Source organism: Colletes latitarsis, chromosome 7, assembly GCF_051014445.1.
Source record: "Colletes latitarsis isolate SP2378_abdomen chromosome 7, iyColLati1, whole genome shotgun sequence".
In the NCBI taxonomy this organism is placed as follows: Eukaryota; Metazoa; Arthropoda; class Insecta; order Hymenoptera; family Colletidae; genus Colletes; species Colletes latitarsis.
This window is the reverse complement of record NC_135140.1, coordinates 7,568,215-7,640,303: the sequence shown is the minus strand read 5'-3', so window position 1 is coordinate 7,640,303 and position 72,089 is coordinate 7,568,215. Positions and strand designations below refer to the sequence as shown.

The 72,089-nt window shown below is 43.4% G+C and overlaps 1 protein-coding gene across 1 annotated transcript; it reads right to left on the bottom strand.

The window, feature by feature from the left end:
* Nucleotides 1–32,361: 32,361 nt before the first annotated feature.
* On the bottom strand, nucleotides 32,362–51,264 carry LOC143343655 (uncharacterized). Its single transcript, XM_076768762.1, has 3 exons — nucleotides 50,672–51,264; nucleotides 49,989–50,156; nucleotides 32,362–32,705 (listed from the first exon to the last, which is right to left on the bottom strand). The coding sequence occupies exons 1-3, from the start codon at nucleotides 50,740–50,742 to the stop codon at nucleotides 32,642–32,644; spliced, it is 303 nt and encodes a 100-aa protein (XP_076624877.1). The 5' UTR covers nucleotides 50,743–51,264; the 3' UTR covers nucleotides 32,362–32,641.
* Nucleotides 51,265–72,089: the final 20,825 nt, after the last annotated feature.

The following is a 72,089-nucleotide window of genomic DNA, read 5'->3' as shown; positions in this document are numbered from 1 at the left end:
GGCCAGGTGACGTAATAGCGCCCGATCTTTCGTCTCAGCTTCCTGGACTTGGACTACCGTCGGCCCCTTTCTCACCCACCTCTGTCGTTGCGTTTCTAGGGGCCACCCCGGTCTATTTACACGTATTTTCATTGGGTCTACGAATTAATTTTCTGCCCTTTCGTGGGATATTTAATTTACATTTAGACTGGCGAATTCAATATTAACGTTTTATCGGTTTCGCGTTGAGGATCGTTCTGATACGGTAGCATTTTTCGATAGATTCGCGCATTTTAATTCAGCGTTTCTGAAACTGGGTCCGCGTGTTGATGAGGGTCTCCGGGTATCTCGGATGAAAAAAGCATATTATATCGCGGAGTAAGAAACGTACTTCCTGTAATATTCGTATTAATGGTATCTTTTAACCCGGGACGTTAAAATATTGGCGCTCCTTTATTAATTTTTTGCCCCGACGTTATGGATAATTACTTTTGAAAAATTCACGTATCTATGCGCGCTTTGCGGATTTTTTTAACCGATATAATTTCTTGTCTCGTACCATCTTCCGTTCGGTTTCTGAGACTCATAATTTATAACAGACAGAAACGCGGCAAGATACTTCCTTACGCTAGAAATCACGAAATGATGTTCCTCCGGTGCCTCTACATTTATCAATTCTATTCTTAATACCTCGTCGGACAGCTGTCAGGGTCTGTACAGTTAACAGGACTACTTCCTACCGAGCAACAGAGTCGCGTTACCAAGCAACTTTTTATCGAAAATACTGAACGAGATGTATTTTAAATAAAAAGATACGCATTTTATTCGATGGTTCGTTTCGATAGCGTCCATGTATTAGTTGTATACGAGCATGAGAAGAGTTTCGTCGAATCTCGTAGGTCGGGTTGGTAGTAAAGTCGACGAGCCATAGTCGCGGGGATCGGCATTCGGTTCGATTTCAAAAAAGCATCGGCCTCCCGCGGCGAGCATTCTCGTTCATCCATTCATCCAACCGCGTGTTACGTTGTCTTCCGCCGCGCGTTGAAAGAGGAGGACGACGACGTGGTCGAAGAAACAGAGGCGGAGGAGAATAGAGCGTACAATCACGATGAGTAGCGGCCCTGAGGTGCGAGCCGCGAGTGGAAAGGCTCCCGGGCTGCCAACCTAATAAAGCAATTTGTCACGGTTGTCGTCCGAATGCCAGCCATACATTAACACACAATCTCGCCTCCGAGATAGTCGGCTCGGTCGTCCTCTTCCTTCCTCCGCTCGGGACCCTCTCTTCGCTCCTGTTTTCCTCTTTTTCCCGTCCGTTACGCGGCTTTCTCTCCCCAGGATTTCGGCTCCCATTCGACGCGGGTCAGAAATCTCCATGAATCTGGTGACCGAGTTAATTTCGGTAATAAGAATTATCGCTTCAACCCTCATTTATCAATCGGGAGGAACGACGCCTCGAAAGTCCTTTGATCCGAAACCATCGTGTTTCTTTTCACTTTATTATATTAGGCGTAGCCCTGGAAACGAGGTCGGACGCGTAAATCGTGCGTGTCCCGATAGTTACGAAAGCAGACCGGGTTAAAAATATTTTTATATAGAACTGAAATTTGCTTCCTCGAATATTGTGGTACTAGTGTGAAACAATCGTTTATTTCGGGTCTCCGTCTGTATTTTAGAAAATTCCGCCGGTTAGGTCAGCATCAAGAATCAATTTTTGTTTTTTTAGAAAGGTTTAAAAATATATTTTACACAAATGTGTAGTCCAACTAGTGGATTCGTAACGAGGTAGGGGCAGACGTCCATAAAAGTGAACAAATTATATTAACTACTTCGATAATTATTTCAACGCTAGATTAATAAAATCATGCCATTCCGTCCGGGAGGTTAGAAATTTATTTTTCAAAAAGATAATGATTCGTAAAATGAACACGTGATTCGTAAGTTGGACGTTTTTATCCCTCCCAACTGGGGGTCCCCCTTGGAGCCACTGAAGCGTGAAAGACGATACAGCAATGATTCTTAAAACGAACTCAGACGTGGTTCGTAAGTTGAACGTTTCCATCCCTCCCAACTGGGAGAATGCTCCTTGAATTCAGTGAAGCATGAAAGACTTGTGCCTTGAGTCGTCTCTAAGAGAAGTTCATCTTAAGAATCATTACAGTATTCGTACGAACAAGAACGACATGGCGTCCTTAAAAGGACGATGTGGCCGGCGCATTGAGCTCTCATGGGACGAGCTAGGTAGGCGGGCAGAAGCAACGTTAAATATGTGGTAGAAGTTGCAAAAAACTTGGAACGAGATATCGGAGGAAACGTTAATGAAATTACTTGAACAAACGCTGAAAATACGCTGTCGTTCGACACTAAGCATTAATTACTGTTTAAACACCGGAATTATCATTATTATGTACTTCCTTTTGAAATATAATAGCGGCGTAAGAAAAATCTTGAGAACAAATACCGCCACAGCGAGATATTTATATAACCTCTAACCAGTGATCAATATAATTTAAAATATTGTGTGGTGAACAATTTTTTAAATTCTATAATCCTGAAAAAAATATTAAAAACTTTATTCGTGAATAAGATTCAATGGTCTGTGACCCAAATAGTTCGCGTGTTACTTGCTTCATCGTAGTCCCGACCATGGAAGCATGACAGATTTAAGGAGTAAACGATCATCTCTCAACACTTTGACTGCCATATACATATATACGATTAACAGGACTCGCTATGGAACTAAAACAATTAATTCTGAAGTTGAAACGTTGAAATAAATTCGCGAGGTCACGAAAATAAAAAAAGAATCTAAGTTATGTAATTGCAATTGTCTAAAGGTTTTGGTCTGTCGGTCCCGTGGAAAAATAAAATTCGGTTAATAGAAAGGTTAAGTGGTCGGAATGAATCGGAGGGAAGCAATCTCGGTGGCGTAAGGCCGGCGCGATTATTTTAATTTTTCAAAGGGAACCGGGGCAAAAAGGTTGGCAGTGTCGCGATCTCGATCCCGAGGTCTTCTCTACATTGAATTCGACGGACGGCAAGAAATTTGAACAAATGCCTCGAAAACAGAACGATATTATCCCGTTCTGGCTCGGGGTACAACGGCCGATGGATTATTACGCGGTTTTTGTGCTTCGACCCTGGAACGACCGAGCACGGAGGATGGATTCTGACTTCCTCCGCGACGTCGTTGCAAAAGCTACTACGGTTCTGCGGGTTCTTGCTACCGGCGAGAAACAGCACTCTCGAGGTGCGGGACATTCGTGATTGATGGATCCTCTCTCCGAGTGGTCTTCGGGCGAATCAGACGGTGCTCTCTCGTCCCGCAACGTTCGTTCCTCCCTTTCTTCTGTTGCTTCGCGTTCTTTCGCCGCGTACGCCTTCGCATCCGATGAAGGCGACCGGCTTTCTAATCAAGAATTATTGGTCACACTCTGACGCGGGGTCGGCGGCTGCTGGCTTCTGGTAACGCGTTCTTCGCACGCGAAAATCGTCGTATCCTGGGTTCGGGTTTATCATGCAGATTCGACGAACCCCTCCGCGAGAAGGATACCGTGTAATACAATGTAGCGAAACATGTAATTTCATACCCGGGACATTGTATCGACCGTCGATCGTTTTTCTCGATTCGTATTATGTGGCATGAAGATATTAAACGTGTTACGACGCGCCACGCCTCTGTAAATCAATTCCCGGAATCGTAACGCGGCTCTGAGCGTCCGCTAAGAGATGATTGCGCCCGAAAATCACGCGCGATGCCTGGCCCCGCTTTCTTGTAAACGTTTAAGGTACCAACGCAATCAACTTCTTCGTTGTGTCCCGTCCGTGCGTGGACTCTGTTGCATCCTACCGACGTCGCGTCGAAATTGCATCGGGATTCTTTTCCTCGCTCGCTGAGGGGGAATTCTGATCGACTCGGATCGATCCGAGATAGGCAAGTATCCTCGACTTTGCCTCGATCGGGGCTCTTTAACCCTTTGTCGTGCTCGAGTACGACTCGTCGTGATTTCTTCATCCCGGGTCGCGAATCGTCACGAAGCCCAGGCAATTACCCTATGCCTCCACGCGGTATCTCCACAACGAATGCTAACAATCTTAACCCTTTGACTACTAAACGCCTATAGACGCTTGGTCGATCGGTTGACTGTGTACGTATAACGCTCATAAGTGTTCAACGTGTACGTTTCTCAAAGCGTGAAAAGGTTTTCCATACGCAACTTGTGCTTGCGTTAAAATTGGCGGTAGTCAAAGGGTTAATATCGCAAAAACTACGTCTGCGCTGAAACGGGGTGGAAAATTGTGGCGGAGGCAAAACTCTATAACGTAGGCTGCAGAAATTAAACACTGGTACGATCTAGATTCGTTCGAACTATTGATTATTATCAAATTAAGAGTAGCTTCGATAACATAATTTGTAATTCATTCGTACGATAAGTAAGAAGAGTAGTATAAACAATTATAAGGATGGAGGTCCAATTTTGATTTTGACAAAAGTATATTCCAGGGAGCATCTATCCGGAGACAAAAACTGTTAGATATAAGCCATCTGCAATTATTTAATTTTAAAAGAACTCCTAAAGGAATAACCACTCCGTCTCGTGAGATTGGTTCTACCAGACCTGCCACAACGATGGATTTCATAATCAGAGAGATCGAGCCCGATCATGGATACTGTTGTAAAAAACAGTTCACAATAATGGTTTGAAAGCAGGGGATTCACGTATTTAATAATATAGCGATAAATATACAATGTAGCAGACAAAATGCAGCGGTTTCGAACTGATAAACCCAAGGGACGAATCTTCGTTCTCTTGACCGACATTTTGACTCTTAACCTAAACAGAACACTTAAAACTAGACACGAAGATATCAACTGACACGTTAGACATTATCCAACAGATACAAAGTGCAGAGAAGGCCACAAAAATTTCTGAGCTGCATCAATTCGCGAGCAAAGAGATTCGTTAAAGTTTCCCTAATATGGCGGCTGAAATTCTGTTAATCTCGACGGGGAAGTCGACGCGTGCACGGCGAGAGGGTGACTTTCGTGTCGGCGAAGTTGTCGGCGTGGATTCACCGCTGTCGTCCGGTGGTTTCGAGTTCAAGGTCACCCGGTAATCTAGGATGCTCGCATGTCCCAAGGAACGAAGCAACGACGTATCGGCGTTCGGTGGCCGGCCACATGGGCGAATTAAGGGTCAGCCAATTACCGATTTGACCTCGGATGACCCGGCTGTGTATACAGAACTGGTTGCGTGCTGCTTGATTCAATTAACCCCACGACACACAAACACGCGCGCGCGCCTCTTGTGCGCCTACACGCGGCCGCTGTTCGCGCGTGTGGACGTCGCTCGAGACTCTCGAGGAGCGAACCGCGACCGATGCTACGACAAATTGGCGAACCTCCTTGTCCTCCGTGGGATAGAACAACGACCAAAGAACATTCCTCGTGGAATCGAGCGAATCCGAGAACCCGCCGTCAGGCTCGTGGAAAACGGCCACGTGGGCCGGGACGCCATCAAACGCGTTAGGGTGAACTTTTCCAAGTACAATTTCTCTTGGATGACCCCTTTATTAACCCACATACGTGCGGTTTTAAACCAAAATTTGAACTCTACTTCATTCTTTCATAGTCTCTAGATGGATTCACTGCATTTAACTTGCATTTAACACGTTCACTGACAGACTATTGTAAACTACATAACCTAGAATTTGTTTCAGTACTTATTTTTGTGTCCTTGTTACGGTTCACAAATGCTATTCAAATATATTTTCAACTTGAGAATTAATTTATGTAGTTTCATAGTACGGTTGACAGTCAAAGTGTTGAATTGAGTGGTTAACTCTACGAGTTTATTATAAAGTGTTTTAATGTTTTAGCACTAGAGAGAAAAGTTTCAAAAACCTCTCATGCAGACCACTCGATAGTCGGTCTAGGAATGTATACATGGGAATAGACGGTCGAGTACTTGCGAGAAAGTTACAGGCTGAGCGTAGCCCTCTGGTGGCGAGCACAAACACTGCACCATACTGTGACTACTAATTCCTAAGATCGTGTCCATGTATTCTCGAGTGATTGAGATTCTGAATCTCTGAAAAACTGAAATTCTTAATCAGAAACGGTAACAAGCTATATTAAAACTAGTAGCACCAATTTATTCTGATTTTAAGCGTACAGATTCGTGTTTACGACTCATTTTTTCGCAGGTATTCGCTCGTTTTCGGGCCGTACTGTCGTTTGGTAAACACCCTGTATATAAATCATTTCGAATTAGCGATTTAACAACCGTGTCCAATGTCATTAACTGGAACGATAGCGGGGGAACGTGGGTGTTAAGCAGATCAGAGAGTCGTTTGGCGGATCGATAAGGTTAAATCGCTCTCTCGTGTTCCGTCTGCAATTTGCGAAAGGACCTCTTAATTCGATGTGGTTTTCTGATCTCACCGAGCCGGTCGGCCGGTCGGCTGGGCACGAACAACGTGTAAATATGTAACGAGTTCATTAGGCCGTCGGTCCGGCGAAACTTTCGTACCCGCCATAACGACGATCGTACCGCTAATTACGGTTTCACCGAATTTCCTCGATTAACGGCCGCCCTTCGGCGCCCGGACATCGACGCCTGAACGGCGAGGCTGCCTGTATAATGGAACTGATTAATCGTGCTGCTTACCCCTCGACCCGTAACCCAGAATTAAATTTCGCGAAACGAGCGAACATCTACCTTGTACTTATCCGGGGGAGTCAAAAAGCAACGCGCAATCGCGAGATTCGTTCGACCACAATTAATCCGTGCGTGCAATTTCGCGGATCCCGTAACCTCTACATCCAAAAGTGACCGTCGCTGGCGACCGAGGCTGTTGCAACTCTGACGAAAATACGAGTCTCGATCTTCATTTTCTATATGTAATGGCTTTATCCGTCGTAACAAAGCAAAAAATGTATTCGAGATTGTGACACGTACGATTATTCCCGCTCGTACTCGTACACTATAATGACGATTCGCTATAAATGAAAAAAAATTTGTTTTTGAAACTGGTATAAGTTCAAATTTTCACACATTGAGATATTTAATGGGTTATATTTGAATAAATTAAAGACAAAGTTGTCGATGGTCGAAAACACTGCTTCTTGTTGTGACCAGTACTAGAATGGGTGATCCCCTTTTTCAAAGAAAATAAAAACAAGACAAAACTACTTCGTAAATGGAAAAATCAAAAAAAAATCATAAGAAACAAGTTTCTTTTCATTTGTAAATGTATTATCGTTACAGTATACGAACGTGAGTGGAAGTAACCGTTAACAATTGAGAAAAACCAAATTGAAAAGTCAAGGTACAGGCAACCTAACTTCAACGACAATTGTGTAATAATAACTTTAGTGTTTAAACCTATATTAATCTAGATTTGCTGGACAGGTTAAACATTTGGTTTGAAATCGTTGGAATATACGTCCGTGACCAGTTTTGACCCCAGTGAGAAAATATTTACCGACCTCCGACTCGCGCCGCGCCATCGTACGATTTGAATTTAATGGTTTGTTAACCCCTGGGGTTCAAAGTTCGAGTCATACCTCAACATCGAGTCGACGGGGCGCGTTCGTACGATGCGTATCGCGTCGCTCGTGGCAGAACTGCGCCACACAAATCCTATGAAGACGTTTGTTCGTCTCGATCCGTCATCGCCGCGGGTAGACGGATTTAATTAATTCGACCTCGCAGCTACCTACATACCGCGTGCACCGAAGATACGACGACGTACGTTCGAGGGGATCAAAAGGGAGTTTCTTTCGCTGGTAATCGTCTAATTTACGCGCGGGCCCGGTCGGGAACGAGGGAAGAAAAGGAGCCCTACGAAGGGCCGAATTTATCGTTACAGAGACAATCGCATCGTGCAATCAGCGTCGCGTTTCCCCCTTGCCTTCGTTCCCTTTATACAACGTTAACGCCCAACAAATGGACCTCTCGACTCGTATCGCGTCAACGCGTTTGATAAGAGGCGAGGTCACCCGGTTACCAGTCAACAGATGCGACCAATTGTAGCTGATCTAATGCCAACCCGACGTGACTGGCGACAAACGCGTGCAGATAGTGTATTCGTGATAGCTCGATTTAGGCTCTAAAATATATTTTACATTTTACTTTCGTGTCAGTTTCAGTTTCTTCGAGACCATGCCTCCGACTTCAAACAGTGAGGGTTGGGCTTGACTGACCTCCAGCAGCCAACAAATGTCACCTAACCCAGCGAGACTCGTTCCCAAAGATTAGGAACGTATCGAGGGTGAAAAACAACTCGCTAAACGATCTATTGGGTAATTTAATATCGATATTCTCGAGAAACCACGTCCCTGACTCCGAACAGTGGGGGGTTAGCCTTGACTAGTCTCCAGCGGCCAACCCATATCACCTAACCCCGCGAGACTCGTTCCCAAAAATTAGGAACGTATCTAGGGTGAAAACAACTCGCTAAACGATCCGTTGGGTAATTTAACATCGGTATTCTCGAGACGAGACGTTTAATTCGCGCTACAGTTCGACAATACGCACTACGCAAGGCGCGCGTGCATTAACGTATTGTACATAATCCTGTTCAACGACGATCCTTAAGTGTAACTTAACTTAACGCGCAACGCACCCTACGATATTAGAGGGAACGCACACACGAAACGACTCGCGACCGTGTTGGAGTTTCGTTTCGTCCTTCTTCGACGTATGCTTCGAGGTTGCGGCGTTCGCGCATTTACCAGGCCCTTCGGTTTTGCACTTCAACCGACTGCCTCTCGCGACAGCACTCTCCCCATCCAGTACGCGGTTCCCTCATCCCCCGAACCCCTCGTCGAACCACCTCGTGCCCTGATTGAATCTACTCCGAGCGGCTTTTATTTCGCGCCGTGGAAATCCGAGCCAATCCGCTCTCGTTCTACGAACCGCGGCCCACCGAAAGTCACGTTTTGTTACTGGAGCGTCCGTCGAGATTTTTTCAATTAGGCCCCGCAAGAATGGCGGGGGAGTGCTTTTGTTCTTCTCGCGGACGTTAGCCACTGTTGCGTTATTCTTTTCGTCGCGGGGGTGGTTCGACGATCGGCTCCTTTCGCGACACTGGCTCCTGGAATCGCCCTTGATCACGTTATATTTACCCTGTGATTGTGTATTGAGTTGAGTCGTAAGTAATTGCCATTTTTTTTGTACTAACTTTATTTCTTTATTAACCTTCAACGGTATAGTAGAGACTTTTTGACTGATTTTTGTCTTTATAGTGATAAAAGTAGTTGAAAAATAGTTTAGCAGAGTTATTCTTTTTGCAGCTTTTGAAGATCAACGATGAGGTGTTTAAAAATAAAGTTTAAAATAATTTACTATTTCTTAAATAAAAAATATTCAGAAAAAATTGTAAAAATAACACAAACGTATACAAGAGTCTTTTAGAATTTTTAGAATTTCATAGTAGTATGACATTTTTAGGATAAAATTTTTCGGGGTATTTTAGTAAGCATCTTGTTTTATAATTATAGTTTTCTCTAGCCCAATAGCAATTACTTATGACTCAACCTGATAGTATGGGCGGGTGAGGTTCTTCTAACTTCTAACTAACTTCAAGTCAAACCATCCATTATATATTTTGTATACCATTCAAATACGGCAATGAACACATGACATATTTGATAATATATTGTCTCCATAGAAGAGCTTAGTGAAATGGATCTAAGGAAGGCGTTTGAAAATATAATAAATAATATAAAAACTATATAAAAGCTGGTATTCGAGGAAATTGTTATAGTATCAACTTGGCAGTAGTACTAATGGTTGGAATATTTAAAATGCTGGGAATGTTTTGAACGGAAAATCGACAAGTAAGTGACAGAACACTGTTAAGCGGGTCACGCACGCGATACATAGCATTTCAATAATCTCCAGAACGATCTTGAATAACATATTAATATTGCATGGGTTTTGAGGTTGGGTTTAAAAGCAAGCTTACGCCATTACACAGTCTGTAACTATAACAAAACTGGAGCTATGATTACGTCACGGAAAAGGGAAGAGTCGATAATGGTGTACGTATAAACAAAAATCGTCTGTTGTTCAAGTCCGGCGCCATCTTTGTCGTAGCCCTTCGGCGGTAATCGGTGAAAGAGTCGTCGCAATAGCGCTCTGGCAACTCTCTTGCCCTACTTCTAGACGTACGCGGACCTAAAAAATGGCAAGAGGCTAAACGAATCGCCATCTGGTCCGCTCCTTTCCAATTTCAAGCCAAGTACAAGGATACCATCGGCTCCCGAAGGCGTCGAAGATTCCCCGAGAGAGAGTCAGAGTAAAACGTCGCGCGGATTTCTCACCGGAGAGACAAGTCAGGGCTTCGATTCAGGGTATTCAGGAGCCTCTCTCGACGAATCGCGGAGTCGGCAGTCGCGTACTCCGAAGTTTTGATGTCACAAGTTTCTCCTGGATGTCGAGAGTGGTTGTTAAAAGGAGTGTCGCAATCGTCGTCGGCCGAGCTACCGTGCGGCTGAGCCCGACTGCGCAACACTACGTCTTTCCGTAATCTCTCGAATATGTACGAAAGCGTATTACCCTCGCACACAAGGTCTGAAACCCTGTACGTGTGCCGTGCACGGGTCCACGTTATTGCGTTATTGCCTAATCGACGCGCAATTAGGATTTTCGTGGCTTCCTTCTGCGATTTTCGATGAAAAATGAACGTTTCTTTTTTAATACGTATGCATCGAAGGGCGGAATATTTGGAAATTTGATTCATCGTTTAAAATTTCTAAAAACATTACTGGCTTTTCGTGGACTCCGAATCCCCATGAAACGGATTTCGCGATGTTTCTTTTTTAATACATATGCATCGAAGGGCAGAATCTTTGGAAATTTGTCGTTGACTTATCGTTTAAAATATCAATAAACATTGCTGACTTCTCGTGGGCTCCGAATCCCCATGAAACGGATTTCACGCGTTGTGTCGTCAGTGAGTTCCCCTGGGGAGACCAAATTAAGTCCAATTATTTATTCCTGGTACGGCGGAGGACCGTTGAACATCGAAACATTCCGGTCGTTTATTCTTCGAACATACGCTGGATCAACAAAGTTCCCATGACGTTAAGAAGTTCATTCAGTATAATAGTAGCAAAAGCAAAGAGCAAGACCCCAAACATGGTAGTAACTTACTCGATTCAGAGTGAGTCGGCTGATATTATCTGCATCAGCGAGTGAATAAACATAATATTTTAGAAATTGTAAATTGCGTTAACAAGTACTTCTAATGGCGGTTAAAATAGACGCACCATTTTTTAAAAGGAGTTTAAAGGATGTACTTTTATGGGGCTATGTGGTTTTATAATAAAACTGCATTCGATCCTGGGTTACCGGTGAATTCCTCGCTGAGGCTTGTCCAGCGACCCTTGCTTTGGATTTCTGTTGCTCCAATTGCTTAATGAGACCCGTGGAAAACAGGTTCAAGTCCTCAGCCTAGTAGTATTATCTGGAGGATGTGAGTTTAATGGTCACGACATAAAATTCGTTCTATTAAAAATGAATAAGTATCATATTTTAGCCGTCATAAATTGTAGAAGTAAACGATAATAATGGCTATTAGAATCGTCTTCTAGGAAGAGTATAAAAGATGTGTTTTTATAGAAACAGATGGTTCTCTAATAAAAGGTCGTAGCATTTAGTATTTCAAGATATAAGAATTTATAGAACATGAACTTCTTTCTGTCGTATGTTTCCCAAATTTAAAGCTAACATATTTCAATTTTTTTTCTAGCTCGCATTTATCTTTAATTCGGTCTTGTCCACGGATTAATATTTTCTCCCCCTCGATTAGAGCAGCGAAATAAAGAGTAAAAAATTTGGAATTTGCCCAACTCGAGTAGGTCCCAACATCGCGCGTTTAGGGGTAGCAAACAAACTCTTTGCTCGGTTGGTTCTCAATGGCAAAATCTCGGCGATGAATCACCCGTAAATGTTCTGGAAGCTCTAGATGCGTCGCTATAGAAGTCAAATTGCAAATTAAGCGCGTTTACGCGGCGGTCCGCTCGACGGGGCGCTGCGAGTGTGTTCGCTCGCGCGGAATTGCGTTCATTCTCGAGGGAATTCGTCGCCGCGGAAGGCAACGGGCGATTCTCGTCGTCACCTTCGCGGCGGCAATTAAACTATCCGTTCGACGAGTATGGTCCCGATCCTCCCGAGACGTATTCACGCTCGCGGAACTATGCGAACGCGCATTTCCCGCTCGAGCGCGTGCACGTAATCGCACGTGCGTGCAAAATCGGATTCGTGCCCTCTCTGTGCTGGTCATTTTGTTTCTTTATTCGTACGCCGACCGATTTGGATTCAATTACCATATTCGTTAGAAAACGTTTTGCAATGCGATCGTTAGCGCGGCGCCGAATGGGAATGAACGAAAATCCATTCCCCTAATAGATGAAGAAATTAGGCCTCGATCACAGTGCACAAATACTTTGTTTATTCATTCATTTATTATAGTGGTAAAAATCTATTTACAAGAGAAAATGTAAGATGAACATAATATAATAATAAAATATAAAATATATATATATAAAATAATATAATATATGGTATATAATATAAAAATACGCATAAAACGTAAGTAGAATCGATATTGGGGGTTATAATTTAATTATAAATTGTAAATCTGATTTTTGAACGAGGGAATTTTAATGGCAAGAAATTACACAAAGTACACAAAAGGAATTTTGGTCGAGAAATAGAAGATTAGGTATATTTCGTATTTTTGTGATGCTTTTTGGAATTTTGGAAACGTGACGAAAAAGGAGTACGATTAGAAAAGTAGTATGCAAACGTATAGCTTTCGCAATCATTTTAGTTTTACTATAAATTTTACTAACTTCTCGAATACATCTTCGACATCCTCGACTTTGAGAAAACGGTAGAAAGATGGCGAAGAAACGTGGAATCAGGGCGCGAAAGGGTCCCGCGCGGACCGCGATATTGCTGGAAGATAGCGTTCCCGACCCATAAAATCCTCCGCATCGTATTAGGCTAATGTGCGTAAGCTTCGACTCGGGGAGAGAGAAACGCAGGGAGTCGGCGAGTGAGACTAGACGAGAAGAGGGTGAGCTTTGATTGGTCCATTGAGGACACGTGCTGGCAACCCCGACGTGGGCCAGCCCTCTGGCTGTGCATCTCGTTACGAACTCATTCAGGAACTCCAACGTCGCCAATGACGGAATCAAGTGGGATTGTTAACGGAGGCACCGTAGGTGGTTGGGACAGAGAGAAGGCGATAGAGATCGGGACCTAATGACAATGACGATATAATCAGATGGGATAATTCACTTTACACGATCGCCACGAGGCTCGGGGACCTCGTCCTGCCGGAGAATAGACTCAGGAGCCCTTTGATCCTCGCGAGACGCTGCGGAAGCATCACCCAAGCAACCCCCCCCCCCCCTTTCACCCACGAATTGCTAGAAAGTTGACAGTACAAGTTCAATACCTGGGGGATGTGACAGAGTTACTGTAAATAATTTTACACGTGCATTATTATATATATACGTGTGATCAATGTACCTGCAGAGCCTAGGACTGGAACTTGATATACGATCAAAAGTGATGTCTCAGTAGGATCAGGATTTAATACATGATAGATATGACAGAGATTCTTTAAGAATCTGTAAATACATTTATACATTAATGATACCCCAAGCATTATCAAGTAACAAAATACATAAAATAGTGTAATGAATTTATTTTCAAAGCCTAGGACTCTTGGTAGATCTCAGTAGGAATAGGGTTTACTATCTGAGGGATGTGACAGAATGACCGTGACGATTCCATACATAAATTTACAAACTAACGACACCTCGTGCATCAACAAATTAAAAAACACCTAAAATAGCGTGATCGATTTATTTACAGAGTCTAGGACCGTTATTGCGTATCTCAGAGTCCCATCTCGGCAGGATTAAGGGTTAAGAGGCGGAGGAATCTTGCCCAGCCTAAAAATAACAGTTGGATAGGGGTTGTAAAGCCCATAGTTGAGCCTGGATCGAACTCTCTCGCGACGGAAAATTGACGTTCCCAAGCCTAAAAGTTGATAGTCGGCGCCTAGCTATGGACGCGTACGTCGAAACAAAGGTGGACGGGGATAGAAGTGAGAAAAATAGAGCCGAACGCGAGGCACGGAGACGGAGAAACGGTCGGCGTTCCCATGTGTTCCTACGAAGTCGATCAACCTGGTTTGTTCGAGCGAGCATGTGGGCCAACAATGCCCACTTCGGGAGCAACCGCGACGCACTTCACTTCGTCCATTATTCCGTCCACGTTTCCATGTGGCCGGGGGTGCTGGGGAAAGGGGGAGGAGGGGGGAGGGTGGTCCCCGTCGCAAGCGTTGCCAACAACATCGTACCGGAGCTGCAGGCCTCACGGTGTACGAAGGGTTCTCCACCGCACCGGCCACTGTTGAAAGACCCTGGAGAGCACTCCTCGAAATTCGCTACGCGGCAAGTAGCGTCGAGTCGCATGGCGCTACCTGCGTCCTCGAGCGGTGATGAAGTCGAGGGAAACCCTTCAGAAGGACAGGGAGGTTGGGTGACCAAATTTTTGGTTCCAGACTCGTCCCTCTGCCGTGTGCTCCTCCATTTGTGCGCGCTCGAACGATCCAGATGCACGAAAAATAATTTAAAATTATTCGTAACGTTAATCGATTAATTTTTAGCCTTCCCTGGGATTCCCCTAGAAACAACGGAGGCGGTTCGTCGATAGTCTGGAGACGCTCAGTCTATTCTTTTCGTTTTCGAGCCACTGCTCCGTGCACATAGAGTATAGTTTTCGATCCGCAGCGACAGTTAGGTTCTTAGCTGGCTGCCCTGTGGACCCTCGGGTCTGGGTCTCCTTTAGGCCGGTTAGAGGTGCGGGTACGGATGTGAAAGAGAAACGTACGTATGTACATTCGTCGGTAGCCGAACGAAGGGTGAAACAATAAGCGACGAACGACAATGAGGATTTAAGTGGCGACCTCAATGATATCAACTGCACGCTGGAATAGAATTAAATTGAATTGAAGGAACAGCAAGGGGGAGTCCTCCTCCTCCCCCCTCCCGTTCTGTCTCTCTTCTGGACAACGTTTTGTAAGCACTTCATCAACGTGTTTGGTGCTTTCCGTGTAACAATTTAACGTCCGACGCGGTATTGCTCCAGTACCGACTAAATCGTGTCTAATTATTCGAGAAAGAAGCATCGAGCTTGCGATAAAAATTTGTTTCTGATCGTGTTCGTCGATATTGATACACGTTCTTCTGGTCTTCTTTTAAAATCTTTTATTAGCTCTTTTGGCACTTCCACGTTTGTACAATTGGAAGCAAAAAGAGTACATTTGGCCTCGATAAGTGAAAGGAATACGTCGTATTGCCACATCGAAATAGTATATCAACTCCTTAAAGTGTACGTTTGGTAACCCTAGTAGCTATTGGCTGCCTAAGACTAGGTAAATAAGCACCTATTCCCATTAATCTATGGAAATCAAAACCTGGTTGCCGCACCTATTGCTTTCCATCGAATCATTTGGAGAAAAAGGAGACCACAAAATCGGTGAACTTTTTCGTCAAACATTGTTTACCATTTTTGCTTTCATTATTTCTACCTTCTAGTCCGTGTTTTATTATGGAATTTTCCTTAGTGCGTTTGTTGCAGAGACGAAAATGTCCGTCGGTGAACGCAAATAGATTTACCTCGCCATTTGCACAGTTAATTCTTTAGAGACGTTAAAGAAAACGAATTTGACTACGATTTATAAGCCTTGACGAGGGTACGAAAATAAGTACTACTTTGGATTACGTAACTTTCAATTGTCTAACATCAAAATAGCTTCATAGAAAATTTCAATGGTACCGGTCTGACGGACAACGCGTTAAGAGGCTGACTGTTGGTAATCCTCTGCAGGCAATTTTTTTGCAGAAAATATCGAGCTCCATACACGGGAATCGGTCGAGCGTTTCCAGCGTCGGTCCGTGACTCGACAGCATCATCATCTGCATAATTAATGGAACCGTTGATGCGACTACCTGTAACAACAAACAGGACTGGCATGTAGTTAATACATCGTGTCGAACGATCGCTCGCGATTATCATTCCGTTGCAGGGACTCGTGTACGCTTCATCGAGCCATATGAAAGTATTATTAACTATTAACTAAACGCGTAAATACATTAACAGAATGCCACACAGGGGTCCAGTGAACCCTGGATACCCCTATCAAAAATAATATTTCAAATTATAGTTGACGAAGCGAAGACAAGAGCCATAAATATCGCATGCATTAAGCAACACCCATTCGAGTGTCGTATTTACAATCTGTCGTTTCAATTTCGATGTAAAAATAACGATTACGAACGGTGTAAAAGGACGAAAAGCCTGCTGGACTCCAATATTAATGTATCAAATACCGAAGCGGTGGGGTTTTAGGATCTTATTGGTCTATAAGTTTATCGCTCTATTAATTTCCCCGTTGCATCGCGATTGGATTTCGTCGAATCCTCTCGAATTCGTTCAAAGTATCTAGATTTTCGACTACGCGACGGAACTGGTAAGTTTTTGGGTGATAGTTTGTACGTTGGTCAGTCAATGGGGTATTCCTAATCCTTCCGCCATGACACGCGTAGTATCGCTCGCGATGTATCGACCGCTATGGTGGCGCCATCTCTTCAGGATATGGGGAACCAAACGTTGGCGCGCGCGCCAGAATTGTTTCGCGCCGGCGGAACATCTTTCCCTGCGTCTCGCTGTAAGGTGGCCCATGGAATCCCCGAATACGTATCACGGTCGATCGCGTGCGAAACGAGTTACGACTGGGCCCTCGAACGATCCTCGATTAATCGAACCGCGTTTTAAACGCCGCAAACGTCCAGTTAAAATCGCGATTTAAGTCCTCGTTGGGTCCTCGATTCTCCGCTTAATTCTGTGTTTCGATGGACGATTGCCGACAATAAATATCTTCTCTGTCTTCAAGCTAATAGTTACAAATATATTGGGTCCTTTATCGAGCCCTAGGTACTTTAATTTCTCAAAGAAAAGAGTTTATTTGTAACGTGAACTGGAATCACCTCCTTCGAAAACAGGAAAGATGTCGACTATCAACAAAAGCAGCGAGTTTCATAGAATCCCAATTTCTGTAAATTCTAACAATTGAATTACGAAGTTGTTACTCATGCAGCTTTCTCGGCAGACCACACTCTCACAGATTATCATCTATTTAGAAGCCTGGACAACTTTCTAGAAGAAAAGTAGCCGTATATAGCTCACGAAGAAAGCGTGGAAAAACACGTTTGCGGAATTTGTCAAATTCAGAAGCGTCGATTAAAAATTTTTATTCTTGCGAATCGATAACGATATTTTCAACGTTTCCAAACATTTTCTCAGCTGAAATGCGGTCGCTTTGAGTCACGATCTCCGTGCATCCCTGAGCGGCCCTAGGGCCCAGGGGGCGATCTGTGGTTTTTCCAGCGCGCCGTGAAAGTATTTCATTTTCGCCGTAGTCGAACCTCGTAAAGGTTAGCTGCACGTGGCCCGAAGAATGTCAACCGTCGTTTCACCGGGCTGGAGAGTTACGCACATACACACGACCGAGACGAAAGAGTTGCACCGAAGCCGCGGCGGACAGCTTCGCGCGGCGACGTCTGTTTAAGTCGTCCCACGGGCACCTACGATCCTGTTGGAAAGGACCAATGACCGATCGGGGGCCCATGGAAGGAGCCAATCGTGCTATAGGAACGCACGGTATCCAGGACTCCCGATAAAAACCATCAAACGAAGCCGCCAGCATTCACGGAAAGCACCGACCCCTGCTGCACCCTCTCTCGACCGTGTCCACCTTGCGTCCTTCCTGCCGCATCGACCGCATTTTTTCGCCCGGCATCGATCGTGCCGTTCACCGTGCGCGAAAAAGATCGTCGTCAGAAGGGAAAGTTATCGCGAACGACGCTCGTCGACGCGCGTCGGATCTCACGGTGCTTGGACCGTCGCGCGCTGATCTAGAATCGGTTTCTAGCGAGAAAAAACACTCCAAACGCCCGTTAACTCGTCGTTGGCGAACTCTCCTAAGCTCCTATCTATTTCGGCCATCGGGCTCGAGACGTTTTTTTAAAGTTAATGGAATAATTAATATTTGTGTATCCCAAAATATTTACATCTTTAGATTGAAGTAAAACACTATTTGAGATATTTCAGGTTTCTCTATTTTAATAGCAAGTCCACTTCGTAATATTAATTGTGGAATACAATGTCATTTAAATGACCATCTTTTACCCAATTTTCTATTAGACTATTTTATAATTGGGGTTCTATTTCATTAATGACAGCTATAATATTGTTTTTTAGCTCGTCAATCGTTTGTGGTTTATTGATGCAAACTTTACTTTGTAAGAAACCCCATAGGGAAAAGTCTAACGGAGTTAGATCGCAGGATCTTGGGGGCCAGTTGATGTCTCCTCCTTCAGAAATTAGGCGTCGAACACGAGTTTATAATAATTTTCAACAATTGGTATACGTTGTTGCACAGTGTAGCGTTCCATGACGATTTGTTTATGTTTAGTGATGACGTGTGTGAAGCATACCAAAGAACAATCAAACTGTTTAGCAGTGCCATCTGAAAGATGTGACACTCAATTTGGATAACCCTATATAAAAATTATACAGCATCAGAAGGAACGAGTTCTGTGTTGAGGGGAGTCTTTTTAATGGACTGCATATCTTTTCAAACTGTACGACACCAGTATATTTTTTACAAGAAAATAGAGATAGTCCAGTGTCATAGCCATGTTTGAAGTCGTATGCAATGGTATGAATCTTTCCATCGAACAGTTTGACGGTGCACCAAAGTGTCCAGCATTTTTTTTTTTTTAAACACATCGAGCCTGTACTGCCTATCGTAACTAATAAAAAGACTTTAAGGAAGCAGTTTGATCCTGTTTCACGGGATTTGTGCAACCGTAAGTCCTCGACGTTCTCGATCTTTCGATGGTACACGAGATTCGAGACGTTTCGACGCCATCGCGGTCGCCTTTCGTGCCTCGGTCTATGCAAATGTCTTCGTGAGACCGCTCCATACAGCCTAACGTAATGCATGGAGGAAAGTTGGATTTATTTCACGGGAACCGGCATAGTACACGTCGCGAGGAGGTATAAAATGTTTATCGCTCGGTTTTACTGGCACCGTTGGCGTGGACGTGAATTTCAAATCATCCCGTCAGTGTCAATAAACTGAAATTTCACCGGTGTCGGTAGAATTTCAGAAAGTTACCTTTCACTTTCGATTTTCGCGATTTTTGCCGTCAAGTATTATACACGGCGCCTCCTTCAAACTTTAGACAAATCATAATATAAAACGATACACGAGATTTGTACACGATATCTAAAAAAATTGGTGGTCCCACTTTGGTAGACTGCGTAACTTTCTTTTTAACGGAAACGATCGAAAGATGTTTTTGCATCGGTAAATTATTAATGCTTTATGGATAATTGTATAATTGAGAGCTTCTCTGCTCTCGATAGCTCCGGGGCATGTCATAATTTATTAACTGAATTCACGATTGTTATGTAAGAATGCACAGCTCGCCTTCTTGCTACGTCGACTGCATTCTTGCCGTCGCGTCCATCATGCCGTTTACCCGGAAAAAGTTCGATGAAATGAAGACAAGCAACGCGACGTCCACCGAAGGTTAATGTATTATTCCCCTCGTCGCGATGGACAGTATTTCTTTACAAAATTTTTTCACTTACCGGCGAACGCCGTTAACGCGATTGACACGGGATTGAATATATTCGCGCATCCCTTTGCGCGTAGCACGAGGGTCGTTTTCGAGATTTCACGATTCCTCGCGCGAACAGAATTTATGAATAAAACAGAACAATATTCCAAGCTTCGTTAAAGTATCCTGCCTTCTATCGACTTCTCGAGGTTAAAGTATCTTTTTATTAGATTTTCCTGGTTAAAATTAGTATTTGTTTATTCAGCCATAACTCATTGTCTTTCGTTCAAAGTGTCGAGTAGTAAACCCGATCCAAAGTCCTTTATTGTTAGAATTAATAATATAAAACGATATTCCAAGCTTCGTTAAAGCATTCTGCCTTCTATCGACTTCTCGAGGTTAAAGTATCTTTTTATTAGGTTTTCCTGGTTAAAATTAGTATTTGTTTATTCAGCCATAACTCATTGTCTTTCGTTCAAGGTGTCGAGTAGTGGTTGAAAGAGCATGGTTAATTCTGTGTATAAGTTTAATCAATGAAGTACAATTTCCATACAATCACGTCGACTTGATTCTGATTCTTAAACAGAACGAGGAATGAATTTGCTATGCAACGGTGCAAGTTTTTTACATAAGCAAAGCTTGCGTAAGGAATGTTTAACTGATAAAATTTCCGTATGAGCTTAATTGCTAAACAAACCGAAGAAAGACATTACGTAAGTGCATTTTTACAGAAATAGAGTTGCTGCGAGCAATGTTTCAATACGTTTATTCTGTCTATAAGTAAGTTTTAGTTTCTTCGAATCGCGTTAACGAAAGTTTACTTCTTAAACAGAATGCGAAATGCGTTTATTATACAGGCGGTGTAAGTCCACGAACATGACTATTCTTATACAAAAGGGCAATTGCATTTTTTGAAATGGAACAGATTTTTATGCAAAAATCGGTTCCTTGGACCGTCCTAAACATTTTTATAAACGTTTTTTCATACTTTTCATTATATCGAAAAACTGTGAAATATCTCTTATAGAGATATACGAATCAGTTTATGTTAAAAAATTAGTTCTATTTAAAAGAACAAGTTCGTACTCGTTCGTAGTCGTCTACACTTTGCAACTGCAGCGATGCACTTGGGAAGAAAGTTGTAGCATAGGATAATAGAGGGCATTAAAAGATACAAAACTTTCTTCTACGATTTTGTTCTATCTTTATTTAGAACAAAGGTATAGCTTGTCCCAGTTATTAAAATTACCCTGCACGGTGCAAGTTAACAGAAGTTACTTTATTTGGACCATCGACTGAATTGGACCGTGTTGAGCTACCCAAACAACTCTTTCTCCTCCTAATTAATTTTTGTCCAAGAACAATAACAAATTTATGCCATCTTCCATTTAAATGAAAAATCTGAGGGCCCTCTTTCTCCTCCTAATTAATTTTTGTCCAAGAACAGTACGGTTTGAGATACGACTTATTTTCCAATGTAGAATCATCCTTTAAAAGGATTTATTAATAACTACGCATCCTATGTACGTTGTCTATTATCTCGAATATTGGTAAAAAATCGAAATGTCAATTATGGTCGGAACTTCCGAAAGGGTATTACCGATCGTTGAGAAACGATCGTCGAATCCGTGGTGTCTTTGATCTTCGCGGATTAGGAATCCTCGAGTCGTCTCCGGCGGACTGTCATTACGAGAAAACAAGTATGGCTTTAATATTAGGGTCGCCCGAAGCTGGTTCGATTCCGAAATTCTCCGGCAGCGGAACAAAGAATGGAGGACGTGGCGGGACACCAGAATACGGTTAACAACTTTAAAGAAAAAGCTTCGAGCCGAGCCTTTTGGGCTAAGTCTTCTTCAGCATCAAATGGTAAATAATTGGAAATGCTTTGGTAGAATATTTGAAGTTAATCCTCATTTGGTGAGATCCGAATCATACTCAGTCGTCGGTAAATCTTATTGCGGCCAACATGTTTCGATACCTGTTTGAAATCTGAACACGATTCTTGAGAATCGATAGGTATCGATATTAATTGATACGTCATTAGAACGATTCTATCTCTAGCAATAACATACCTCGATCAGAGGTTAGGTAGTCCTAGACGTAATTAGCAGTTTGGTCCTGTCGGATCTTATCTACGGAACAAAATAAAAATATAAACTGTCGTTCTTCTGGACTTCCGGTTGATCGAAGGGAGGGAAGTCGAAAAATTTCGAGGGTACTTCGAACGACTGTAATCATCAGCGTTCGACAAAAGACACAACGGGGATAAGTGCTGTCTCGGAGGGATGCCATAGCTCAATGAATTATAATAACGTCACAACAGGTGGGCAACGATAAATTGTCGTTAGGGCAAGAAAGGTCCGCGGAATGTTCTGTCGTTCGCCATTCGTGTTCCTAGTGTTGCCATCGAGCGAATTCGTCACAGTCTTTTTGACTTTTCGCGCTCGAAATTGATAAGTCGAGGCTCATCGCCGTATTCACTTAACGCCGCTTGCACTCGCGTAATTGCATAGATCAATTAACACGTCCTTACTGTTAATTCTATTCAAAATTGACCAGCAGCGAAACCGACGCTTATCCACAACAATGGCGGAACGAAAATCAACGTATTTTTTATTATGATAACGATGTACGACTTATCGTGAAAGTAGGAACCGTAAGTGTAACTCTTTCTACGCGTGAAAAATTGTGGACATTTTAATCTTGAAGATAGTGTAGCTAAAAACTGTAGGACGACCTACCTCGACGTGGTAGTTTAGGGTGTTCTGAGAATCAAAATTACTTTTATGTATCGTACAGTGGGACAAAGTTCTCTAAAACTTGGCTAAAATAAGTAACTAACTCCGAAAATCAACCCTATTATGAGATAGAATGGAACATGATATGTTGTTAAAACTGTGTCCTGAATCGGAAAATGTTATTGCATAATATAGTTGAGGATGTAAACTGCAAGTAGCTATAATTGGATTTTCTGGTCACTCACTCAGGAAGCGGAAATATTCGTTGAAAATTAACAGTTTTAGAAGCTTCATACGATTAAAGTGTTTGTCGTAGTTGCAGTTATTATATATAATAACGTTGTATTTATTTCGTTTCTCAAACAAACGCATCCACCGTATAATTTATAAAATTGCATTGTTTTCGTTGCTAGTTCGGTTTCGATATTAGAGGGCGGAACGGTTCGCATTATCCTGGGATCGTCGCGTCGAGGAAACGTTTTATCAATTATATCGTTAGATCGTAGCAGGTAAAATGGCACGATATCTCCGTGTCCGTCTCGGTCACGGTAAATACGCGGATGCACAACAATGTTGAGCCGCCGGGAGCGTTAGTATAATTAAGATAAGCAGTAACGAACTTCTAATTGGCACTCATCGACGAAATGTGGGCACAAAGTGACTGGAGATTAGAAAAGTAGAACGTTTACGCCGCTTATTTAGTTAATTATTGCGCGTTGTGTAATAGGCTGTTCTGAGCCGACGATGCACGTATGTCAGCCGCATTATGCGAGCGCGAAACTTATCGATAAATATTATCAATCGTTCCACGGACCGATAAATTAAGAATGAAAGCGCTGTACGTGTCGCAAATTACTCCGGCTTATTTATTCGTTATTAATAAACTATTTTAACGTTAACTGTTCGGAGAACATTTTTTCCTCGTTCTTCGTTTTCTTTTCTTTTTTTAAATGATCCCGTATAACAGCTATGCATTCTTTTTACGTAATAGTATAATCGTATAAGCAAAATATAGTTCCTAGAATACTGCCAGAAACTTTTTAAATCAAACGAGCTTCGTCCAGGGTTCCCCGCGACACGAAAGTCACTTCTCTTGTTAGTTATTTGTATATTATAGTACTCTGCTCGATATGGTTACAGGACAAGCTGCTCGGACAATCAATTCAAGTATACAATAATTCCATTCTCCTTTTCTCTTTGGTTTAACTCGATTCAAAACCATTCACACTTTTTCGTCGTCACACTTTTCGTCAGAATTCTGTGGGATTATTCCCTTGAACAAAATTCAGGCGTTTTCAGTCGAAATAAAAATTCTATTCAAGTAGTCGGCTGTTATAAAGAAACCTGTCTTAATGCATTTTTGTAACGAGGATGGTACCGACAGGAATTATCCATATTGGGTCAGACGTTTCAGTCAGACTACGAAAGATCTGGTTCTACTTGCGAGCAAAGCTTGCTCCCACTGACTAGAATTTATTCACAGATCACTTAACTGAGGACTAATTTCTTTTCTTCCAATTATACATAATATTATATACAATTCGACTTGGAAAGTTGTAAAATAAATTAACTATTAAGTCATAGATAAATTGTCAAAACTGTAGAAGATATTACATTCTACAAACAGCCTGTATTCGGTTAGTACAGTGCTCCATCAGTAATGTTCATAATAACAATTTGTAGAAAAAAAAGCTGCGTATATACTGATTTTTGAACAATTTTGAAATCTGAAGAACAGAATTTTGGAATCTTGGATCAGTGCGAACGTTATCGAGGGAGGAGGACTATTCCAGAATCCAAAATCATTCACAGATCAGTACATAATGTAGATTCTTTTTACAAATTGCATAATTGTCTGGAAGCTGAACTCTAAAATAATGAAGGCTGATTCGTTACTAACGTAACGAAAGTGATCTTCCATCAATTCTTTCGTATCGTATTTTTAATTACTCCAACATCGGGTCTTCGTGTATTTCTTCTTCCTCATTATCGAACTTCATTTTTCACGTTTTAGAAGAATTTTGATTAATCTTACGTACGAACATTTAATGACAAGCAACGTCCACCTAGTGGATGCAGTTTCGAGAATTAACGAGGATGATTCCGCGAACATTAGCAAGGGTATGCGCGTCCAGAGTCGTAGGATTGGGGTTCGTCGTAACATTGTGACCCAGCGTCGTAATTGAAGAAGATTTCCCGACACCTGCTGGGCGTCGTTCCTTGCTCCTTTGTTGCACGTACCGCGAGCGTACATACTTTCTGTCTTCGCTCCCATTAATTAACTTTACGGCGTACACGGTCATTCTCCCGTTTGAGGAACGAGGAACGACCCCTGGCGCTGTATCGCCGGCCTACAACATCCGCCCTGAATTAATTGAATATGTACCGCCCGCGTTTACACGCGATACGACACTGCCTTCGCACGTTTGCCGACGCGTTCTTCGTAACGCCAGCGGAAAAAGAAATGAAAAATTCATTCGAAATCGCGCGTAGGACGGCCTCCGTTTCCCATAGGGTTTCGTGCGATTCGATACCGCGTCGCTGCACCCACATTCGAACCGTGGAATTCATTCAAAATGAACGACCAGGCCGGTGGAAACAAATCCTTGCAATTATTAATGGACTTCCAACGTCGCCTTGGAAAGAACAAATCACCCAACCGTGTCTGGAAATTTCAAACTGGGAATGGGACAGGTATTTATAATACTTTTCAACGCGATTCAAATATCAAGAATATCTTTCTCTCCTTTTTTAATATACGAAGATAATGTTTTTACATTACGTAAACAAGCATCGATGGTAAAATTTGCATTGATCTTTGGTTACGTTAGGACTGAAATCTAGGATCTAATGGTTCCTTTCGTGGACGCTCGAAACGATTAAAATTCAGAAAATAAATTTCTTTGGTCGATGATGAAGGCACTTGTATTTGCTATCGAAGCTGCTGAATTTAATTTGCATTTTGTTCTACTTGTAACTTGGAAGTAGCGAAGTCTGAGAACTGGAAATCGTCTGGAAATCTGAAACTGGAGATGGAACAGATATTTACAATACTTTTCAGCGCGATTCAAATATCATAAGAATACCTTGTTTTACTACGAGAATAAAAATGCGTACACATCTTCTTTCTCCTCTTTTTTAATATATTACATAAAAAGCATCGATGCTAAAATTGTATTAATCTTTGGTTACGTTAGGACTGAAATGTAGAATCTAATGGTTCCTTTCGTGGACGCTCAAAACTATTAAAATTCAGAAAATAAATTTCTTTGTTCAATGATGAAGGCACTTGCATTCGCCATCGAAGCTGCTGAATTTAATTTGCATTTTGTTCTACTTGCAACCTGGAAGTAGCGAAGTCTGAGAACTGGAAAGCGTCCTGTTGCCCCGTTAGGATTTAACCCGTGGCACCTTGGTAAATTTTCTAACGTGGCTCTCGAATGTCGGAATCGTGACGATTGGACCTTTACGTTTCGCCGGGCAGTGCGCAGTACAACCGGAAACGAGGGCAGCTCTATTATCGCCCAGGAGGTTGCACGGGGCTAGCCGAAGTTTCATCGCCGCGGAGTTCCAGGTACGGCAATATGTTGTTTTATGGTGCAATCATCGCTGCGGTAATAATCATTAAATCCGCTGGACGAAGCGAAGCTGCGGGCACCGGGGACCTCATGGTCACTCGACGAGTTCGTCGTTAGAGCGAGATTGATTCGTTTGATCTCGTTGGCGCTCCGTTTGTAAACGATCAAACGGGTTGTTATACCAAATAAAAAAAAAATAGGAACGAAAGAGTTTAGAAAAAATATCATCGTATTTACGGAAACGCGAAAGCTACAGTACTTGATAAAAAAACTAATTCAAAATTAATTATTCTTCGTTTTTATAACGTGTCACCGACTAAACGTTCGGTGTTTCGTCTAAAAATATTGCAATCGGCGACCACAAGGCGGATTGTTAGTCGTTTACACGGTGACCATAATTGCGGTTTATTGTCTCAATAAATATACACGACACACGTCGGCTGATGTCACGGGTGTATCCTGATCGGGGTTCCTTCCCGGAATTCGAAATCAAGCGTACACGGACGCACGAGGGTTTTATGGGTTTTCTTAATATACTTTATGGTGTTTTGTCTTGCTTACGTCGGCTCGCCGCGGAACCGGAAGACGTCTAATGATCTGGTAAGCCCTCCGGAGGATCGAGGATCTAACGACGCCACGGTAACAAGAATTGGTTAACGGGCAATGTTGTTGGCGAAGAATACTGGGTGTTCCAACAATAGTAACGCGTTAATTTTACTAATAAAGTATCGAATAGTTTCAGTGTCAGTCCCGTCGCTAGCAAATACGGCGACGAATCGTCGCATGCTCGACGCAAAGACGATCCCAGTCGGTCGAACGAATCGACGAGAATATTGCTGGAAACCAGAACGAAGAAACGGTAAAAAGGGACAAACCGGTGGGGCAAGGTAAAAAGGGGGAACGGGGTTGGGGGGTTGGGGCAATAGCGATCGTAGAAACGGGCGCAATGCCACAAGAAACTGACTAACTGGTAATTAGCATATTTCCAGAATATTTCGGCAGCACGCGATGTTCCGGCAACTCGTTCCGAAAATGCTCCCCATCGTTCGAATTCCAGCGAAATGGGCCTCGACGAATGCACATTTAACGACGTCACACGATTCTATTTCTGACGGTCGAGATCATTACCGGGATTCCAGTTTAATCCGCGTGGAAATTTTATTTCTCCCCTGACAAGAAACGGTGATAGTTTCCGTGCCCTCCAAGCGTCGATCTATGGGTTAAGGAAGGTCGCGGAGTATCGTTCTTGACGCTAAATTTATTAAAACGAACTTGGATCTCAATTAGTTAAAATCAACGTCCATATATGGGCGACTGTGGTGTCACCTTCCTGTACTCGCCTTCAGAGGGCTACGTTCATCCTATACCTTACTCACAAGTACTCGATCTGTCACCTACCTCGAGGTTTCTGAAACTGTTTCCTCTGACACTAATGCATTAAAACACCAAAATAACTACCCAAGTTCAAACTATATAGACTTCAGATGCTATAATCGCATTAATTTAATGCAGGTACAGCAACACGACGAAAAATTAATTCCCTAGGTAAGAGATTCAAGAAAAACTAGTATTCACAAATTCTGACGAAGTTAACAGAAATATATCGAGTATCATCGACACCTAATCGGCGTCGTTGTCGACCATATTTCATCGCTGGGCAATTTCGCCTCGTCACTTTTATCGTCATAATCTTGCGAAACCAGTCAAGGTCGATGTTCTAACCGATCGGTCGCCGAGTAATGATTCTTTTATCGACGGTGGCCGATTATCGTTGCGGGTAATTGAGCGTAATTGGACACCGATCTACGTATGGATCTTCGGGGCCCGCGACGTCTCTGCCGAACGCTCGACGCTGAAAGACGGATCGTTCGACACGACGAACGATTATCAGAGATGCCAGATTCAGCACCCGGTGCCCTACTCACACATACCAGATCACGCGTACGTGAGTTCGTAGAGTTTCGGAAAGCGACAAAGGCAAACTGACACATGCCCTCTTTCTCGGTTATTCCGAAGCTGCTCGAAGTAATTTCGGACCGCCTCGTGGGAGTCGAGAGAGAAAGGCTCACATTTGCCTTCTTGCTCTTAACAACTGAAATCCGACCTCACGTCAACGGCATACGATTCGGAATCTCGACTGCCCAGGTATTTTTACTTGCCTTTCCTAGAGTTCATTACTGAACTCTGCAAATTACTCCTGGTTTCTATTTGCCTCTGATGACCTCTGATGACCAGTGCTGACAAAAGTACAGAACTTCCGACAACTTTTAGCACCATACAGCGACTGTTACTGACTGCTCCGGATTACTGCTTGCCTCTGCTGGACTCTGCTGACCATCGCTTATATTTCCGACAACCTATAACGATTACTACTGACTTCTGCTAACCTCTCTTGGTCTTTGCTGATCTCTGTCAGCGTGTGCTTGTCTCTGCTAAACTTTCCTGGCCTCTGCCGAACGCTACTGACCACTGCAGGTATTTCTGATAATGTATAACGATTAATACTTACTACTGCATGCCCTTACAAGTCTCTGCTTGCCTTTGCAGGTTTCTGCTTGCCTGTGCATGCCTTTGCTGGTCTTAGCTGAACACTGCTGACCACCCCTGATGCTTCTGACATCGTATAATATATATACAACACTTTAATACATATAAACATATTATATTATATTACATCATGTCACAAGTTGTCAGCAACGGTCAGCAGTGGTCAGCGATGGTCAGCTGACGTCGAGAGGTGTTGGCAGAGGCCAGCTTAGGTCGGGAGATGCTGGCAGAGGTCAGCAGAGGCTGGCAGTAGTCAGTAGTAATCGTTGTACGTTGCCAGAAATATAAGCGATGGTCAGCAGTGGTCAGCAGCGGTCAGCAGAGGCCAACGGAGGCCAGCAGAAGCATGCAGAGGCAAGTAGAGCCCAGCAGGGGCAAGCAGTAATAAGTAGTAATCGTTATACGTTGTCAGAAGCATCAAGGGTGGTTAGCTGTGGTCAGCAGAGGCTAGCAGTGGCAAGCAGTGGCAAGCAGAGTCCAGCAGGGGCAGGCAGTAGCAAGTTGTAATCGTTATACGTTGTCAGAAGTATCAGGAGTGGTCAGTAGCGGTCAGCAGAGGCTGGGAGAGACTAACAGTAGCCAGTCGTAATCGTTATACGTTGTCAGAAATTCCAGGAGTGGTCAGCAGCGGTCAGCAGAGGCCAGTGGAGACCTGTTGACGGGTGGTCGGATATTAGTTGTTCAAGAGCGAGAAGGGAAGTGTAAGTCTTTCTCTCTCGACTCCTACGAGACGGTCCGAACTTACTTTGGGCAGCTTCGGTGAATCGAGAAAGAGGGCATATGTCATTTTGTCTTTGTCGAGGTTTCCGAAACTCCACGAGCTCACGTACGCGTGATCGGACATAGTGTGAGAGAGCACCTTCGGTGCCTTTCTGGCGTCTCTGACGATTATTGCGTCGCCTCGTGACACGATGACTCAATTAGACGGCAACGTCCAATCGGAATTCAGGCGCCTCGCGATTGTCTCTTACGCCCATTCACGGACCACGGCGTCTTTCAACCGTGGCGATATCATTTTGTCTTTGGCGTATCCTGCGCAACTCGAACCGAACGTGGGCTTTCGAGCCGCGGAGGAGCGTGTCACGGATCTAGCCGGCGCGCGCAGATCGTATCTGACATTATACGCGCGCTATTAAGATGATTAACGGTACTCCCGTGTAATCGAGTCAACGGGGTATTGTCCGCGGAGTGTCAACGTCGAATCTCCTCGATCGTTTCAGCTACAGAGTAGAATCCTTTCCCCGTGGGCGCGGCCATCGTTTCTGATCGATTAATATTTTCTCATGATTCAAAGGAGCAAGATATTCTATGAGTTTACGTGGGCAGGGAGTAATTCCAGTAGTTCCATTTGCCGGGCACCGACCACTTTGTTTCGTTCTTAAAACACAACTGTGGCTTCCCGCGTTTTTCAGCAGAGGGCTACGCTCTCTCGCAAGCGTTCGACTGACCATCTATTCCTATGTATACACTCCTCGATCGGTTGTCGAATATTAAACCAGTACACACGCAAACTATTAAACCAGATATACTTCTGACGATGCTTATATTTCTCTCACACTCCCTGTAGAATACGTATCGTTTAACACTAATCCTACCGGCACTTCATGTATACCCATTCCTACCATGATCGGTCAAATGACCAGTCTTTCTTTCTCTCTTTTACGAGGCAACGTACTTATAATTTGTGCATTATATGTATAGAAACTTGTATTTTGATGTTTATTCGTAAGATATCCTTCTCATTTATGTTAAAAAAATTTTTAATTTTCATCGGATAGAAGATAAAACGCCCTTGAAAACGAATTTCGTTCCAAGTCGATACCGTAGTTAGTTCTAGAGAAAACACTTATTTAAGAAAAAGTACTGGCTAGTAATTACGCAAACATCTTGTATTTAAATTTAAATTAATTTTCAATTAAATAAACAATTTATAATCTAGTTTTATCGTACACTAATCGTACGATCAGTAGGAATTGCTGAAACTTCTTTGGGTATGTAACGTAAAAGTAAATGTCAAAATAAACATAGAAGATAGAAAAAATTATAGTAGCTGATATGATCATTAGGTAGGGGATGAAATACCCTTTAAAATGAGCGTTTGTGAGAGTCGATAGCTTTATTAGTTCCGGAGATATAGCGATTTTAGTTTCGCGTCGATGCGGTGGCTAGTTACGGAGATAGAAGCGTCCGAAGCGTTTGTTTACGTTTCATTGAGATGAATGAGCTCGCACGCGTGAAAATAGTAAACAGTGCGTAGTAAATTCTTGGAAATACTACGCCGCGCCGGCTAGGTCACTCGATCGCGAGTCACGTACGAAAAAGAGAGGTCCGGCGCGACGCGTCAGACGGAGACAGAGATAGTCAAATTAAGAAAAATACCCCTTTACATAAATTACGATATCTCGAAAACGAAAAGTCGGATCGCCAAAAACCAAAAACCATTTCAAAAAGGAAGCTTCACCGCTGCCAACAATGGCTCAATTATGAAGAAAATATTAATAGTTTCGAAACTGCACGTAATTAAAGTTTTAGTATTTTTAATGCGCGTTAATAGCCTTTTCTAAGGCGGAGAGCGGAATTTAAAAAATTACCTTTTACATAAATTACGATATCTCGAAAACGGAAAGTCGGATCGACAAAAACCAAAAACCATTTTAAAGGAGAAGCTTTGCCGCTGCCAACAGTGGCTCAATTATTTAAAAACACTAGTAGTTTCGGAACTGTACGCGTCTAAAGTTTAACTATTTTTAATATGCGTTGTTAGACTGTTCTAGGACAGTGGAAACTAAAAATTCTCTCCTTTCGTCTTTGCTATACATATAGTTCCTATTTACATCGGAAATTAACCAGAATTTGGTACCAAATTTTGTCCAGTTTTTTACAAAAAACCATAAATCATTCAACCGGTCAGCTGATCAGTCGTGGTAGGCAAGACAGACTACATATTTTTCTCAGAAAACAAACAATAAGAATAGAACTGGTTATTGTAAAATTCATTGTACGTATACTATAAGAAAAGTGAAGTTAAATGGCGCTAAAATAATATTGTGTGTTAGAAATTCTCAACGAAATTTTAAAAACGGTCATTTAACCGGTTGCGGTAAGTTTAGTGTTAAGAAAGTAGAGTTAGGACCAGTGACAAATTATATGTACCTGAGGTGGGATGAACGGCGGCCATATTGGATCTGAAAGATTCATTGCCACCCCGTCGATGTAATAAATGGTCTATTTTATCGATCGTTGAATATTAAAATCGGGGCTCTTACTGGACCTCGACCCAAATAACTGTGATGCTTCGTTGGCTGCGCTTATTTGCCAGATTATGAATGAAGATACAAGAAGGACGTTTAACGCCGCCATTACCCTAACGACGTTCGGCTTGCTTCAGAAACGTGGTCGGGACCATTGACTTAAAGATTTCCATCGGCGAAACATCCTTGGGCAATGCAACAGAGTGATTGATGAAAGCTCGCGTGTGTGCATTATTTTCTGACGTGGTTTTAATAAAGGAATGTCATTTATTCCGCGGACCGACAGTACCTGGAATCTTTTCATCTTGAATAATTTATTACTGTGTAGATTACGCGTTTCTTCGGGCTAGTTGGAAAATGCACGACTATGCGTTAACTATGCGTTAACTGTACTCTCGAAGGATGCTCGAACCAACGGTTATCAATAAGCTCGAATCCACCATTGCATTGTCTAGTCACTTTCTTAGAAGACTATTGGGAGGAGAAAGCAGAGGTTTTCCCACATAGTAACATTTGAACCACACTAGATTATCATCGTTAATTTATTTGCTAATAATCCATCAAAATTACAGAATTTCGGTCGCATTTTAGTGACTTCGTTCTGAAGAGAACTCCAATTGCCAGTTTGTAGATTCTAACATTTACTCTGATAAATTCTTACGGTGTTCGCGTTCTATTTCGAAGGTGTTTCTCCTCGTGAACGAGCAGGGCTATTCGCTAGGCAAGAAACGAGATCCCTCGTTCCGATTTACAGGTCGATAATTTCGTGGCTCGCGCGCTCTTCTGGGAAAACCGCGGAGACCGACCGCTTTCACTCCACGCCATTTACGATTGGTTCAAGGTTCTCGTTCTCTTTTTTTCCCTCTCTGTCCATGCGTCGGCGCTGCACCTGCAACAGAAAAGAACACGGAAACGTGATTGCCGTGTCGCCGTCCTGCGCGCCATTTTTCCAATACGACTGCGAAATACAGAACCATGCACTTAGGGTGGCTCGAAAAAAAAATCAAAATTGCGCGACTGATTTCTAAAAACGAAAATAACTTGTCTACTTTTCAGATACGCCTTCGTGTCGATAGCTAAAATACTCCAAGCGTAAACAACTCATACATAAACCGACAATTGTGCTTCTTTGCTTCCCCAAAACTATTCTCAAAAAGTTGCAAATGTACTGTGCAAAGGTCGTAAGTTGTCGACTATCGATGTTCATGCAATTTTCTGTACAAGTTCCTGCGTTTAGAATCTTTGCAATAAACTTTCTTAAATCGACATCCACGCGGACGACGTAGGAAAATGCTACTTTAAAGTGTGGTCAGAGTAGTAATTATAGTCAGGGAAATAAAATTAATTGCTCGTGAACTTGCAAACAAGATGCAATCGGTTTCTCATGTCTTCGTCCCTGAAAGCACGCGTTGAAAAACAAAACCGCGTGAAAAATAAAGTATTATACGGGTTTGAGGAAAAACTGTTGGCGTTCCGATAACATTGGTCCGCATCGGAAAAGAAGGTGGCAGGTGATGTGGCACGCGATCCGAAAATTACGGTCACATCGATCGATACACGCAAGAATCAACGGAAGGCGCGCGACTGCATCAATGGCTGCTTTTCTCCACTTTCTTCTAATTTCTTCGAGTTCGATGTACTCCTATAGAATAATTATTTATGCTTTATTTCCAGCACCGTTATAGCCCCTACCGAGTCCACGCGTAGAAATAAATCCATAAGGGTAGTTATGTTTATACCTTACTTTCCATTCTGGGTTTAGATATTTTTGAATTTTCTTTTTACCCCAATTATTGTTAAATAAGAAACTTTGTTTTCAGACAATTAGAAACTATCCATAATTCGTTATATTTATTTCTTACAGTCTCGTTGAAATTCAAGAGTCGTGTCTAGATTTCTTTGACATCTGATCTTGAGAATCAATTTTTTCAGCTGCTCGGTGAAAAATCATGCGTTATGGGAGAAATATATCTTGTAGAGATTCTTGCAGCAGCCTCGTTAAGCAGAGGCCTTGAACGGATCGTAATGGGCAGAAAAAGCGTTGATTAATATGCTAACGCTCTTGTAGCTAATTAATAATTAACAGTATCAACGCAGTCGTCCGTGTAAAGATTACGGATTAATCGGACGTGGGATGGGGCACGCGAGAAACACATTGTCACGTGATTGTTATTCCAGAGTAAACGACAGGATCACGCGATCGCCGGAGAAATCTATCGCTCGTGTTTAACAAGTTTTTTTTATTTATTAGTTAACCGAGATCTACGGGAGATCGACGTCTGTTCCGCGAACAGATCCGAATAACGTGGAAAACAGCGCGGATTTCTAATTCCTTTTACGATAAGTCTCGGATCTACGTCGTCCACGTGGGATTTGTCGTTGGTCGTTTGATTAATTTCCTGATCGCGGAGCCTTCCCGGCCAAACACACTACCAAGAAACACGCCTTATCAGTAACCATCCGATGGCGTGTCCTCGAAGCATTTTTCAACCGACAGCTCGTAACATACGTACTCCTCGGTTTCTTGTATTTTTCTTTTCCTTTCTTATTTTTTCAATAAAATTCCACCGAGAAATCCATTCGTCCGACGTCGCTAATTATCTGTAATCGACAGATCCGCAGCATCGACAATCCCGCGGAGTTTCTCGGTCTTCGAAGAGCTCCTCCACTTCCCACGTCTTCGAATCGTACCCCGTAATTTCTTGTACTCGAAAGGAATTGCGAAACGCTTTGTTCGGTATTGACAGAAGAGAAGGGTATTGCGCGCAGCACGGTTAAGCAGTAACACAGAAGAATGTAATTAGAGTTCTCGGCGTATCGATGGCCGATAACCCGATTATTAGGACAGGAGTAGCAGAAGCTGCGAAGTTAAAATGCAACCCAACGGTAATCCTAACCAGATATCGATACGAAGTATCTTGTACGCGATACGTTTTCCTCGTCCATCGATTGCGCTCACAAATCAATCCAACAACGCTGAGAATTATCCGAGTACGTACGCGCCACGGCTCTGTCGAGATTTTCCATCGCCTTTCGAAACAAGTCCAGTATAAAGGACTCCTTAAATATTCGATCGTAACGTCTCGGATCGCCTGGCAAATTGATAACAAATACAGCACTCGCTCGAATACGATGTGCAAAATACTGTGATCGATCGAGAACGAAGATCATATTCGAGATGGAGTTTACAACCTCAAAACGATCCTTCGTAACGTAAACGTCATAGGTGCATCGTCGAGAACCATTACAATAACGACGGGGTAAAATAATTTTTTATAAATTATCAGGTTATTTATGCTTATGTTCCTCTTAAACCTTTCTAAATGAAAGAATGTGTATAATTTAACAATGAATCTAAGATTCTTATTAATAATAATAAAAATAATTGAGTAAACGAGAGAAAAAACACGAGTCAATTGACGTTTAAAACGATTATACGATGGAAATATGTCGACGCCATATTGGATGCGGTGAAATTCCTGTTGAAGGATGTTATTTCTAAACGCTAGCGAGTAATTAATACGAATAGCAAAAATTTCAGGGAACACGATGCTGTTACGAGGGTTTTGTTCGTAATTCGGGAAGGAAATTTACCCAACCGTGGCGTAAATCGAGGAGAAGACCGAGTTCTACTTTCGATCCGGCACTCGTAACCCCCCCTCATTTATATTCGCGATAGCGGTTTACTTATCTCGATGTTTCGCGGTGCGTTCTTGTCCTAAAACGAAAGCAATGCTAAGTATATAGTGTACCCTTCGCGGGCGAGTATCGGAAGGGCGAAGGAGGCGATGACGGAGCGACGAAAGAAGAAGAAGAGGTGGAGAACGCCGGTGAAAAAGTGTAGGCAGGTAAATAAAAAAGGATGGAGTCAGACGAAGAAGAAGAAGAAATGCCCGACGCCGATCGAAGAGTCGGAGCCCCACCTCTTGCAAGAGCGATGCCGTGCCGGGACAGGCCCGTCGAATGTTAAGGAGACGCGGGGAGCGAACATAACCTCACCTAACCTAACTTCACCTCCACTCTCGGAGGCAGCCGTGCGGCCGGCGATCCCGCGTATGATTTCCAGCCGGCCTCCCATTGGTCGGTTGCTCTATGCGCGGTTACCGCCTTCGCCATTAAATAAAACCTTGCGAGAGGAGAGCGATATTAAAAAACGGAGGGTCTCAGGCCCTCCTCGATACGTTTCTCGACCTTGCCCCGGCACTGTTTCGGTGCCTCTACGCCGATTCCGATTACCTCGCGACGTGTCGGTCCGCTACGCTTACGCGCCCCATCGATCTCAGTCAGAAATCTCGTTGTTTTCCTTTTCACGACTTCTAACACCAACTCGCCAACTAGTTAACGCGTTCACTGCCGGATCAAAACTGTACAGTATTCTGCAAGACTAAAATTTTGATTTTAAACCATCGTAAACCAAACTCCAAATTTTTCTAAATTTATTTCCCCTCGACATCTCAACCTCAGAACTAATTTTTCTAGTTCTCTAGTGATAAATCCATATATGGGTGACGCAACAGTCCAAGCGAAGTAGTTGCTCTCGTATTTTTGGTAAATAATCATGCAATTTGCGCCACTCGAAAATTTCATTTTGGCCTGCCAGGAGTTAGAGAGCCTCGGATATAGTTAAATTCGAATCTGGTTACAGTCAGGCTCGATTACGAGAGTTAACGAGAACGTCACGAGGCCCTCTGCCGATCTTGAAGACAGCTGGCTGGCTGGAGAGGGTTCGTCGGTCAATTTTCTGGCCGACAGATTCGCGAATCCGCGTCGCCAATGTGCTCCTCCGATCTAAAGCCTCACCCTCTATTCCACCCTCTGGCTCTCTCTCTCTCTCTAGTCTCTCTCTCTCCGTGGCCCAGACTCTCTCTCGCTTTCTCCGCTTGGCCCGTAATTGATATTATTACGGGCCGGTGAGGCCCTCCCATTACGTTATAAATGTTACACGGGTCGATTACCGCTCTTTGTTCCGGACATACTTACAATGTCCGCGAACAATGCTGGACCCTCTTCCTCCTCCTCCTCCTCCCCCAGCTCGGTGCATCGTAACACGAAAGAAGGAGACGACGACGAAGAGTTAACCCTCGATTTAACCTACTCGGAGATACGAAGATAAGAGAGGATCGTGGTTCTTGGTCCTCGGGATAGTGGCGCTAGCTACGACCACCCTGAAATTAAACCGCAAACGAACAACTTTCCCATAAGTCGGCACTCTTTCGCTAATTTGACATCGCCAAATGTCGTGTTATGTGATTATTCTATGCAGACTTCAAATGGCAAGGTGTATTTTAGCACTAAAGAGAGTATTCTTTCTTCGTCGTTGTAATACAGACTTCCATTAGAAGAACGTAACATTGATGTCTACATAATATTTTCTATCCTATCGCAATCATCACACCAAGGGCGTAGGACCTTTCGAATCATAGACAAACGATATCTTTTTCTCCAAGTAGAGTCTATATTTACCATATCAACGAAGAGTTCGGTTGGAGGATTTTTGTTGGGATAATCGAAGAAGCTGGGACCAACGATGGTTGCACGTGGTCCGGCGGCCGCCATTTTGAGACGGAGCCAAGGCAGGACTTCCTCCTGCTCTTCTTTTTTTCATGGGCCGTTCTCGTCGTGCTAATCATTGTTATTACGACCGGTCGCCCGTTCGCACACGTGCTTTTTTTCTCCTTCGTTCATCCCCTGGCATCCCTCAGCGCTCGTCCTACCCTTCCCACGGCGTCCTGGCGATAGATTTCGGTCGGGCCAATTACATTTTTTCCCTGACCGTGGAAGGAATAAAACTATGATACGTATCGGTATCGCGCCGCGTTCCCCACCTGCCTCGTATCGGCGTTCCCTCAAAAGGACCCTGCCTCCAACCCTCTCGGGCAAAAAGGAAAAATTCGTAGGCGCGACAGACAACGCTCGATCCCAATAATCATTCCCACTCATTTTCTCATGACCCGGCCGGGGGAAACTTTTAATCTTCCGGCGAACGTTCCGCGAAAACGATGCGGAAGATATCGGCGCTGATCGTCAGCAATTTACAGTCCGAGCAAATGGAGAACCGCAATCTGGACCAAGTAGGACGAGAAGAACCGATTTCGGCGAAACGCTTAAACCGCTCGCCGACGTTGACATCACCGCCATTGGAAATTTCAATTTTTAAGTACTCTATCCTATACGATGCAATTTACGGTCACCAATATGGTGGTTTCCCATAACAGACAATATATAATTTAGATTTCTGTGAGTTGAAGGCACCTCAAATACAATGATGCAATGTTAACGCCAGCACCATTGGAAATTACAAATTTCAAGTACTCCATTCTATACGATGCAAATTACGGTTACCAGTATGGCGGTTTCCCATAATAGAATATTTTATAAAGTTTTTTACATTTCCGTGAGTTTTGAGGCACCCCCAACACAATGATGTAGAAACTCCAGTCACAAAATTCTGTATGTAACTGTTTCATTCGTCGGAAAAAGTTTATCAGGAAATCATGTTACGGTGATTTGTGTATGAAAGACATCGATCAAAAGAAGGGGGCAGCATAGAGTTTTTTCTAGGCACCGCATGGTGGATGACTTTGAAGGATTCGACGCAATTGCAAAAACAAAAGCTGCCAGATGTTGATTACAATGTGAATCTCGGACGGGGAGAGGAGTATTTAGGTCTGTTTTAGGAAGAAGCCAGGTAGATGCGTGCCGCGAGCTATAAGATAATGCGGTGCATCGGTCAATAGATCGCCTTATTTAAAAGTTTTGCCTATACGAGAATGGTCTTCCATTCTCCGTACGTTACCCTCGACGAAGCCTCGTTTCAATTGCATTAGTTGACCGTATTCGGTGGGTGCTATTGTAATTACCCCCAATTCGCATTCATAACTTCTCATCGTACCACTAATCTTCCAAATATCAAAGAAAGACGAAGCTTTCTCTAATCACTTTTGAATAAAATTACTAAATCTTTTTTTTTTATTTATTTTTAAATATCAGCAATTGGAATCGTTCATTTCATGAGCTGATCTGATGGCATAGAACCCTGGAAGATCTCCATAATAACACTCTTCCGAGCCTCGTTTAAGATGGCCTGGCTAGATGCACTAAAATAACTAACTTTTAACTGTATCGTGAAATTTTTTGCCCGATAGACAAGGTTACCAAGGGCCCTTTTTACAAAAAAAAACTTCCTCATTCTTTCGATTTGCGAAATAAAATTTAGCTAACTCGGAGGCTGGCGTCAACCACGAGCGCGAATCGGTGTTAAAAGGAGAATAGGGCGTGCTCCGGGCGCTACTTTCTTGCAAAACGCGATTCCTCAAGAAAGTGGAGCGTTGCTCGTTGCGTGTAATGTATTCACGCGATTTTCTGCCCCGTGCCTTTTCCTTTCCTCTTCGCGGCGGGATCGTTAAAAATACTCGGCGCGACGGCCGATGTTTCGGCTTTCCGCGAAGTGCATTCGTCGACGAACGACCGACACTCCGCTCGCGTAAAAACCTTGGAGGGGAAAAAAGGCGAACGAGCGGCGCAGTTATGTCACTATTAAAAACGCATTAATCCCGGATTCGTCTTGGATCGGGCCGCGGTGCAACCGTGCGATTTAAACGCTCAGGTTTCCCGGCCGGCGATTTCGCGCGTCGGACGCGCGCATTATTGCTCGTCCCGTTTTTACCCAGCATCGTGTCGGAAACACGTCAGGATTTCAGAGAACGTGTCATCTTCTGCATGGAAACACTTAAGAGGTTGCACTAAATTGAAGACACAAAATATTCACGGTTCTTTAACCTGTAAGTAGGAGAGAGCTCCGCAAAACCACAAGGTGGACGGTGCAAATCACGTGTGGGGCAACCTCCGGAACTCGCGGGCCAGATTTATTTAGGTATTACGCATGATCGTTGCAATTTTATCGTTTGTGTCGTGACTTTAGATCATTCTCTAAATTCAGTATTTTTTTGTTAAGTATTTGAAACCATATGTACAGGTTTATAAGCTCTACAATGGCGAGAAAAAGGTGTGCGATACAATGAATTTCTTAGATTTGTTATTTGTATTCTTTGGAGAAGGAGAAAATAATTTTACCAGCCTTCGTGTTGGCTTTGTAAATAAATAGATTAATGCTCATTGACAATTGGGAGCCTGAAGCTATCTGGGAGTCGATTGAACTCTTTGCGTATGGTATAGATCACACTGACAGAAATTATGATTTAAATCATCGAACTCGTTATCAGATTTATATTTAATAATTCGAGCTAAAGAAGAAGCCAAAATTATTGTTGGATGCACCATCTTTGTAAAAGAATTGGAAATATTTTTTACCCTTAAACAGAGACCCTGCTCTTTGATCAGATTATTAGTTTGCAATCTAGCCAGTGATTTGAAATGTTCAAAAAGATCGGTAAATGGAATTCAAGGAATCCCAATAGAGTCTGAGTTTGAGTTTTGATCGAGAACAATACATTTCTTTGTAACGTTTAAAATGTAAGGATTTCTTTAGTCTTCATAGAATTCTCTATGGCGCGCCGTCCAAACCAACAAGTCGCTTTGAAATACCAATTTGAGAGAACCGTTACCGTTATGGAAGAGTCAGGAAATTTCAAAAATCTTCGTAAGAGCCGTGGAACGGTGAATTACGAAACCGATGTGAAAATAAAAAAGGCAACGGTCTCGGGTAACCCTTCGCGAGAGAATCTGGGAATGGATGCAATACCGTGAACGTCATTGAAGATAAGAGAACAACGACCACGACGACATCGTGTCTCCGTACTCGAAAGCTCGGTGATGCAACGGCGGGGAAGCTGGAAGCTTCTAAAGTAAGTACTCGCTGCCGCCGCTAATGGCACTCCTCCAGCCAACGAGGGGGAGATTTTAAGCTCGTTTCGTGGAAAAACTGTTGATTTTCCACGAACGAGAAATTACTTTTCCCGCGCGCATTCTTTCCCGGCTCGTCGCTCGAGAATCGATACCGTCGGGGATGGAGTATATTAAATATCGAGAGTCGAAAACGTTCCTCGGTAGCTTGATATCTGCTCTAAACGAAGAATATCTGAAGTTAGTCTGTTTAGTCCATTCTGAGTTTTCGAGAGTTTGCATCTCAATATATACTGTAATCCCAGACTAATGAACATTTATCTACACTGTTCGAGAAACGTTTTCATCCTAAACTATGAACTGATAGTGTTTCTCCACGGAACCTATCGTAAACGGAAGCGTTAGCATACACCGAAAATCAAGTGATCGATCCTGCCGCTTCGTCTGACCTGTACTTCTTAATTCTACTTGTATTTGTTTTTGTTTTTGTATATACTCTTATTTCTAAACTGTACGTTTGTCTGGTTGGGTCTATCGGATGGTCAGGAATAGGGATCCACCCGTCTGTCCAGATTCGTTGTTTTCTTTTCACCAATTAGAAAATCATCCGAACGTAACGACGTCTCGTCTAATATCGGTGGGCTCGAGCGTCTCTTCCCTGAAACGTTTTTAATATCAGTGAAACAAGAGCGACACGAAGAAAGGGACCGGAGGGTTGTCCACACCGGTGTTACCATACGCATCGTGGCGTCTCCATCTAATGATGCAGGCCCCGTGAAAAAGCGTATCGAAATTCCCCAGAAAACGAGACGAAAAAGAGGGCAGCAAGCGAGGGGGAGCGAAAGAGTAACGGGAGATCGGGCAGAGAGAGTCACCCGCCATCCTAATTCGATCGAAGGCTCATTATGATCTTAGAGCTCGTCCCGGGGAACCTAGCATTAGTATAAACACGGATGGAGAGTACCATTAGCCCGGCCGTGGCGGTGGCCCATTTTGAATACGAAAGGAGCAGAGATATTATGTTAATCGAGCCGACGATATTACAATATACTATCGCCACCCCGAGGGCCGTTCCCGACGAGACTTTTCGCCTACGTCTGGTCCGCGGTCGCAGTATGCATATATGGATGTCCCGACGGTCGTCGCGACGCGTTACAAGAGTTCGCGAAAAATAATCCAGTCGAAGTTCAAACGAGACCAAGTTACTTGCGCCTACTCATGAATATTTATCCAAGTTTCAACGATTAAAATGGCGTTTTCACGCCTCGTTGGACAAAGGACTCCGAACAGTGGTCGCTGTCAACCACGCCATTTTCAACTCCTCCGTTGATTAGACCTCGTTAAGTTCGCTCGAATACCTTTACGCGATTTACAATATTATAATACGCGATTGGGACGATCAGTCTCGTTTAACGCCAGTCTCCTGTTTTCTCAATGTCATTGTTCTTAATACCTTCCTCCCTTTCTTTCATAATTTTTAGTTGCTAATTCCGTAGATGGTTCCCATCTCCGTTAAAAGCACAGAATCTTTTTCGTTAACGTTTCAACCGAAATTCGACTCCATATTGTCGCTAAAGCTTCGATAGAGATTCGTTTTTCATATTGGACGAACTCGTTTCGACAAATGGACGTTTCTTGGCGGATATTCGCGATCTCCGAGAGACACCGTGGAAACGCGTATCCTCTCACGAGAATTGCGTAGTGGCTGTCTTCGAGTTCGAGCGGATTACAGGGGTGGCAGAGTTGAATGAAGGGTGTAGGAGGGCTCGGCTACTGAGGGATCGTTGTTGCCATGGCGACACCAACCCCGTCCTCCGGCAGTTCAGCGTTTCCCCGTGCGCCAGAGCGATCCCTCCGACCTCCGGGGAGAGCACGATCCATATCTGCTAACGCCGAATCGCGTTTGAATGGCCATTTTGGATTCGAATGCGAAAGAAAAGGTCTTCGAGCCGCCACGATGTGACAAAGTACCTTTGCAACGCGTGCAAAGTTACCGTACGCAACGTTTACCAGGCTTTGCTTCAACCACACTTCCGGTATTTGGTCTCATACGTTTTCTCATACTGGCAACTTAAACAATTGTACTGAAAAATTTTTTGAAGAAGAACCGGATAACAAATTTGATCTTTATTTCTATACTCTTGAAGATATTCGTATTACTCTACTGACAAGCCATCTTCGTGAATTACAACGGTTATGGCTAAATTGTTGTAATTGCCGGGTGTTGGTTTTTCAAATAACTAAAAAGAACTTCATATTACCCGTGTTTACACGTCAGTTGAGGTCCGTTTAGCATTTAGCGTAATGTCACGCATTATTTTCAGCCGTGTCATTACGTCAAATGTAAACTCGTGGGAGAGAGTCGCATCGTTGAAGAGTCAAACAGCGGCGCGACAGAGAAACGCGACGGCGTATAAAGAGTATAGCATCGCGTTTGTATAATGAAGGCATCGAAAGGAGGATAATATACGAGGACGCTTGGGAATGAAATTTGAAACAAAGAACGTGGAATCAACGGTTGCGGACAATGTTGCATGTAACTTGCCGTTACGTGCTCCTGCGTTTACGTAATTCCACTTCACTTCGTAGTTTACAATAGTAATATATGTTTAAATATCGTTTAGAACACGGATGGAAAATTTTATTTCTCGAATAAAAATTTACGCCAGAACCGTGGAAGTAAATAATATCCTTTAAGAAGTCTTTCTTTTGTCGTTGCATTTCGATCGACTGAACAATGTTTAACAAAATGACCGACCCAGTACGACTTTTAATTCCAAGACTGATCTTACTCTTTCTCTACGATACATATACGATCTTTGTCGCTAAAATTAATGGAAAATCTACGGTTCTGTGTGCTTTTTTTGACACGAGTCGATGAACCGCGTAACCAATTGCATTTATTCCGCCAATATTTTGAGAATCGACGAGGCTGGTCCGATAACGAAGAACAATTCTTTCCAAGGCATTAGGCACGGGGCCTCCACGTTAGGCGAAGTGCTTTCGACGGTATTCCTAGGGCTCTCAAACTCACCCCACATGTAACCCGGCGCCCTCTCGACGGTGCATAGGGGTGTACTGTCGCGACACTCGCGCATTGGTACTCGAGCGCCGATTTAAGAGTCACGGCTCTACAGCCGCTTATAACGTTAAGAGGAAACAGTGGTCTGGATCGGTAATTAAACAGCAAGGGAATGAACAGAGAATACTCGAGATGTAAAACACCCGATACGAGCAGAAATCCACGCACAGACGCGTATCGAAGAATTGCGTAAAAAATCGTCCGACGATTTGCACGCTTGTCCACCTCGTTTCCCTAATTGGACGATTAGCATGCGCATAACCAACACGATCCTCCAGGTTTTTTTCTAGTATACACGTGTTGCAATTCAATTAATACGAGATCGGTTCGAACGAAAAGGTTACGACATTATTTGTGTGTTTGACTTTCTTTTTTCCAAAAACTTTGTACAAAACACTGATAACTACTAAACGAAACAAAGTATGCCTTTTCGCTAGGATTTTATAAAGACAGCTCGGAAAAATGAAATTTTTGGGAATTGGTACGTTCGTGGCACCTGCTAGATTCGCGGAAACATCGTAGAGGGTAGCGGCCCGAACGAACGCGAGCAAAATACACGGGATTATTGTAATCGGTTCTATAGAACGCCGGTACACCCTCGACGGTAGGAATTCAAAATGGAGGCGGCGCGCATCAACCCGTTCGAATTTCACCGTCTACCTATCTCTCCGTTCTCGTAATTATTTTTTCGCGAAATCTGGGGATCTCGATCAGGTGATTCGGCTTCCCCTCGACGATCGCCGATTCGTCGAGGGTGCAAGGGAAAGGGCGTACATATATATCCTTTCGAGACTCGGGGCTGAGCTGCGTGGCGGAGACCCATTTGCGATGCAGGTAACTCGGCACACCGACGCCAACACCAACACCAAACGCCACCACACCCCTCCGTCCTCCCTCCCTCTCCCCCCCGCTTTGGAAGTATCTTCCAGCTTCGGCGGGCCGCTTCCTGTACGTGTGAACACGCACACGACACACGCACGAGTCGCCAAGACGCGTGTGTGCCGGTGGGGGCCGTGTCTGTGGTGGACGACGATGCACATGCAGACATCGAGCAAAACCTATCTGCCATGCACGATCGCTCGGTTGCATATAAGCCTCGAGACGCGCAGCACGTCATTACGCGGCCAGAAAGCAAAAAGACGATAGCCCCACCGGCCAGCCAATCGGCGTTCGCGTGCTAATGAATCCGAACCGAGCCGACCAATGGCGGTACCCCGCGCGCTCCTGGTGAACCCGGTGTAACCCTCGTGGCGATGCCGCGGACACCAAGAACCCGGGGTGCGGTGCGCGGACCGATCGAGAAATCCTCCTCTTTTTCTGCGATCGGAATCTGCGACGAGGGATGCGCGGATTTTTCGAAATTTCCAATGGTTATTACGCAACGCCGCATGGTCCCTCGGGTTAATTTATCGACTGAGGCGAATCTACCGTGCACGCCGCGATGGAGGATTCCCCTCGAGCGGGGAAACCGATGCTCTCGATCGTTTATGCTCCCAACGAGGGATATCTCGAATGCTAACGAAATCGAGCTCGACTTGTGCTAAAAAGAGTTTCGAGTTTCTTGGTCTGAGGATGATGAACGTGTTCCACCCCCTAGCAGAAATCTAATGGAACCGATAGAGAGAGACTTTACGTCGTTTCGATTTGCAAGCAGGAACTTTGTTTTCGAAAAAGCATTCATCGAATAATTAAACATTTTTACGACACCTTTTAACGTAAGCCCATTAATAAAAATAAATCTGAGTACTGGCACCGTTTCGTCTACGTTGATTCAACGAGAAGTTCACAATCGTTTCTGCAGTATGAATTTGAAGTAATTAATATGTTGGAAGGTAGTCCATTTGTACTGTAACTACACATTACAATGCTTATCATACGAATCAGTGATGCTTAAGCGTTTATGAATCTGTTTGGTAGGTTGAGTGGATTGTACCTTATCCGTCCGTAGGTGTGGTCACTTGGGTTTAATAGGTTCATTACAAGCAGCTTTAGGTGGCTTGATGTTGTTTACTGAATTTTACGATGGCCATTCTTAATCTTGAGGGATAATATTGTTTGACAACGAGGCGTTTCGTTTTACAGTAAAATTCCGATTATCCGGCATAATCGAGACTGGGGTAATGTTGGATAATTGGACTGTACCTACATATGAAATGACAAAAACGAGGAATATAATCACAGACGAGGTATACGAGTAGACTTACTTACATCTAATGTATTTTTTCGGCCCACTTTTACCGTTTTCGGGCCACTCGTAACATTACGAACAGGTTACAGAAATAAATGCAAGAAGAAGTGAGTCAGAAAATGAAATTACAGAAGCATTTCTGGCCACACATTATATTTTCGGTAAAGAATTTTTTTTCTCGAAAATGAGCAGAATTTCGGTGGTATGTCCATTGACCAAAAATGATTGAAATTGACCCCTACAACTGAAAATAATTTTTTTAGGACGATTTGAAATTTTTTAATTTTGTCGAAAAATTTCACATCTCGAATTTTTTTCTCGACACTGGGTAGGATTTTGAGGGTATGTTTATTGTCCAAAAATGATTGTAATTGAACCCAGCAACTGAAAATAATTTTTTTAGGACAATTTGAAATTTTTTAATTTTGTCGAAAAATTTAGGCACCTACCCCCTGTCGATTTTTCTTAAAAATTCGTTTTTCATTTTTAGTAATTTTGGTTGACGCCCTACAAAAAAGTTGTCTAATACTTTTTTGTAGGTACCCATGAGCTCCACTTCAGGAAAAAGTTTCATTGAAATATATTCACAATTGTAGAAGTTATGGCTATTTGAAAATTAGACCATTTTTATGGGGTTTTTCTCATTTTGCAGGGTCAAGGATCAACTTTTCGAATATTTTTGCACTTTGTACATATTCTCCATCAAAATACGCGTAGTTTGCTTTTTTAAACATTAAAATCGGCCAGTCCGTTCAGGAGTTATGATGTTTTAAAGATTTGCATGAAATTTCGGGCAAACATTTCTGGCCAGAAATTATATTTTCGGTAAGGAATTTTTTTCTCGAAAATGGTTAGGATTTCGGGGATATGTGTAATGACCAAAAGTGATTGTAATTGACTCCTAGAACCGAAAATAATTTTTTCAGATCGATTTGAAGTATTTTTTTTTCGCTGAAAAATGTAGGCGCCTACTTTTTTTTAAAACGGACACGATTTTTCTTCAAAATTTGTTTTTGATTTTTAATAAACACAACCGTGGGTAATGTAGTAATACAATTTATTAATAAAAAATAAAATATATAAAATACCTACGATTTATGCGTCTACTGTTTACTATGGATGCCACTGCTGGATGCATGTGGCTGTGACTTTTTTGTTTGTGTGATATATACTCCGTAACATTTATCGAAGAATAGTCGGGGTAAATATGTATGGACGAATATATGTAAATACGAATAATTATCCGGGCATTCCGGATAACCGGGTACCGGATAATCGAAACTCTACTATAGTATGTTTCTTCTAATAGTTTCACCATTTCTTATGGACGCGTATTCCTTCAAATATAATATTGTATTCCACTTTTGAATACCCTCCGGCGTGACATTTAAAAGATTAACGTCGTCCGTGAATTCCGGCGCAGTCATTGTGTCTCGTGGTAAGCAGCGCGTTACGGAATAAAAGTCCATCCGCTTAAAGGGCCCAACAATGTGTTAACTTTCGCGGGATACCTATCCATTACGCCATTAAGTGCGCCTGAAGCTCGTAACAACAACAACCGACCACACAATTCCGCGCCCTGGCTCGTTCATCAGGAACGTCGACAATTGGACGCCGCACAGTGGTCTGGAATATTGGAAATATGCCAAAGAATACAAGGGATTGGCAGATATGCTCCTTTTTTAAAAGAGCCTTCTTTGGCAAATTGAAACGACTCAATTCCAGACCAAATCTGGCTTTCTACACGATTTTAGTGACTATACTATAATATTGGTTAAATTAAAAAGCAACGAGAACCTTCGAAGGGGGCAATTTTACGTAATAAAATATAGAATAAAACTTGTTCGTGCAGTAGATCGTTTTCTGTGATAATTGAGTTTAGCGATATTGGATATTCTCGTTACTGAACCGATGAGTTTGAGATAGTTTGACAGCAATAATTGTATTACTTTCTGCGCAAGTTTTCATTGCACAAAAGAAATATTGATTTCACTAATATTTATGATATTCCGCGGAACATTACATTAGAAAGGTCCATGAGACTGCCGAGACTCCCATGCACCTGTATCATTAACAACTTCACGGATATTAAATTTTAAATAAAATTAAAAAAAAAAAATTACCACGTTATTCGAATTGGTCGCGCCAGGTTTCTCAGGCGAGAGGAACGTTTTTAAATTAAAATATTGAAAAATATGGAAGAATCGTCGAAGGGGCGAAGTTGAAGGTTCGTTAGCTCGGCGGTAGACCCGCCTCTGCGTAGTGGTACGCAAAAACATCGTGCACGAAGACAAGAGCGAAGGAGGGTGAGGTTCTTGTAGTCACGGGAGAACCTAGCCGTGACAAGGAACGCGTTCATTGTTTCCCTCCTTGGCTCGGTTCCTCCGTTGGCTGGCGACACGTAAAGTGCGTGCACGCGTGCATGCGTGCCTGCGTGCAGTGTTGGGGTCTCCGGTGCATGTGCAATTGTGCACACGCCGCGCGGGACCGCGCATAGTCGCCGCGACGTGCACAACGCGGCTCGGTGCAGCGTGTACCAGAGTCAGAGAGCCGCTCAGGGCTATCATTATGGCGGCAGTAGACACTCCCTCCTTATCGCCGGTTTCCAACGCGAGTCCCGACCGAACGAACGAACGCTCGCAGCTCCGTTCGCCATCATTATATTTTCCGCGGCGAGAAAGGACGCGCACACCAACGAACGCGCCCAGAAATACGCACACACGCGCAACGGTACGGCAACGAAACCGCGCGCGTACCAACCGAATCCGGTCACCGGTCTCCAATCTCTTCTTCTTGCGTGCTCGAACCTCGTGGCGCGCTTCGATACATTGTAACCGATAGTTTCAGGTGAAACCGGATTAAACAGACCGCGGAAAAGCTGAACGCGGTTTTTCAAGCTTCGCTGAGCAAAAAATGCGCGCTACTGCTCGCGTTTCGAGATACATTTATATTCTCGGGGATTGTTTGATGGCAACTGTTTCTCGCTAGCTTGGTTTGGTACACCCAGGAGAACCTGGCAACACTCGTTCAAACGCACTGTCTTTGGGGTGCCAAACGATTGACTACAGTGTTTGTATTGTGGGGAGATCGGGAGAAATTCCAGTGGCGTTGCAAATGGGATGGGAAAGATGGCTTTGGAGTACTCCAAAAATGATGCTGTTTATAATCAAAGCACTATTATAGGAATTTTGTATTGTAGGAAGATCGAGAGAAATTCGACTAGATTTTGTATTGTAGAGAGATCGAGAGAAATTCCAGGAATGTCAGAGATAGTAAAAAGAAGGTGGCTTTGTAGTACTCCAAGAATGCTACTGTTTATAATGAAAGCACTATTATAGCAATTTTGTATTGTATGAAGTTCGAAAGAAATTCCGGGAATGTCAGAGACAGTAAAAAGAAGATGGTTTTGTAGTATTCCAAGAACGATACTGTTTACGATCAAGGTACTCTTATAGCAAAGAACCAAATATTCTAAAATTTTTATCTGTTGCAAATAAAATTCGACAAGAGTTTTTCTCTACCTGAAGGATGTTTCACTTCACGAAGTACATAGTCTCGTTTTTTTTTTTCTTTGCCGCGCGGTTTCCTGCGATCTGTTCTTTCGCTACCGGTTAAGTCCTAACCGATCCCGCGGTAACGTTTTTGCTGGAAAAATCAAGGCTCCGCTAGTATGCAAGAAATTAATTTTTATGTTCTCGGTAGATCCTTGAAGAATACACGATTATTTGCGCCGAGTTGTTATAGATCCGAAGTAGATCTAGATTAAGTAAGTAGGATAAGCGGTGTTGGTTGGATCCACGACAATCTTCTTCGGTCGGAACCACCGAAGGGAAGTGAAAAATATTAAAAAATTCAAACTTGATCTACAGAATCTGGCTGACTGCTTTATGTTTCCATAATTTGTATAGACTCTATGTTTTGTGTATAGTAAAAGAAGAAAAATGCCATCGGATTTTCGATTAATAACAGTCGTTATACTCCAGGTTAGATAGGGCAGTAGGCTCAGCCATTCTGAACAAGCATTTGATATTTTATCGGCGTTGAAATTGATACTCGATTGTCTTGTTGCCTCGAACATCGAGGTGTCTTTATCTGCTTACCAGTAACATTGGCCAGGTCCTCTCCGATCGGCGCGGACGAAGGAATCCGTCGAGTCCAGGAAACGATCGGTTTTCAAACGACAATTAACTCCACAAGTCGCGGATGCTTCATCTCGATAGTGCAGCGAAGTCTCAACAAACTTGGCGAGCCTCCAGTGACTGGCGCAGCTAAACGGAGATACAATAATAATCGTTATGTTCGTTCGTCGTGGTAAAATCGAAACGTAAACGATAAATCCAACTCAATCAACGATATTCAACAAGTAAGATAAATACTCCGAGTACCGACACGTCTTTCACGATCGTCAGTTTGAGCAACAACGGAAACTTCCGGATATCGTTTTTACTGGTTTCTTATCAAGATTATAGTTCATTTTATATTCAAATTAAGGAAATTATCCATTACATTTTATTGTGTCACGTAGTGAACCGATTTTGATTAAACCACTATTATACCACAGCATTTTTCCGAAAATTCAGCATAACCGATATAGACGAGCTTAAAACATAGTTAGCTGATAATAACAAAACGAAGCTTGCAATAAATTGTTAGTAAAATCATATTAACGGAATAAAACCGCACCTGCTGATGAGTATAGCTTCTAAAATAAATACACGTACCGTAATTAACGAAACGAAGCTTCTATCATTGCCTCGTCTCGGTTTACAAATTTTCGAATTACCTTAAAGTTCCTCGCACACGTCTTCCTCCATGAACGCGAGCAGTCACGTGGGTATCTCGAGCGACCGCCATATTCTTCTGCCAACTCGATCCCCGTCAGCCAAGAAACCATCGCGACAGAGGTTATTTTACCACCTCAAAACACTAAAAGTTCTCTTTTACTCATCGACAACTAATCTTCTTAAACTTTCAACCGTCCGACGCACATCCAAATCACTGACGTCTGTTTGTCACGACCATCGGCGTCTTCTATCTCGCGAATTTCCAGGAATCCTTCGAAATCTTACACTCGTCTCCGATATCACAAATAATGCTCTCGAATCCCGACGTTTCTCGGCACTCGAGTTCGAAGAGCTCGTTGCAAATTCACTTGTAAACGAGGTCGTCGGTGGTTAAGGAGATCATGATGTATCGGTGGAACGTGGCGTCGATCCGAGGAGCGCGGGCGGTTCCCAGGTCGAGGTTTCCCATCCCACGGAGGCTGGTGCACCAGGAAAAAGGAACCTTTTTTCACTCGTAGCCGGTCGAAGGAAACCGGGACGAAGAGGAAACACTTTGCCGCACCGGGAGCATGTGACAATCCGCTCGCATCGAGGACCGAGGAGAGACTCTATAAGGTGGTTTCCATCCCCCAATAGCGGCTGGCGCGCTGGCGGACCCGACGCTGCAATCATTCCCCGTAATGATTGTCATTACCGGGAACGGGAGGGCGAGCGAGCGAGCGGGTGGACGAACGGGGCAGAGGGATTGGCCTGCATTGCGATTGCGTTTCTGTCTGGTCCCATTGGCCGACAAACTGCGACTACGGACGAGTCCTCTCTGTTCCGGTAGACTGCGACCTCGGCCCGTTCCAGACGTAATTTCGCCTTTTGGTAGTTCTTTTCCGGCCGTGTCAAAAACGGTTTTCGGAATCGATCTCGCGTTCCCCGGGGTACCAATTGCCCCAGCGCTCGTTGCCTCGTTGTTTAATGGAACGGTACCAGGGCCTCCAGAGCAAACTCGATAAATAGAGATCCGCGCGTTCGAAGCATCGTAATGACGTGGCGGATGATGGGCAGCAACTCGCGCCGGAAATTGCAGCGTGCACCGGTGATCCAGTTGGACGCTCCAACGCCACGGTATTAGAAAAAGAAAACCTGTTATTGAACTTTTATCAATTTACAACGACAGGTTATCTTTTAATGGTCTAGTTTATTTCCATTGGAATGCGGCAACCTCTATACTTATTCAAAACATTTTTTTTTATGTTAAAAATAGCGAGTTGCTCGTTTTAGTTTTGGCGAATCCATCGGTCCCTGCAGTTAATTACTACTCTACGATTGCTTCAATCGAAATCATTACGTCATCCAGATCGCAATAAAGCGTCGATCGATGGAACGGAGCGCCGTCCGGTGCGTCGATTCACGGTTTTAAAGTGTTAGTGAAAAGAATGGATTTTGAAGCGAGAAGCATCGGGAGAGGACATCAAAGCACCAGATATCACGGTGGGGCCTTTCATGGCTGCCATTATCGCGTTACTTCCGCGTGGCCGAACGTCATTTGCCTCACACCCCCGTGATGATTTGAGGGCAACCGAGCCACCGACCCAACCCCTCGTGGGTTGTTGGGGCCATTATGTTACTACATCGCAGTGGATCCGCATTCGAGTCGAACGTACCGATGCAGATTCCAGACGCAAACGATGAAACGAGCACGGCAAATATTCATTAGAACTTTGGTAACTCGATTCGATCGCAATATTCCCCGTTTAATTGAAAGAATCCACGCGCGCCCGCGTGAAACGAAACATTTTCACCCGGTTCTTCCAGCGCAATAAAAATCAATACTGCTCTTTTGCTCGCCGCGTCCGATGAAAATAAATGAACGTGCAAGTTATTTGATTATTGGCTTTGTAAAATTAATTACAATATTCATAGCTTGTTTCTCATACGATATTTCACGAGCAAAATGATACTTGATTAAATAATAGTCTTCTTCGTTGAGAAAGAACACTACTTCTTAAATATTTTGACTCCGCCATCGCGATGAATGTAGTCGCGAAACAAGTTATTTGATTATTGCTACTTTTCGCCATTATGTGTAATATCCAATTTTGTAAAATTAATTACAATGTTCATAGTTTATTTCTCGTTCGAGATTTTACGAGCAAAATAATACTCCGTTAAACTGTAGTCCTCACCGTTGTCGAAGAACACTACTATAATATTTTGTCTCCCCCATCGCGGTGTGGTCGTGAAACAAATGAATGAAAATTGAAACGATACGCATTGGAGTCTAGAGGAGTCGTTGTTCCGCAATCGAGGAAACCCATGAAGAAGCGTTTCCATCGCTTAGGACGCATCGCTTCTCTATTTACCGGGAGGCATAGAGAGAAAAAGAATTCGAGACCGGCAGCAAAACACCTCAAAGAACGCTCCATCATGAAGTGCACTCTCTTGATGACAGCATCCACGGCGTAACGTGGCTCGTCCTGGAAGCGGAAAATCATTTTCTCGCGCGGTGATTCGCGGTCCCATGGAGATTCGCGAGGAAGAAAGCCGACGGTCGAAGATCTCACGGTCGATTATCTTTACGGGCAACATTACCGAACCATTAGGAGCGTCGTCGTCGTCGTCGTCGTTGGCGTCGCAGCCACCGCCGATGACGGTTCCGCTACGCCTCTGACGTCACGGCGTCGAATTCGAGCGTGGGCGGGCACGTCGAAATGGCTCGTCTCCCTTCGTCTAAGAGCGTCTCCGCTACTCGCCCCAATCCTGGCCCGCGTCCTCCGCCACCTCGACGGCCACCGCCTCTCGCCTCCTGCATTAAGCACTTCGCAACGACAATTTGCGATACATTTGCAAGAGCCCGCGACTTCGCGTTCCATCCTACTCCGCGGAAAATTTCTGAAAAGCGACGCAGTAGGTACACCCCCGGCATCTCCACCCTGCGAGAGAGAGAAACAGAGAGACGAGAGTCAAGAGAACACCGTTTTCCGAGAGTTTCTCTTCGAACGATTCCAACCGGCTGAGGATACGTTTTGTTCCGACATTTTACGGACTTCGCGGTTCTTTAATCGCCTGCTAAGTTGTGCTCTTCGGGCGTGTCTTAAGTAAATTTTGTTTAAGAGTAATCGTTGGACACCCCCGGAGAATCGTGAATTCTCGACACTCGAAAATCAGGGATGTTTCCTTTTAATAATAACGATAATAAAATTTGGTGAATGGGAGAGGAAACCTTTTGTAATCGTTTATAGGCAAGAGATGAATCAGTTGACGCTCGTATTGTTAACGCTTGTAATCACACAATTTATACAGCGGTTATATCGAAGGCGGAAGTTATTTCTAGTAGACGCTGGTGAGTAGTTAATATGAAACAGCCAAAATTTCAGGGTATATATATCTCCTTTCAAGAGTTAACAGATTTAGCTCGATTTGAAGCGACGTTGAAGGCATTTTTTATTGAATGTTCAAGATGCTTGTTGGTTATCAAGCATCTTTTCGATCAGTTTGGTCTAGGTAAGAATATCAAACAACCGTCGGAAGTATTAATTAGTAATAAAGCTATTGCTAGGCTGGGTTATTAAGAAACTTTATCAGAGGTTGAGTTACAGAACTCGTTTCCAGTGCACCGAACCATGAACCCACGAAAGCGGTAATTTCAACAACGAATGCTTCCGTGAATCGTTAATTAGGATCGTAACTTTGAAAGTAATCTGGAATCGCATTTCACGGTGTGCCGATGTACCGCGTACGAAGTCGATTTATCAGCGAGGCCAACGGTTGTCATGGGGATGCGACCCGCCCCCTTAAACCGCCTTGCAACCCCCATGCAAACTGCTCATGGAGGCTCAAAAATAGTCTTCTTCACCTCGTAAAACCTGCTTGATCTACGAACGTTTATATTTCATTCTGTAGTTGATGTCGAATTTTAAAAATTCATCCCATATTTTAAGCATTTCTCTTCTTCGTTAAAAAATAAATTTAATTGGTCAGGTACGCGTCATTTTGGTCTATCTTCATAGACAAATAGTATGATTGGAAAATGGAGAAAAGTTTTGGGTATTTAAAATACCAACAACGATAATCTTTGCTACGAATATTTCAAATCAACATTTACATTTGATCAAACGAACAGTAAATCTTTATTCTTCAACCGTCAGAAGACATTTATACGGCGTTTAAAGTCTCCCAAACGATTTCTCGCGAGAGTCAATGACTTATCTGCCGAGTATCAATTTAAAAGTTCCACAGCGCCAGATCCGAAAACGATTCACGTGGCTTTCTCTTCTTCTCCACCGGGATTTCTTCTTTTCGACAACGCGTGGATAAAGTTATCCACGATACGGGAGCACGCAAGACCAATTCCAAGCCGAGTGGATGATGAATCGTCGAGGTAATTAGAAGCCGCGGTATGTGGAAATCGAAGTGCCCCGTTGAAGCCAATCGTTCAGATTTAATAACTCTTTCGCGAGCGATCATCGATCTTCTCGAAAACTATCCGTTTCGTTTAACCGCCCGTAATTGCGAGACAATCGTAACTCATTCGTGGAGCTAATCGGTGCCTCTTAGTCGCCGAAAATTAGTCTCTCCATTTTTGGCGCGACGACCGAGCCTCGACGATCTATTCAATTATGAGCAGTTCCCGTTCGAATACATTATTTGGTTATTTTTCTGGGAGCTCGTGATAAACAGGTTCCAATCCCATCAGATGCAGAGCATCGCTTTTCTAGGTGCAAACCGGAATACTGGAATGTTAATGGCCACTTATTTCATCTCTGCCGCGATCCTTTTAGCACGACGTTAGCGCGGCAAAAGTCGAAACATCCGGAACCTGTTTTTCGAATTTTCTGAATGTTCAGTATCATTACAATTCAAATCTAAGAATAACGAAGAGATTTCCAACCTCCTTTAAACATTATGTACACGCTCCAATAATTTTAATAAACCAGAGCAGGTAATTCGTCTAAAATAAAAATGTTTCATCGAAACATCATTGAAATGTTATGTTTTTTCACGTCCACGGCGGCTCTCCCACGACTTGAAAGGTATCCGCAGTACTCCTACTTAATTGTTGTTTGGTATCAAGCAATTTTTTTCAAGCCTCGCCGCCTCAACGTACGAGCACAAACACGCACATCGAGTAACACGTTAAAGAGACTCCCGCGTTCGCGGAGGCGCCCTTTTGTCGTGGAGGCCGCATTTTTAACCTCTGAACCGACGCTGACGGTCGCCGCCTCTTTACGTCCCGACGTTTACAAACGCCACTCTCTGTGTTCTGTAATCCCACAGCACCGAATGGAGTGTTTTCCTTTCTCTGCAACGATGCTCTCGCCCTTTGTCCGCCCGTTCAAACGAACACGAAGTTTATTACATTCGAGAAGTTCGCGGTCTTCCCACACGTGTGGCGCTAGGATCGTTGAAAATTGGACGCCATAGCTAGATTCGAGCATTCCACAGAATTTAATCCATTTTTAAAATGATTTCATACTCTTTATAATACGTAGTAGTTGTTTGATTGTAATTATTTTATTTTATATTTTATTGATATTATTCTCGGCGGAGTATTATTTTCCAAGCAGTCATCTCTCTTACCTAATCCTGGCGTGCGTAATCTGTTACGAACACGTTTCTTTAATAACTCATAATCTTTTTAAGAAACTTATAAGCTGGCAACGGTTCGTTTAGAGTCAAAAATTTATTCTCAAAACGCAGTAATACTTGAATTCTTGAATTAATAACGCGATAGAAATTCGTGCAACTCGTAGTACGTATGTGTTTGAATTCATTTTCTCGTTTCAACAATCTACTCTTAGTATAATAATCGACGTATGGAATTGCGATTACGACTTGATAATACAGTTTTTTAAACTAAATCTGATCTTATTTTGGATTCCATTCCGAAAATAATAACGAGGGTGTTAAACCTGAATAATCAATGGACAACTGCAGACGTTTGTTTCGGTAATGCACATTCAGAATAGTGGTTTTCGTCCGATAGATACGTCTTCTGACCCGAAAAGTGGAGTCCGGAGGTATCGCAAAAAGCTGTCTATAAATACGTCAGAGAGCAAGAGACACTGGGGGTCCGAATTCGCACAAACGGAAGCGTGTTTCTTCTTTGAATTCTGTGCCACCGAACGGAGGTGAAAAGAACCCCCTGCTGCGTGTTGTTGGCTACTCGGCTACCTACCGTGCCGCTGGTGAGGTCCGCCTAAGGCCTGGCATTCATCATCGTGGACCACCTCCTGTGACACTCGTCGCCTCGAGATTAACGCTAGATTCAACGTTCCGAGTTTATTTTCAAGCCTCGTATTAGCATTCGAACGTCTCCGAGTATAAGATCGAAAGCTGGCTAGGACAGAGAGTTGGGAATTAGCTTGTTAAAAATCGCAGAAGGACAAAATCACGATCAGGATCAATGTTCTGTGTGCCCGTTGCTCGACTCGCTATTCTTGGAAGGAACTTTTCTCGAACGGCGTGTCTAATAGCGTTTAATAACACTGCAGGTTCGCCTAAAAACCGGTCGGCGACATCGGAACGTACCGTAGGCAGAGATTGATGCCGGGACAACGTTGTTAATTCTTCGTTTTGCCCGGTGGTATCGTGTACCGCCCCGTGTACTTACATATTACGCGTAATCTTTAATATGCATAAATAAGATTGATAGGCCCCACGTGCACGCCGGAATTTCGATGGGACTTCCGCGCGAACGAAGCCGCGTCCTTCATCACCAAGGGGTACCGGGAGCCTTTAGCAGCGCCTGAAGGTGGAAATTAATCCTTCTTCCAGGATTTTTCATTGTCGTCACCGACCGTCTCATTCGAGAACCCAATAATTACGAGCCCTCGATCGCTTCGACCTCGCTGGCGAAACGACAGACGTTACGTTCTCTTGTCTTTGTTCGTTTTTCCTTCTATTTCGCGTCGCGGGACGACGGCGTCGGGATGCGGAGGATAATGGAACGATCGACGTCGACGTCGTTGGACGCTCGCGGATGAAAGATTGTCCTCATTCCCAAGTTTCGCGATCCTCGATCGTTCTTTAAGCGTCGCTGCAAGCATCGTGCATTTTAACGCGACGATTGCCACACCAAACCCCTGGAATTGTCCACAAAAGCGAAATTTTGTTCTTGGATTATTGGAAACTAGCATACACAGGCTCGTTAAATAGATTCAATAAATTCAAGAAACAAATAAAAATTAATTTTAAATTAGAAGCATTTATACATTTTTCTGGGAAAGAAAACAATTTTAAATAATTTTAAAATGACATGATATAATCGCATCCAAGTAACTAGTATATCAAAATAAATTCTTGAAAGTTTGATACTATCTTGAAAGATTCTTTTTATCGAACGAAGTGATTTAATATTCCGTTTCGTTCAATTTTCGATCCGCGATATCAAAGTTACCGACGAATTTATTCTGGTATACGAAGAAGAGAAGCAAAAGTTGACCTAAAAAAATCTCAAACTATTGACCTTGAAGGAACAAAACTCCTTTTGCGTTATATCTACCCCTTGTAATTATGCAAATTATGCCGTTAACATTTTGTAGTATCCTGAAAACTAATTAAGTTATTCAGGTGTTCTCTTTCAGGTGGACCACCCCATACACTCCGCTTCGTATGTAACGAATCCCCCCTGTGTGCATAATTGATTACCGTTGTTAAAGATAAATTGATATAATTTATAACGCGTCCAGGTATTAACACATTAAGTACCGCGTCGTTCGCGTATAAATGACAGTAATGTTTCTTGATAGACCACGTCATTCATATATCAGTGATAGGTGTTATTATGTAAAAACGCGTATCATTCAGAGTATAAATAAAACGAAAATTTAATAGGCTCGCTCCTCTCGAACACAAGGATGCACTTGAGTCCAGATTATAAATCTGTTATCGCGAAACAAAACAGCGTAACTTATGTGCAAAAGCTTAGCCCAAATTCCCTCCTATAGTTTCTGATTACACTCGTTCGATCTTTATTGAACCAACGCTCCAATTTTGGACAATGTTACAGAGACTTTGAAAGGTAAAGCTTGAGAATTAAACAAATTCTCTCGATGGAACGATGTTACAATTATAGAATACCGTCGAAAATAGGGCGTGTTGGCCGTTTTCCAAAATGCGACGGAGCAGGTGCGCCGAAGCATATGGTCGGCGGCGTAAAAATTCGTCGACGAGAGTAGAACGCGTAAAAAATGTGCCACGGGGTAGAGTACCCTTTGATACTCGCGTATTACTAGGCAATCAAAATATGCTTAAAAGCATCGCGCGATGTCGTTCCGTCCCCGGGGGCGAAATTCCGGATTGCAAAGCCACGGATTAGCTCCGGGACGCGCGACACGGTGTAACCGCGATTGAAAACCGACCGTCTCTCGCCGGTAATAAACACAATTACAAATTTAACGCGTTCGCCCGACGGCTCGTGGAATCAGACGAGTCGCCATTCTTTTCTACGGAATCGTTGTGATCTATACGCAAATGAACCGCGACGAATCGCGGAAGAATCGAGCTCCCGTCGCGGTATCGCTCGGGGAAAAATGGTCTTTTAGACGGGGATAAAAAGAGGAGAAAAAGTAAGAAAGAAAGAAGCGGGTACGACGGTAGGTAGCCAGGACGTTCCAGCAGCGGGAGAACAAAAGGACAACGACTTTAGTTCCGCATGGACCTTTCACGACCGCCGCGCGGTGACGTTCGTTCGCTCATCTTGTTCTCTTTCGTTCTCCTCTCGTTTCGACTCCTCGAGTCTATCATCCCGCGCTTCCGCCGCGAGCAATACCGCGCTGCCCGCAAAGAGATACGCCGATGATGATGATTAATCGTCCTACCTTTGTCTCGCGATAATGAGATTTTCGTTTGCGCAATGCGTCCACCTGTGAGAGCCTCTCCTTCGGGATCTCTGCTATCTTCCTCTACGTTTCCTCTGGGAATTCACGTCCGCCGCGACAACTGCTCTCCATTCTGTCGATAAAAAGATACGATGGAAGAGGATCGTCGTAAATGGTTCGCGAAGGGTCGTTCAAAAAGTAATTCCGAAATGCAGATAAACGGAAGAGAATTGATTTAATTTCAGAAGTGTTCTCTGTAATCCAGGATAACACCCTGAAGAGGTTCCCTTAATTTTGTGTATAATTAGGAGGGGGTTGTACTAGATCTTTTAGTGTAGATTGACTTGGTCACTAAGAATAAGTAGATCTGCAAGAGTTTAGGATGTTTAATGATACAAAGGGGTTTGCAAATAGAAGGCCACGATCATCCAAAAAGTAATTCACGAATGCAGATAAATGGAAGAAAATTGATTAAATTTCAGAAGTGTTTTTTCCAATTCAAGAAAACACCGTGAAGAGGTTCCCTTAAATTTGAGTACAATTCGGAGAGGGTTGCACTGGATCTTTTAGTGCAGAATGACTTGGTTACTAAGAGTAAGTAAATTTGCAAGAGTTTAGGATGTCTGATGGTACAATGGGAAGGGTAATCGAGTGTTGGGGATCTGACACAACGAGAAACGAGTGAAAGGTTCCGTGGTTGAGACACTCGTACCCCGAAAAGGAGAAGTCGTTGTTAGGGAAGCGAGCATGCACATATATAGATACAATGGCGACGTGGACGCGAACGCAAGGAAGCGTGGAACATTTGACTACGGGCTGTCAGAGTGTCAGCCAAGCCCATCCTCTTTCACAACGTAGGAAATATTGTAATTGCCTGTGCGGAATTTCCTCTGCGACATACGCCACCCGAACATTATCCGATTCGATTCCCAAGGGGTTCAGGAACCTCGTGCCCTTGACCGAAAATGACTTCAACTCTTATTGGCTAACCTCTAACTTCGGAAGACATCGTTGTTCACGATCGTGCTTGGAAATCGATAAAGAAACACTATTTTAAAATAATCATTTCATAAATGGGTGAAGCCTTTTACAATTTCTTAGATTGTAAAATCGAAAGCTGGAAGTTCGTCGGTTGTTTCTTCGCGTCTGGTTTTCAAAAATACTTAAAACAATTACCAGATAGTAGATAACGATAGGTTTATTTTTTACGAGATAATCGTCACTTTTGGACAACAATGGAGTAATTTCTAGTTGCAGCCAAAGGGTTAAGGATCCTTACGAAATCGAGCGTTTTGTTCGTTCCCATAGACACTGCGGACGAATCGTACGAAACAGGGAGGAAATAAGAGAGAAAAAAAAGGAGTACGAAGAAGGAGGACGAAAAACACGGGAGGGAATAGGGTGGACACGAAGAACACGAAGTCCGCTTGTAGAGGCATGTCGCTGGCCCGATTGTTCTCTTCTTCCCGGCCCTCTCCTAAAACGGGCTCGCGAAGTTAAGAGATTCGCCGGCTCGGCGGGCGCGAGCAAAGCGATTCCTTAAGCCTGCCGATCGATTGTCCGATAATATCGGCCTCATTTGTCAACCGCGGCAAGCCGTTTAAATGCAAATAGAGCAAAGCAATAGGGAACGACCGCTACGGAACATCCACGAAAACCCGCCGGGTGGAAATTAAAATCCCACCCTGACACTTGTCTCGTCATTCTAGACCACCTTGATGTCGCCAACGCATTCTAAATTAACGCGTTTCCTATCACTGATCTCATACACTTAGGGATTAAAAAAAACTTTTCGTTAATAATCAGATCGCTTGTAAATGTATTTCAGGAATCCAAAAAACTGGGACATGGAATAGGATACAAAATGGATATTAATAAGATCTCACTCGCCATTGTTGTATGTACGTATTTAATTTAAAAAAACATACGATATTGGAGTAATAGATCTCTTCGACCCTCGTTATTCACGTACACAAACACCTTCGTACTAACATTGCATTCCGAATTACTTCCATATAATTCTTACCAACTAATACGTAATCTACACTGGTCGTTCATTCAGTCTCAAACTAGCATGCAACATAATCTCACTCTTGGTAATTTATTACTAGAAACGGTCTACGATTGTGGTACAGTCCTATACCTAATATCAAGAAGTATCATTTATTAATATCAAAGGTTAAGAAAGCTTTTTATTAATTTCAAGAGCCCAATTTCTGGGAACATCTTGGTAATTTACCACTAGAAACGGTAAGATTTAAGTACAATTCTGTACCCAATATCGAGGAGTTTAAGCCCTGTAATGTTTGGGAGTATAAAGGATCCATCTTGCCGCTGAATTCTTTGACTGCAAATGTCAAGACGTTACCCACGAAGCCAATTACGCCGCTTCTCACGAAATCTGGACACCTGTTCCCTCTTTGGTTCGTTTTAGACAACCTGAAAATGACGAACGGACAAGGAGACGCGGCCATTGATGGATAGCCCTCTATAAAAATAATAAATTATCGCCTCCAGTGGGGGTCTTCGCTTCAAAGACGAGCCGACATTGTGCTCGGCATGCACACGGCTACTGTTAATTATATTGTGCCGGTGCTGTGAGTACCGCTGCGTGGAATATCATGATTATTATTCGACGGTTCAAACGTTCAACTAAGTTATTCCACGAACAACGGCTCGCATTATCCTGATCAGCTAAAAATATCACGTTGCAACGTATGAAACGTCTTGGTCCAAGATGCGTTCTTCGAACACACTGTATTATGTTGTTCGGGAACGAATGACTGTTTTTAAAATTAATATGTACAATTTCAGACGAAGAAATTATTTTAGCCGCTTTTACGTTAAATTCGTATCCGCGAGTATACTTATTTCTATGTATACCAAAGTATATGGACTTTTGGTATCGTAATTGTTGTTATTAAAGGATACATAGATTGCCTCCTTTGCTTAATCTCTTACCAGAAGGTTTCGACTTTTTTAAACATCCTGTAACGCGTATGGAGGAACAGAATCGTCCTACTTTACACTTGTTAATTTACTGGCAACCGTATCTGTAATATATGTAAATTATATAATATTGAAAATCAGGGCTTACGCTTTCGTTTCGTGTATTCGCGTTTCGAAAGACGTTGGAAGCGGTTTGGTATTTCGTTCCTGATGGCAGGGCGAAAACGCACGATATTCGAGTAATTTTTCTTTACGAGTTTAAACCCAGTCATTCTGCGGTCGAAACCGCACATAATATTAACCCAATTTGCATCAAAAAGTGGAATATTCCGAGCAAGCCAAGTGTGGCCCATATCACTGAGCGAGTAATGATCCACAAGCATCCGCATCGTCGAACACGAAAAATCCGCAAGCAGTGCAACGATTTGATGATAATGGAATTGTTAGTGACGTAGATTACTATACAATCGAATTCTGATGGGGCCGTCGCTTGCAGATTACTTAGCACTAGCTTGTACCCGCTTCTTTGTTAGCGTCGAAGTCGTTTGTGTCGAGAAAATCTATTGCAAAATACTTTTCAATCGAAAAGATGTAAATCAATTTATGTAATATAAAGAAATCGTCAATTGTGCAAATTGTTCGCGAGCAATCGTTACGTTATTCGTACATGTACCGAAACAACTGCATCTAAATGAAAGAAGACAGCTTGCTGGGACCTCGAGGCTCGACCGTGTCAACTGGTCATGTCAGTCGAGAAAAACTAACGATAATCCGGTTCCTGAAATAGGAAAATTCGAAAGCGTGACACGCGCGATCCTGTCGTCCGTCGTTTGTCTCCGACACTTGCCTCCTCGAGTCATTGTTTTGTTCTGAAAACGGGATTTCGAGGAACGGTCGATGGGTATGCAGATTTTACCTACGAGCGTTGCGAATTTCTAGTCCTGCAGGATCTTCCTTATAGTAGCCGCTGTAGTTTCTAGAAGCGTAAAAAGTATTGTTAGTACAGGTCTCTTTGGATGTTTCTCTGCTAGACATTGTCATGGAGAAACGTTAGACTTACGGACTGGTCGATCGAGTGCAACCTTCAGCTTTTCGGTTATCGAAATGTTAAAAAACTAGAGGCAAAAATGTTTCTCTTCTCGAACATATTAAATGATAGATAATCGATTTACTTAAATGACCTCTTTGAAAACGTCTGAGGATTCTGACTTATGGATAAGCGTCAGACTCACAGGCAGGTTTCAACCCTTTGGTTCTCGAATTATTAAAAAGCTAGAAGCAAAACTACTCTTTTTGAATGTATTGAATGATAGTGGATTTATAAAAACACTTCACCATTTTGAGAACGTTCAAGAACTCTGACTTGTGAACAAGTGTCTAACAAGCAAATTTCAACCCTTTGGTTCTCGAATTGTTAAAAAGCTACAGGTAAAAATACTACTGTTTTCGAACATATTAAATGATAGCGGATTTATGAAAACACTTCATCATTTTGAGAACGTCCAAGGACTCTGACTTATGGACAAGTGTCTCGCAGGCAGAATTTAATCTTTGTTTCTCGAATTATTAAAAATCTAGAGGCAAAAATCTTTTCGAACATATTGAATGATAGAAAATCGATTTATTAAAACAACTCAGCCTTTTTAGAAACGTCTGAGACCTCCGACTTTGTGAAGGAAAAATAAAATTTAGGATCGAGCGTGGAATGACCCCGTGAGTCGTGGGGTTGAAGGTACGGGCACGGTAAAGGACGTCGAGAGCATAGCGAGCGGGAAGATGAGGCTGAAGGGAAGAAGGGAACGAAAAGGAATAGGAACTGGCAACGGCGGCGGCTCGATTGATTGCGCTGCAAGAAGTCAGGCCTTGCCTTCCCAGCGATGGTACGGGTGGACAGATGGACGCACGGTTACGTGCTACAGGTGCTGGCCACAGTCGTCCTCTTTCCTGATCCCGCAGGAACGCGAGCTCCGCGATATCCTCGTCTGCTCCTATCTGGTACCGCCAAAGCAGGGGAGAGGGACGTCACCGCTTTTTCTACGTCCCACATTCCGGCCACGTCGGGCATCGCCGAGGATTTTGCTTTCCGTCACTCTTTCGTGCTCCTTTGATCGACATGTCGATACGCGCTCGTATCGCTTCTTGGCGTCCAAAACACATCTCCATCGACTATCCACGGTCGAAAGGACCAAGACGATTCCAGAAGAAATTTTCCCTCGAACGCGCCATTTTCGTGGGACTGAAAACCTCCTACTCGCCGCTGATTCAGGGATCAGTTACTATATTACCGGGATTGACATCATGGGAGTGTTCTTGATTTCGTTCGAGAATTGGACGGTCCGGTGTTCCTTTTATCGCTTACAGGTAACTGTCTCCAGTGATGATTCTTAAAACGAGCGTCCATCTTTCAAACTCAAGCAGGCATTTCTACACAGCGATATCGTCAAGCCTCAGAGTCACCTTTATCTTTCACCGATGGTCATAGTCGACCCCCCAAAAAAGTGTTAATTTTATATTAGGGTTTTATTTTAGATGACTAACAGATTATTACAAATTACTTTATCACTTCGACAACGGCTCATACTTTTCTTCTGGAACATTTCTCACAACGTGGTCCATATTTATATATATACATACATAGTAGATACATTTGTCTCAAGACAATAGATGTCACGCGTCTGTTTATCTGCGTACATATTAACGTAGATCGTATACTACCTTATCGATTTTCAGTTATTCTTAACAAAAAGAATTATCTATTTCAAATGTCTTCATTAATTCCATGGAGGATCCTCTCAGTTGCAATAGAAACGCTCAACCAACGAATCGCTGGGGTTCGTTTTGCGGATTCGTATAGTATACACGCGGATTCTGTTGGTCCGCCGTCATCCCCAGGACGTAAAAAATGTCGAAGCGCGGAAGGAGAGGGTGTCACGGTCGGCTGCCGCGGCAGGGGGTGAAGTTCAGGCCGCGAGGACGCGCGGACACCGAGATGAATTGCGGAACGAAGCCCCCGTGAACGTGGTGCAGCGGTACAAAGTAGGAGAGAAAGCGAAAGAGGACGAGGCTGAGCGGTAGGACAACGGGAAAGAAAGAGGGAGAGCAGCAGAGCGAGATATAAAGGTATTCAGGGTGGCGAAGGTAGCGGCGGCGGCGGCGGCCACATCAAAGCGTCCTCCGACTGCCGGGCTTTGGCTTCGACTTTCCGCGCGTGTTCCCGCGTGCGTGCGTTCCTGTGTGCGTGTGCGTGGAACTCATGCACGCGCTCCACGGTCTCTCCCTCGTGAGAGATCGAGCCGCGGACCGGGCTTCGACGGAGCTTCGATTCCGGTCGAACCGGTGCGCTGCTGGCCGCGTGCGTGCAATTCTGCCGCTCCTGTGCCGCGTGCATTCGTCGTCGTTGGCCCGCTACATGGAAAGGATAATGTCGCAGCATCCTTCCGAACACCGTGGAACGACCGTGTCGCCGCGTCTCCACGCCACCGTTCTTGGGGAACGTCCCTCTCTCTTTTTTCCCCGTCCTCTTAGACCACAGAGAAGACCAAGAGGAGTCTCACGACTTATCCTCCGCCTGGACGTCCGGGAACCAGCGCTTCCAGGTGAAACACAATGAATCCGGCCGCGGTATTCCTGGTATTTTCATCGACGTTCCGCGTCCACGTTGCTCGCTTATCGTATGGCCTTGCTACGAATCCGAAAATCCGACGCCATCGCGGCGAACGTCGCCCGTGACGGTCTCAAACGATCCAAAGTTCACGAGTCTTTTCAACCCTTAAGAGTTTTAAACGGTACAAATATTGTACCATTCTCGATTAGCTGGTCTTCTTATTAGTTCTTTGTGCCACATTTTGCAACAACGAACAGCGAAGTCTAGTATATTAAAATCAACATTCGTTCCTCAGCGTAAGAAATTTAACCCTTAAGTGGACTCTCAATCTCAACTAAATTATTTTACTTAATGTTGAGTTGGTAAATGGAAATCAACTTTCCTTTAAAGCATTTAAACAATACTGAACTAAATTACCAAATAATTACATTCACATATATTAAATAATTGTTAGTTTAAGCTTGCAGAGGGCTCAATAATCCACTTAAGGGTTAAGAACAGGGGCGTGACGGACCGGATCGCTCGAGTAAACGGATCGAGACACGGTTAATCATATTGAATAATAAAATTTGACTAGACACGTACAAAGCAAACTGCGTTATAGTAATCTAGGATCACCCGCTGCGTCATCCTGCGTCACTATGCATTGGATGTGCACCCGGTCCAAAATCCAGCGCCGCGTTAGGGCAAAAATATATTTTGACGGACCAATTTCTCGGTGGTCGGTTGGACCGGGGCTAATTTGAATTTCGCTCGAATTGAAAGGCATCGCGCGACGCGTCAAAAAGATTACGGTTACCGCGCGGTGGAAAGCCGCGACAATAGTAATTTGCCGTAATAACTCGTCCACGTATGGAAACACTTCAAATAATGCCAACCGTGACGGCTGTTGGGAATCCTAGAATTTTCCTGGCAACTGCGAGCGCCGCGTACGAGGCGCCGTATTTTCTACAGCGGCAGCGATTAATGACAGGGCAAACACGCGAAATTGCCGCGGTTCGTTCGTTTATAATAAAATCCAGATCGGAGCGTTTCACCCGCGTCGATTTGTCCAACCGTCCGTGAAAATTTTAAGTACCCGGCGATCTAGGTTTCGAGACATCGTTAAAATTCACGCAAAGCTTTCCTTTTCATTCATTTTGACGATAACTGCGATCGATTAATATTTTTGCCATTGTGAAGGTCGTAAATGATAACTTTTAAAGCGATCGTAGTGTTAGAATGGAGAATGGAGGTTCTCCGTTTTCCACTGTATCGAGAAAGAAGATGTGATAGTTGAGAAAAACGCGGACGAGACATAAATTTTTGATCGATCAGCGTCGGTGACACACGGCGACGCGAGGGGAACAGTTTATAAATTTACCTGCGAAATAACGCGCCGTGGCGCGCGCCTATCGTTAATTTACCAAAACGAGGAGAAAGGATGGTCGAAGGAGAAGGAAAAAAGGACCAAACACGGAGAGGGATAGAGATTGACGAAGAGGACGAGGAGGATGCCGGATCCTGACCACCGAGCTGGGTTACTCCCGATCGTAAAGTAACCGAGGCGCAGAAACCCGACGAAACGTGCAATTGAAGCGTCGAGCGAGCGTGATTACCGTCATCAGCGAAGTTCAAATACCGGTGTAAACGCTTCGCACTTTCGACTCGCTTCGATATGCGATTGTGCGAGATCGTGAGCGGCTCTACACTTTGATCGGGGGACCCGTATTACGAGAAATCGTTCGCAGCGTCGTGTCAAGAGGGGAAAGAAGAGAAATTGAAATCGCTTCGAGTGTAAAATCATTTGCTACGTCGACCCGATAAACCTCGGACGATCGGGATCCCCCTCCATTGGCGTACGGCTAACCAACATCAGGATCCGATTCACGGTCCTGTAAATTTTATCACCGAAGACTAGAAAACCTTCTCAAGGAATATATCCATATTTTTTAGTAGACGTTTCAAGGTACCGCACGAAAGTTCTGTGTTTAAAGAAACAAAAGCAAGATTTTGCATTCTTTTAATTAATTCGTAATTTATATATTCCATACTCGGTTGTGCTTCGTTCGTAAATTGGAATCCGTATTAAATGGCGTCCATGTGAGCAAAAGCTATTTTACGAACGAAGCATTTTTATTCGATCCACGGAAATGGAATTAGCCCGATCCTGGTTCGATTTAACAAACATCGGAGATTACTCTCGAACGGGTTTCATTGCCCTATCGAAATTCTAAATTCATGACCGCGTGTTAAACACGAACGCGCATTTTCACTCTGTACGTGTTACTTTACAGGGATAACGTAATGGATCCGTTAAGAGCGTGGCGATCAACTTAAACGCCGGCTCTAAATTACTCGAGTTAATTTTTCAGTTACTCCGCCGTAATAGCGCCGCGATAAGTAATAACGGCAAGAGTAGCAAAAGAACCGATCATTTTGCTAAATAGAAGGCATTATTGTTTTTCATTATCTTTTCTTGCTTTTTAATCTACATTTTACGGGCAGCAATTTTACGTGTACGCGTTTATTTTATATTACAGCGTTTCTGTTATCGAATTATAAACGCTCGTGGCACCGTGGTTCATTTCTTCTTCCATTTCCGATCGGTCCAGTTGAAATGTACCCTGTATTTTTACTATTCTTGCTGGCGTTCCTCTTCGGCGATTCCTGAAAGTGCATTCGCAATCTGCGATACTGCATCTGCCATCTGCCAGCATGTGGTCCAACTTCGCTTTTTAGACGTGCACCGTGGCGTCCTCTGAACGAATGCACTCGAAACGCTTTGTTAAAGTCGATGGGGAAAGTATTGACCACGAAAGAACTCGAGGAGGGACTTCCGGTGAACTTCGAAGTATACTTCGTTACGTTGTAATCATAATAATACTCTATGACCGTTGTAATATATTTTAGAGTATAAAACACAGTACAACGATAGCTACATTGAATATTCTCTGCTTAGATCCCCTTAAGAATTAAAAATTTAAATCTTTAATAAATGCACTCCATTGCTCGAAGGTATAAGCCTGGATCGATGGACTTTAATTTCACGGGATATATCGAGAGAATTAAGATATTCCTTCGGTTTCTGTTCCATTGGTTGAAACAAGATCAATTACTTAGGACAATTTACTGTTCTAAACGATCGATCTGGATTTCCATTATTCAATTACGGCCATCCACTTGCTTTCGTTCAAACGATTCACACGGGGGCATGCAATTAACGTCTGCAAGCTACTTAATAATATAACGGTCAATTTGTCACGATTAGCTACCGTAATGATAGCTCGCGCGGATAATTTATTGTTAATTATTCTCGGTACGGTTGTAGGTATGTATCCCGCGGCACGTCCATCAGGCGGCGACAACTAAATTGACAACTAATGGAAATATTGCACGCACCCATAATCAGTGGAAAAATTATCTCGCCGTCGCGGCAGCGCTAAAGCTTCGGCCGCACTTAAACTCCCCCTCCTTCTTTACGGCACATCGTAACAGCAACTCTGCCTGATATTATGTAGTAATTAGGTTATCTCCGTGATCGTCAGTAGCAATTTGCCGCCGGCGTTAATTGTAGTAAAATTTAGTGGCTTCGGAATGAAAAAGATTGCACCATTTAATGGCGGCGCCACCGGAGATTCCATCTCCTCGTATTCTTAACCTACAAAATCACGGCTGCAACTAAGTACGCCGATCGATCTTATCATTTAAGTAGCGGCGTTGATCATCTTAATCGATCTATTAATGTTCTTTTCTAACGTCCTTGCTAAATTAATCATTGTGTTTAAGATATGGAAAGCGAAACACGCTCGTAAACGCCGTGAAATGCAATATAATATGAAAACGGTCTACGTTAAGAGCACCGTGATGAGATAATCACTCGACAAAGAGTACTTTACGTTCATATTTATTTACTAGATATTGATACGATGAATTCGAACCTAGAAATTAAATCTGTCTTCGGTCCGATACTTCATAGTCTTGTGATACAGAGGCGATCGGAGCAAAAATGTAAAGCAGGATGTTCCGTGGTTAAAACATGTTTACTTTGTAACACGTTGTCCTTGTAACGGAAAAAGAATCTTATTAAACACGATATCATGGCAACCGACAACGCTCTCGACCAACCGTCTCTCTCCTCGCGGATTTTCAACGGCGGTTCACCTTGAAAAGTACCGTCTACGCGATTCTTGGGGCTCCGTGCGGCAAACGTGGTTCAACATGCCGCGTCATGACGGCCGAAAAAAAAAATTATGCAGGAACTGGCATTACACGAGGTGCGCATAAAGTTCCATGAATTATCGCGTGGCTCGGCGTGCCCCGAGTGTGCGGGACTTACGTGTTCGGGGAAGCAATGCTCCTGGTATGGCCGCAAGATGGGCTAGAGTTGCCGATCTAACCTATACTTACCGTCACTGAGATAATCTAGCGCTAGGTCTAACCCACTGTAATCCGAGCGCCGGCACAGTCGTGTCGGGGACTCTTCTCTTCCTGCTCCATCCCGCTAAGTATGCTTCTAGCACGTTCATTCAACAAAAATTGACAATGCAGCGTTTAACAACCGAATTCGTTTGTTACGGTACATCGACTAGCCGTACTCCTATCTGTGCTCCCAGTTAGGTCGTTCTCCGTTGATCGATATAAGGTCCACCTCCATTGAGTGGTTAATTAACCTCCATTGAGTGGTTAATTATCCTCCATTGGGGCTTCTTTATCCCTTTACCAACATAGATTTATACTAGTCTATTTAATTTTGGGGGGAATAGCAGGAATAATAAATCTGCAAATTATAAATAAATGATATTTATTTCGTCTAGTTGCAGATTTCTCTCATTCACAGTGTTATTGGATAACATCTTATTCGTTAGAGATCACAGCTAAGGCAATTTTTAATTATCTGTTGCATTTTTTCGTAGCTGTCTTGAATACATGCTCCTAAAGGATTTCACAAGCAGTGGAGGTATATTGTTTCATAAATAAATACCACTTTCTGTTTAAAAAATTCGAGAGTCTTCAAAGAAGTGTCCCATTATTGACCTATTGGTTTAATTATAATAAAACATGCATTCACTTTGCGGTTTATTAATCGTGTCCGATATTTACTTTCGATGATTATAATCAGATGATTATAATGTTTTGGCCAACATTACTTCGATTCGAGTAGGGGCTCGTGTCGGTCTGATGGTGGTCTGTACTTTAGGAGCACCCTGTAGAGGTCTGACAGTGACCTGCAAGGGGTCCGCAGGCCGTGGGTGGTGTGGTATCCTATGGGTGAGGAGGGCTCAGCCAATGGGAATGAAACGTGGGTGGTTGTAGTGACCCGAGTTTTCTCGACGGCCTTACCTTTGCGTGGGTGTAGGTTGCACGGTTTGCAGGATGCACCATCTTTCAAAATGGTGGCCGTGCCCCCCTATGCCTCGAGTCGCGGCGTTCTTTCCATCCGATATGGCCGTCGTTTCTCGAATTCGCGACGGTGTAAAATATCAGACGTACACGTTAATAACCGAGAAATCTTTTCTTCTCTCGGCGTGGCGCGAGCGTAATTCTCGCAGGACGAAATTGTTTCCAAGAAACAGTACCGTATCACGTTACGACACGAGCGCATTAGCTATCGGGACCCGTTTACTATGATAAAACGAAAAAATATTCACCGTAAATGCAACCGAACAGGCAATATTGCTTCCAGGAAACTTCCAGGCGTTATTACGACGCGATCGATTATTGATTTTTCTATCCAAGAAGTGAAAATTACAATCGTCGGGCACGCGGACGCGCGCGATAATGGAATCGGCGTACAAAGACAGATTCGAACCGACGTATTATATAATCAATTACCCATCGATTTTGTAAATTGGAAAAGCAACTGGGTGGAAAGAAAAATCGTATCGTGTGTCTAAAAACAAACTAATACCTCGAAACTATCTGTAAGCAGCAACACGTCGGAACGTGGCTGCATCGACATGATTACAGAGTTACTCTCGTCGAGGTAACGATCGGCAGACTCCATCCGCAGACAATTTAATCCCAGTCGATAGATATATATTTAATTTTGCTTGTTTCATTACTGAAACT

Excerpts from the sequence above, each read along its gene's own strand:
- LOC143343655 (XM_076768762.1), bottom strand. The coding sequence starts at position 50,742 with ATGGCGGTCGCTCGAGATACCCACGTGACTGCTCGCGTTCATGGAGGA. Across the intron at positions 50,157-50,671 it reads CGTGTGCGAGGAACTTTAAG|CTGCGCCAGTCACTGGAGGC; the intron begins GTAATTCGAAAA and ends ATCTCCGTTTAG. Across the intron at positions 32,706-49,988 it reads GGACCTGGCCAATGTTACTG|GTGCAGCGCCGACGCATGGA; the intron begins GTAAGCAGATAA and ends TTTCTGTTGCAG.